This window comes from Bubalus kerabau, chromosome 5, assembly GCF_029407905.1.
Source record: "Bubalus kerabau isolate K-KA32 ecotype Philippines breed swamp buffalo chromosome 5, PCC_UOA_SB_1v2, whole genome shotgun sequence".
Classification (NCBI taxonomy): Eukaryota; Metazoa; Chordata; class Mammalia; order Artiodactyla; family Bovidae; genus Bubalus; species Bubalus kerabau.
The window spans coordinates 9,554,886-9,609,889 of NC_073628.1; the positions used below are offsets into that span (position 1 = coordinate 9,554,886).

Below are 55,004 nucleotides of genomic sequence, written 5' to 3' on the forward strand. Positions count from 1 at the left end.
GTGGAGCTCAGCTGTCCTTATAAACACATGAAAAATACATCAACATCTGGGACAATTCTTACAAAATATTAACTAGAAATTGTCAGAAGAACTCCTATACAACCGAAGATGCAAGACAGATTTCCACATAACAGAGGAGGACAGAGGAAAGGCAGAGGGTCAGGATCCCAGCCCAGGAAAGGAGTCTTAAAATAAGAGAAGTTCTTCAGGGGCAGACCCTCACTCTGGGGAGCTAGCTGGTTGAGTCACAGCCTGGAAATCCCAGTCCAGGGGTCCTGCATGGATGGCACAAGCCCCCTTGGTTGCTGGGAGAACAACTGGGACACAGAGATGGGCTGGAGATGTCTTGTAGGGAGGTGTCCCTACACACAAGGGAGCACACGTTTTGGCTCCAACAGTGAAGATGGACAGAGAGCTTTGTCCTGGCACCTGCCTCCTCACCACACTCCCCAATCTGAGCAGGGCCAAGGCCCCAGACTGAATTACTCCACAGCATGGTTTAGTTCTGGATCTGGGGCAGAGAGATCCCGGGGGAAAACACCCAGGGAGGCATCCCATACACTGGAAAGCAGTGTGGCCACCACAGTGCCATGACCCCAAGCCCCAGCCCAACAAATGGCCGGCCTGCGCACTCCACACCGCAGCCGTGCACTAAGTTCTGAGATGGACACGTCAGGGAAAAGGATGCAGCCTTGGGCTGCATCTGAGCAGAACTGTGGATGCCAACACAGGCAGTGCTTTCTCTGTGGGCACATGGGCCTCTGTCGCTTCAGTACTCCCTTTCTTCTGGGCAGGCATGCACTCATGGGGAAAGGGACCTGATTAAACCTGACTTTCAGGGCTTCTATTGCAAAAACTGGGGACATGTCAGACTTGTCCATGAGAGCATGTTGACAGGCATGGAGCGGACAGAATTCCTGCCTCACTGGGACAGGCTTTAGGTCACCCCAAAACAAATTCAACACCCTAAGGGAAGACAGGCTAGCATCCATTATAAACCTGTCTTTGCACCAAAGACTTTGGACACACACAGTCTTCCCAGGGATGCTACCACCTAAAACACCCCTTCAACAGCACAATAGATAACTGTTTCTCCTCAATTCAGAGAAAGAGGAAGTTAAGTAAAGTAAAAATTCAGAGGAAACTTCTGAAAGAATGAATAACAAAACAGACCTCACCAGTCTACTATAATCCAAGTTCTGAAAGAAAGTAATAAAGATGTTAAAGAAATTAAGAAAGAATATCAATAGAAATTAAAAGATGCTTACTCCTTGGAAGGAAAGTTATGACCAACCTCGACAGCATATTAAAAAGCAGAGACATTACTTTGCCAACAAAGGTCTGGCTAGTCAAGGCTATGGTTTTTCCAGTGGTCGTGTATGGATGTGAGAGTTGGACTGTGAAGAAAGCTGAGCACCAAAGAATTGATGCTTTTGAACTGTGGTGTTGGAGAAGACTCTTGAGAGTCCCTTGGACTGCAAGGAGATCCAACCACTCCATCCTAAAGGAGATCAGTCCTGGGTGTTCATTGAAAGGACTGATGCTGAAGCTGAGACTCCAATACTTTGGCCACCTCATACGAAGAGTTGACTCATTGGAAAAGACTCTGATACTGGGAGGGATTGGGGGCAGGAGGAGAAGGGGAGGACAGAGGATGGATGGCATCACCGAGTCGATGGACATGAATTTGGGTAAACTCCAGGAGTTGGTGATGGACAGGGAGGCCTGGCGTGCTGAAATTCATGGGGTCACAAAGAGTTTGACACGACTGAGTGACTGAACTGAACTGATCAATAGAAACACAGATCATTGTAACAAGGAACTGCTGCTACTGCTAAGTCGCTTCAGTCGTGTCTGACTCTGTGCGACCCCATAGATGGCAGCCCACCAGGCTCCCCCATCCCTGGGATTCTCCAGGCAAGAATACTGGAGTGGGTTGCCATAACTATATAATAACCCTTATATGTTATTACAGAATATGGAATATGGTTCCTGTGCCTGTGCTATGTTTGTTGGTTATCTATTTTATATATAGTAGTGTGTACATGTTAGTCCCCACTTCTTGGTTTATTCCTCTGTCCACCCTCTCCCTTTTGATAACTGTAATTTTGTTTTCTATGTCTGTGACCTCTTTCTGTTTTGAAAACCAGTTCATTAGTATCAGTTTTGATTCAGCATATAAGTAATATCATACAGTATTTGTCTTTCTCTGCCTTATTTATCTCACTTAGTATGATAATCTCTAGGTCCATCCATGTTGCTGCAAATGGAATTATTGCATTCTTTTTATGGATCAACAACATTCCCTTGTTTATATGTATTAATATCACATCTTCTTTATCCATTGTTCTGTCAATGGACATTTAGGTTGCTTCCATAAATGCTATTTGTTATTACAAATGCCCTGATGGCTCAGTAGTAAAGAATCCACCTGCCAATGCAGAAGACACAGCTTTGATCCTTGGGTTAGGAAGATCCCCTCTGGAGAGGGAAATGGTAACCCACTCCAGTGTTCTTGCCTGTGAAATCCCATGGACAGAGGAGCCTGGTGGGCTAGAGTCTATAGAGTTGCAAAAGAGTCATACACAACTTTGCGACTAAACAACAAGGACAACTTTGTAAGTAGAGCTGTTATGAACATTGGGCACGTATCTTTGAATTAGAACTTTTTTTTTTTAGGTGTGATTTTTAATTAGGTTCATTGCCACAGTTGTTACAATATTTGAATTTTATATGAGTCCTGGATTTCTCCTTCTAATATTTCAAGTGATTGACATGAGTAATAAATTACAACTGCCTATGTGATTTACATTGTTAGGCTGTTTCCTATTTCTCTTTGCACTTTGTAGGAAAAAAAGATTTCTTCCAAAGTTTGTGTATAACAAAGGTTTAAATATTCAAAGTGGCCACATTTGATTGTTCTTACGTTATTTAAAACAAAAGTGGAAGTTGTATGGTAAAGGAGAAAAATGAAGTGTCTGTGAAATGAAAAGGCAAAACAAATGTAGGAAATTAAAATTATTTCAAGCGTTAGTGGTGATTTAGGGTGAAAGCAAAGGAAAATTATTATTTTGGTTTATTTAGCAGTTGAAATAAGAGCAGACTAGCCTTCTTTCCTGGCTTTTGTTTTACCCCTCACTTCTGTATTCTTTCTCTGAAAGATGGGTAATACTGGGCTTCCTCTTTTCTGGCAGGTTGGCTTTACTAGAACAGTAAAATGCAGGGGACAGGGGTCCCCATACATTCGGGCCCAGCTGCGTGTCTGCCCTTGACCTCCAGCGTGCTGGGGATGGGAGGAGGCTCTGATTCCCCTGGGCGGGCGTTGGGCCGCTCCCACAAAGGCTGCTTGTGAAGCAGGCTCACTATGTCGTGAGGCCCGTTAGTTTGTGTCATTTGCTCTCTCCTCCAGTCCCTCCCACCTTTGTTTTCTTGCGACACACTGGTCATGGTGATGTGGGATAAATGTGCTTTGCTGGGTACGTGTGGCACATTTTAAAAAATTGAGGTGCAAAACTAATACAATTATGTAAAGTTTAAAAAATTAAATTAAAAAAAATTGAGGTGCAGTTAATGCATACTATTATATAAGTTCCAGGTATACAATGTAGTTATTCACAGCATTTTAAGGTTATATTTCATTTATAGTTATTATAAATATTGGCTATATTCCCTGTGTTGTAGTATAGTTCTTTTTTTTTAATTTAATTTTATTTTTTAACTTTACAATATTGTATTGGTTTTGCCATATATCAACATGAATCCGCCACAGGTATACACGTGTTCCCCATCCTGAACCTTCCTCCCTCCTCCCTCCCCGTACCATCCCTCTGGGTCATCCCAGTGCACCAGCCCCAAGCATCCAGTATCGTGCATTGAACCTGGACTGGCGACTCGTTTCATATAGGATATTATACATGTTTCAGTGCCATTCTCCCAAATCATCCCACCCTCTCCCTCTCCCACAGAATTCAAAAGAAAATAAAGTAATTAACCTCCAATTAAAATAAATAAATTTATATTTTAAAAAATTAAAAAAATAAAAATTACAAAAGACTGTTCTATACATCTGTGTCTCTTTTGCTGTCTCGCATACAGGGTTATCATTACCGTCTTTCTAAATTCCATATATATGCATTAGTATACTGTATTGGTGTTTTTCTTTCTGGCTTACTTCACTCTGTGTAATAGGCTCCAGTTTCATCCACCTCATTAGAACTGATTCAAATGTATTCTTTTTAAAAGGTCATCATACCCTGAACAAGCCGGCTTATTCTAGTGGAAGGTTAGTTTAACACTTTAAAATATATCCGTTTTGACACTGGTCAGAATGGCTATTGTGGATAAAAGGGAACCCTCTTGCACTGTTGGTGGGACTGCAAATCAGTATAGCCACTATGGAGAACAGTATGGAGATTCCTTAAAAAACTAGAAATAAAACTGCCATCAGTCAGTTCAGTCGCTCAGTCGTTTCCAACTCTTTGTGATCCCATGGACTGCAGCATGCCAGGATTCTCTGTCCATCACCAACTCCCAGAGCTTGCTCAAACTCATGTCCATCAAATCAGCGATGCCATCCACCCATCTCATCCTCTGTTGTCCTCTTGTCCTCCTGCCTTCAATCTTTCCCTGCATCAGGGTCTTTTCCAATGAGTCAGTTCTTTGCATCAGGTGGTCAAAGTATTACAATATTGTAAAGTAATTAGCCTCCAATTAAAATAAATAAATTTAAATTTAAAAAAAAGAAAAAAAGTATTAGAGCTTCAGCTTCAGCATCAGTCCTTCCAATGAATATTCAGGACTGATTTCCTTTAGAATTGACTGGTTGGATCTCCTAGCAGCCCAAGGGACTCTCAAGAGTCTTCTCCAACACCACAGTCCGAAAGCATCAATTCATAGGTGCTCAGCCTTTTTTATGGTCCAGTTCTCACATCCATACATGACTACTGGAAAAACCATAGCTTTGACTATGTGGACTTTTGTTGGCAAAGTAATGTCTCTGCTTTTTAATATGCTGTCTGCTGCTGCTGCTGCTAAGTCGCTTCAGTAGTGTCCGACTCTGTGCGACCCCATAGACAGCAGCCAGCTCCTCTGTCCCTGGGATTCTCCAGGCAAGAATACTGGAGTGGGTTGCCATTTCCTTCTCTAATGCATGAAAGTGAAAGTGAAAGAGAAGTCGCTCAGTCGTGTCCGACTCTTAGCAGCCCCATGGACTGCAGCCTACCAGGCTCCTCTGTTCATGGATTTTCCAGGCAAGAATACTGGAGTGGGGTGCCATTGCCTTCTCCAAATATGCTGTCTAGGTTGGTCGTAACTTTTCTTCCAAGGAGCAAACGTCTTTTAATTTCATGCCTGCAGTGACCATCAATCCCACTATTGGAGATAAACCTTGAGAAAAACGTAATTGAAAAAGACACATGTACCCCAGTGTTCATTGCAGCATGATTTCCAACATTCAGGACATGGAAGTGACAGATGAATGGATAAAGAAGCTGTGGTACTTATATGCAATGGAATATTACTTAGCCATAAAAGGGATGGATTTGAGTCAGTTCTCACGAGGTGGATGAACTTAGAGCTTGTTATACAGAGTGAAAGAAAGAAGTGAAGTCGCTCAGTCGTGTCTGACTCTTTGCGACCCCATGGACTGTAGCCCACCAGGCTCCTCCATCCATGGAATTTTCTAGGCAAGAGTACTGGAGTAGGTTGCCATTTCCTTCTCCAGGGGATCTTCCCAACCCGGGGATCGAACCTGGGTCTCCTGCATTGTGGGCAGACACTTTACTGTCTGAGACACCAGGGAGTCCCATACAGAGTGAAATAAGTCAAAAAGAGAAAAACAAATATTGTAGATTAATGACATATATGGAATCTAGGGAGAATGGTACTGATGAACACACTTGCAGGGCAGGAATAGAGACACAGACATAGAGAACAGACTTGTGGACACAGCGGGCAAAGGAGAGGGTGGGGCAAATTGAGAGTAGCACTGAAGCATATACATGACCATATAAAATAGATAGCTAATGGGAAGTTGCGGTATAACACAAGGAGCTCAACCTGGTGCTCTGTGAAAACCCAGAGAGATGGGATGGTTAGGGAGTAGGAGGAAGTTCACGAGGGAGGGGACGTGGGTACGCGTGCGGCTGAATCACAGTGTAAAGCAATTATGCTCCAATTAAGAATAAATTTTAAAAAAAGAACCAGTGTAATTCACCACTTACAGAGACTAAACAAGAAAATAACTGTATGTTCATGTCAATATATTTGACAAAGTCTATTGCAAAAGGCAAGGAACTATAGAATGTGAAGTGGACATAGACAAAGGGTGCACTGCTGGAGACCTAGAAATCACTTTTAAATAGATAAGCGAAAACTCCTTCTTTGATATCTAACTCATAATCTTGGTTTTGTATGAAAATGCTAGTATCTTGACCCCTCAAATGGGGAGATTTTGAGGTACATGGACCCAAAATAATTCTGGAATCCTGCCAAGTGACAGAGGCTTGAGCCTCCAAGGTAAAAATCAAATGGACTAGTAGAGAATCACAATGTGACAATGAAACTGCATTTGTGGACTATCTGTTTTATCTGATTTCATACTTTTTTCTCATTAAATCTCTGTCCACGATAATAAGTCAAGTCCTTTCTAAGTTATATGTGCCCAACAAGTATTTTCAGAACCAACAATTGAATAAAACTCTTTATTAAAAAATTTATTTATTTATTTTCACTGGAGGCTAATTACTTTACAATACTGTAGTGGTTTTGCCATACATGGACAAGAATCAGCCATGGGTGTACATGTGTCACCCATCCTGAACCCACCCTCCCACCTCCCTCCCCAACCCATCCTTCAGAGTCATCCCAGTGCACTGGCCCTGAGCATCCTGTCTCATGCATAGAACCTGGACTGGTGACCTATGGTAATATACATATTTCAATGCTATTCTCTCAAATCATTCCAACCTCACCTTCTCCCACAGACTCCAAAAGTCTATTCTTTACACATGTGTCTCTTTTTTTTTTAACCAGTACTTTTATTTTTTTAATCTAAATTTATTTATATTAATTGGAGGTTAATTACTTTACAATATTGTATTGGTTCTGCTACCTGTGTCTCTTTTGCTGTCTTGTATATAAGGTCATCATCACCATCTTTCTAAATTCCATATATATGCATTAACATACTGTATTTGTGGTTTTCTTTCTGACTTACTTCACTCTGTATAATAGGCTCCAGTTTCATCACCTTATTAGAACTGATTCAAATGCATTTTTTTAATAGCTGAGTAATATTCCATTGTGTATATGTACCACAGCTTTCTTATCCATTCATCTGTTGATGGACATTTAGGTTGCTTCCATGTCCTAGATATTGTAAACAGTGCTGCGATGAACACTGGGGTACATGTGTCTCTTTCAATTCTGGTTTCCTCTGTGTATTTCCAGCAGTGGGATTGCTTGGTTGTATGGCAGTTCTATTTCCAGTTTTTTAAGGAATCTCCACACTGTTCTCTATAGTGGCTTTACTCATTTGCTTTCCCACCAACACTGTAAGAGGGTTCCCTTTTCTCCACATCCTCTCCAGCATTTATTGCTTGTAGACTTTTGGATCGCAGCCATTCTCACCAGCCTGAGATGGTACCTCTTTGTGGTTTTGATTTGCATATCTCTGATAATGAGTGATGTTGAGCATCTTTTCATGTGTTTGTTATCCATTTGTACGTCTTCTTTGAAGAAATGTCTGTTTAGTTCTGCCTCTTGAGAAATTTGTATGCAGGTCAGGAAGCAACAGTTAGAACTGGACATGGAACAACAGACTGGTTCCAAATAGGAAAAGGAGTACGTCAAGGCTGTATATTGTCACTCTGCTTATTTAACTTATATACAGAGTACATCATGAGAAACGCTGGACTGGAAGAAGCACAAGCTGGAATCAAGATTGCTGGGAGAAATATCAATAACCTCAGATATGCAGATGACACCACCCTTATGGCAGAAAGTGAAGAGGAACTAAAAAGCCTCTTGATGAAAGTGAAAGTGGAGAGTGAAAAAGTTGGCTTAAAGCTCAACATTCAGAAAACGAAGATCATGGCATCTGGTCCCATCACTTCATGGGAAATAGATGGGGAAACAGTGGAAACAGTGTCAGACTTTATTTTTCGGGGCTCCAAAATCACTACAGATGGTGACTGCAGCCATGAAATTAAAAGATGCTTACTCCTTGAAAGGAAAGTTATGACCAACCTAGATAGCATATTCAAAAGCAGAGACATAACTTTGCCAACAAAGGTCCGTCTAGTCAAGGCTATGGTTTTTCCTGTGGTCATGTATGGATGTGAGAGTTGGACTGTGAAGAAGGCTGAGTGCCGAAGAATTGATGCTTTTGAACTGTGGTGTTGGAGAAGACTATTGAGAGTCCCTTGGACTGCAAGGAGAGCCAACCAGTCCATTCTGAAGGAGATCAGCCCTGGGATTTCTTTGGAAGGAATGATGCTAAAGCTTAAACTCCAGTACTTTGGCCACCTCATGCGAAGAGTTGACTCATTGGAAAAGACTGTGATGCTGGGAGGGATTGGGGGCAGGAGGAAAAGGGAATGACAGAGGATGAGATGGCTGGATGGCATCACTGACTCGATGGATGTGAGTCTGAGTGAACTCCAGGAGTTGGTGATGGGCACGGAGGCCTCGTGTGCTGTGATTCATGGGGTCGCAAAGAGTGAGTGACTGATCTGATCTGATCTGATCTGTTTAGTTCTTTGCCCATTTTTTGATTGGGTCATTTATTTTTCTGGAATTGAGCTGCAGGAGCTACTTGTATATTTTTGAGATTAATTCTTTGTCACTTGCTTCATTTGCTATTATTTTCTCCCATTCTGAAGGCTGTCTTTTCACCTTGCTTATACTTTTCTTCGTTGTGCAAAAACTTTTAAGTTTAATTAGGTCCCATTTGTTTGTTTTTGCTTTTATTTCCATTACTCTGGGAGTTGGGTCATAGAGGATCCTGCTGTGGTTTATGTCAGAGAGTGTTTTGCCTATGTTTTCCTCTATGAGTTTTATAGTTTCTGGTCTTAGGTCTTTAATCCATTTTGAGTTTATTTTTGTGTATTGTGTTAGAACGTGTTCTAGTTTCATTCTTTTACAAGTGGTTGACCAGTTTTCCCAGCACCACTTGTTAAAGAGATTGTCTTTTCTCCGTTGTATATTCTTGCCTCTTTTGTCAAAGATGAGGTGTTCATAGGTGTGTAGATTTATCTCTGGGCTTTCTATTTTGTTCCATTAATCTATATTTCTGTCTTTGTGCCAGTACCATACTGTCTTTATGACTGTAGCTTTGTAGTAGAGTCTGAAGTCAGGCAGGTTGATTCCTCCAGTTCCATTCTTCTTTCTCAAGATTTCTTTAGCTATTTGAGGTTTTTTGTATTTCCATACAAATTGTGAACTTATTTGTTCTGGTTCTCTGAAAAATACCGTTGGTAGCTTGATAGGGATTCCATTGAATCTATAGATTGCTTTGGGCAGTATACACATTTTCACTATATTTATTCTTCTGATCCATGAATATGGTATATTTCTCCATCTATTTGTGTCCTCTTTGATTTCTTTCATCAGTGTTTTATAGTTTTCTATAAATAGATCTTTTGTTTCTTTAGGTAGATTTACTCCTAAATATTTTATTCTTTTCATTGCAATCAGATCAGATCAGATCAGATCAGTCACTCAGTCGTGTCCGACTCTTTGCGACCCCATGAATCGCAGCACACCAGGCCTCCCTGTCCATCACCAACTCCTGGAGTTCACTGAGACTCATGTCCATCGAGTCAGTGATGCCATTGCAATGGTAAGTGGAATTGTTTCCTTAATTTCTCTTTCTTTTTTCTCATTGTTAGTGTATAGGAATGAGGGATTTCTGTGTATTAATTTTATATCCTGCAACTTTACTATATTCATTGATTAGCTCTAGTAATTTTCTGGTGGTGTCTTTAGGGTTTTCTATGTAGAGGATTATGTCATCTGCAAACAGTGAGAGTTTTACTTCTTTTCCAATCTGGATTCATTTTATTTCTTTTTCTTCTCTGATTGCTGCCGCCAAAACTTCCAGTATGACAAAACCAATACAATATTGTAAAGTAATTAGCCTCCAATTAAAATAAATAAATTTAAATTAAAAAAATAATAAACAAGATCTTTAAAAAAAAAATAGTAGTGGTGAGAGTGGGCACCCTTGTCTTTTTCCTGACTTTAGGGGAAATGCTTTCAATTTTTCACCATTGAGGTTAATGTTTGCTGTGGGTTTATCATATATGGCTTTTATTATGTTGAGGTATGTTCTTTCTGTGCCTGCTTTCTGGAGGGTTTTTATCATAAATGGATATTGAATTTGTCAAAGGCTTTCTCTGCATCTATTGAGATAATCATATGGGTTTCTTTTTTTAATTTTATTTTATTTTTAAACTTTACAATATTGTATTGGTTTTGCCAAATATTGAAATGAATCCGCCACAGGTATACATGTGTTCCCCACCCTGAACCCTCCACCCTTCTCCCTCCCCATACCATCCCTCTGGGTCGTCCCAATGCACCAGCCCCAAGCATCCAGTATCATTCATTGAACCTGGACTGGTGACCCATTCCATATATGATATTATATGTATTTCAATGCCATTCTCCCAAATCATCCCACCCTCTCCCTCTCCCTCTCCCACAGAGTCCAAAAGACTGTTCTATACATCAGTGTCTCTTTTGCTGTCTCGTATACAGGGTTATTGTTACCATCTTTCTAAATTCCATATATATGCATTAGTATACTGTATTGGTGTTTTTCTTTCTGTCTTACTTCACTCTGTATAATAGGCTCCAGTTTCATCCACCTCATTAGAACTGATTCAAATGTATTCTTTTTAATGGCTGAGTACTACTCCATTGTGTATATGTACCACAGCTTTCTTATCTTTCAATTTGTTAATGTGGTGTATCACATTGATTGATTTGCGGATATTGAAGAATCCTTGCACCCCTGGGATAAAGCCCACTTGGTCATGATGTATGATCTTTTTAATATGTTGTTGGATTCTGTCTGCTAGAATTTTGTTAAGGATTTTTGCATCTATGTTCATCAGTGATATTGGCCTGTAGTTTTCTTTTTTTGTGGCATCTTTGTCTGGTTTTGGTATTAGGGTGGGTGATGGTGGCCTCATAGAATGAGTTTGGCAGTTTACCTTCCTCTGCAATTTTCTGGAAGAGTTTGAGTAGGATAAGTGTTAGTTCTCTAAATTTTTGGTAGAATTCACCTGTGAAGCCATCTGGTCCTGAGCTTTTGTTTGTTGGAAGATTTTTTAATACAGGTTTGATTTCTGTGCTTGTGATGGGGCTGTTAAGATTGTCTATTTATTCCTGGTTCAGTTTTGGAATAAAACTCTTAATAAAATGCCAATTGTTTTCAACAGCCTATAACATGTTTGATTTCTTTTTTTTAATTTTATTTTATTTTTAACTTTACAAAATTGTATTAGTTATGCCAAATATCATAATGAATCCACCATAGGTATACATGTGTTCCCCATCCTGATTATAGCATGTTTTCACATTTATGAATGCCCATCACTATGTGCCCTCACCCAAAATGAGACAATAATTTGTTAAATCTGATGTTTTTAAAATGAAAACTTATATTTCAAACTGGATTTGTCTTTTATTAATTATTATTTGTCTTTTAATAATTACTATTAATTAGAAAAGTTTTCTTATTAATTAGCCATGACAATAAGAATATAACTTTTAATTTGCAGTAATTATATTTAATACATACACATTTTAAAAATTGCTTTTTCTATATTTGCCATTCAATGTTGATAACTTAAAAGAATTTTAAAATACATATGTTAACTGTTGAAAATATGAAGAGAAAAAATTGCAAAGAGAAAGTAATAATCATTTAAAATTTCACCATTAGAAGGTCAACATTCTTATTTCAATGAATGTATTTCCACATACCACATAATCCTTCTATTTGGAGAGATTTATGATGTTAAATGTATCATGTCTTAAGTATATATATATATGTATATATACACACATATCTATATTAGTATTTGTTTATGGATTTCTTTTGATGTTTGGTTTCATATCCTATATTGTTCTGTACATTTATGGACAGTTCACCATATGCTGTCCCACACATCAAGCAGTCATATACTAACTCCATGATATTCTTTTGCTTCTGAATTCCACACATCAAGTAGTCACATATTAATTCCATGACATTCCTCTGCTTCTGAATTATCTTGTCTATTAATAATTTATTGATAGATCTTAAACTTTTTCAACTACTTTCCCTAAATATTGAACTGCTCATGGAACATGTACCAAGAAATTATATGTTTAAGTGAATACTAAGGCAATAATTATAAATTAGATTCAATTTTCCAGTATATTTACTTGCTACTTTGTAGATATAAAGGAAAACTCCAAGTTTTGTTCTTCATATTTTTCCTTTCCTCCCTGGTCAGTCATAAAATCTCCTTAAAATTTTGTCACTTTTATGCAGAAATCTTCCTCATTTACTTTTCTTGAGAACTGTTTACTGGAGAAACAAAATAGAAAAAACAAATCAACCAGCCAATTAGCAAATAAAAATAAACATTAAAAAAGAGAAAAACATGAAAATAAGTTCAGATGCCCTCCCTGCACAAGTACAAACTGAACTTCTAACCATCAACTTTTTTTTTTTTTTTACTTTACAATATTGTATTGGTTTTGCCATACAGCCACATGCATCCACCACGGGTGTACACATGTTCCCAATCCTGAACCCCCCCTCCCACTTCCCTCCCCATATCATCTCTCTGGGTCATCCCAGTGCACCAGACCCATCAACTTCTTATAATCCAATAAAATCCATAGGGTTGACACTCATGCTGGAAAAGGCTCTACAGACTGTGCAGACCCAAGAAAGCAGTTTGAAAATTGCTACTCTCACTTGGGTCTGTTTAGACCTCTGACCAACAACACCTTTGGAAAGCCAAGAGGTGAACTGAAAATCTAAGGGCACTCCCCATCTGTTGTGGGTTGAATTATGTCTTTCACAAAATTCATACACTGAAGTCATAACTCTCAGTATCTCAGACTGTGAGATTGCCATATTTGGAAACAATAATGTTGCATATAAAATTAATTAAGATGAGGTTACATTAGACTAGAATGGGCCCCTAATCCAATATGATTAGTGTCTTTATTCAAAGGGAACATTTGGGCATAGAAGTGTGCCAGGGAGGTGTCATGTATAGATTGGAGTTATGCTGCCACAGGAGCTACTAGAAACCAGGAGAGACCTGGAACAGACCCTTCCCTAGAGTCTACAGATGGGGCATGAACCTGCCAACAACTTGAGCTCAGACTTAAAAGCTAGATAACTGTGAGGCAATCATTTCTGTTAAGTCACTGACTTTGTGAACCATGATTATGGGCACCAGGTCACTAATATACCATTTTTCTTATTTTAAAATACATTTTGTCAGTTTCTATTTTTCCTGTAACAATCTTTCCATTACTTGTGGCAGCAAATTGTCTGACTCTTACAGGCACATACATAATATTAATTATCTTTTCAAAGAGAATCATTAACTCTATGTGATCTTCCTAACATTATTCCTTCATGTTTGTTTCCCTTTCATATACTAGGCTTTTATGGATCTAAGGACCATGAAACACCATCAGGAATGTGTGTCTCTCATGAGGGCATGTAGGATGTGCCTTCACAACAGAGATAATTACCATCACTTCAGCACTAAAACTACCAGTAAGAACAGGGAAAAGGAAATCTCTGCAGTCTAGACTGGAGCACACAGTGGGTAGAAATGACCCTGCCTCTCGTGAAGGCAATGACCCGACATGGAAGTATCCCTGGCAAGGCTCAGTGATCTGAAGGACCCACACAGCGTGTTGCCTTTCTCACCTACAGATTCAAAGCACACAGTCCCTTCCAGGGGTTGGTAGCAGGTTACTCACTTATTTTCCACATCCTGGATGGTGTCAGGCAGAGGCAGATGTCTGGTTTCAGGTTGGAGAAGGACGAGAAGACTAGCAATGATGGGGCACACTCCATAGATGATCCAGGGCAGAGTGGGTAGATACACCACTAGGGTCATCAGCAGGGGAGCCAGTGCTGCCCCACACCTACTAGCCATCATATCTATGCCTGCAGCTTTTGCTCTAAATGATAAGTAATAATTTTTGTAATAATTCAGTAAAAATCTTCACTTGTAATTTATAATCTATTATTTTGACATGATTATGGAAGACAATAAAAGACAATTATTAAATACTTGGGTTTGACTACAAACACTTATTTTTGCAGTTTTCTCTGTAATTTTCCAGCTGTCTTTGTCAGGGTCAAAGTGTGAAAGACCCATTGTCATAATTAAACAGAACATTACACACTAGACCTATTCTAACAAATGGCCCAAAAGGTTAATGAAATGAAGCACTGAAGTATTGCTTAGGACAGTGCATGGCCCCAAATCAGCTTTTTCAATAAACTGTGACTATAATTGCTGTTAGCATATCACTAGTACAGTTAAAAACAATTGCTTTATAGTTAACATTTCCTATTATGCTTATTCCCACAACAACCATCAGTTAGCTGGGAAAGTTCTTTTTTGGGCAGCGGCAGAACATTCATAAACTCATATACCTGACAAGAGTGGGGAGGAGTTCAACAAAATGGACAGAAATACTGGTGTTAGAGGCGGCAACACAGCCCATTCCCACACTTGCCAAAGTCACACGCACAGTCTGCATTTCTGGAGACAAGAAGATCAGAGAGATTAAAATAACTATGTGGAAGGAATCAGCATCCACCAAATTTAGTCAAGGGGGAAAAAACCCTACTCCTTTACCTGTATGTTTGAAATAAGTTGTAGAAAACTGTACAGTGGCAGTGATCATGGGGTGACTGAACAAATGAAAAATGTAAAATTATAAATATAGGTGGTAAAAAGTACATAAAGGTATCTGGATTAATTGCAGCAAATCTCTTCACATAGGTGAGATTTACTGGAGAAGCAGAAGAAAAAATGAATCTGGCAGAAATTTGCTTTTACTTATTCAGTCCAGTACTTGTTATATCCTAATGGTAGAAGGTAGAACCATCATGCAGTCAATTCCTAAATCTAAGGCTCATCTCTAACTTTGAGGACTTTATGATTAAAGTGCAGAATTTAAAGTTATCAGTCATCCTGGTGTACCTGGGAATTAGCAGATTTTAATAAGGTGAGACTTTCATTGATAAAATCAGAAAAGTCCCAGGTAGACCTAAATGAGTCAGTCAACCGAGAGCAGATACAGCATCGCCATGGGGTAAGCATGACACCAGAGAGTACTAGAAGGACAGGATTAATCTCTGAAAGGACAGGCAGAAGATATAGATCTAGATCAATTTTAGTTTTGAATGGAAGGAAACCTACTAGGAGAAAATGGAAGAATGGAAACCTACTAGGAAATAAAAATTAGTCAAAATTTGTTGCTGTTGTTGTTTAGTTGCAAAGTCATGTCTGACTCTTTTGTAATCCCAAGGACTATAGCCCCTCCAGGCTCCTCCATCCATGGGATTTTCCAGGCAAGAATACTGGAGTATTGCCATCTGCCATCTGCTTCTCCAGGGGATGTTCCTGACCCAGGGATAGAACCCACATCTTCTGCATTGGCAAGCAAGTTCTTTACCATTGAGCCATCAGAGAAGTCCCAATTCAAAATTAGGGAAACATTTGTTCCCTATGTTCACATGTTCAAAGAATCAGTTTTCTGAGCAATATAAAAAGAAATCTAATTATAGCTATATAATATTGGAAACAAACTTTACTGTAAGGCAATAAGCCTGCATCATTAATGATATTCTGAGGAGCAGAGTTCACCAGTCTATGAGGATATAAAGCACATTTCTGCATTGGGAGATGGCAAAACATTGTGCCCACTAAGTTTCTCCTAGTCATTACATAACATCATTCTATTAACATATGAAGTAATCTAACAGGGAATTGACAAGGGTTTCCTCTTCCTGCTCTACACTCTTTCACTACTTAAAGAGGAATTTTTTTTTTTTCATTTCCTGGAAGACTTCCATAAGCAAGAGATGTAGTTATGGTGACTTAACCCCACAGTCACATGTGGATACATAGATATGGGGAAGTAGACCAGTCATCAAAGCTGGCAATGAGGCGCCCAGAGTGGGTGACCATATCATGTCCTCGCCTGGAATATAATTGCAAGACCTTGCCCCTCCATGTTTGTTATTAAAAGAGTGAATGAGTGTATGTGTGCTCATTCATGTCTGACTCCTTGTGACCCCATAGATCTGTAGACTGCCAGGCTCCTCTGTACATGGGATTTCCCAGGCAAGAATATTGGAATGGGTTGCCATTTCATCCTCCAGGGGATCTTCCTGGCCCAGGGATTGAACCTGCATCTCCTGTGGCTCCTGCTTTGTCAGACAGATTCTTTACCACTGAGCCATCAGGGAAGCCAAAAAGAGTGAATGAGTGAAGAGAAAGTGAACAATTGCTGTTCTGGAGAAACTGTCTGAAATAAATGACACTAGTTTCCAACATTTCCATAATGGAGTGAATATAAACAGATGCCTGATTTGTCCCTCGACATGTGACTCATTTCTCAACAACTTATTAGCAGAATTTCTCATTAACAATCATATTGGTTTGAGGGAATACTTAGCCCTTAATTAGGATCTCTCTTTAATCCTGGCTTCCAACAAGTGTGATCAATTGCAGTCCCTGAAGGAGTAGAAAAAGACCCTTCATTTCCCCAGAGCCCAGTTTTCTCTCACCTTGGGGCACAAACGTGTTGACCAAAATGGAAAGTCCCACCAGGAACATGAAAAGCGTCTGGGTTGGTCGACGGCCCATGTGATTCAATACTGGAGGTATAAGACATCGGGTTAAGCCCGTGAGAGCTCCAAAGATGACCTGGAACAGGAATATGTTGCTCCCAAAGTGTTGTAGATTGATGAAGATGCCAAAAAAGGGTATTGTGGTTCCAAATCTGTAGTAAATGAAAAAGGAAAGACAGAAGCCATAAAATTTAGAGCCCAGATGCTACAGTTGATGATTATATCCACCCAGGCAACTAATAGTCAAGGTTAAAGAATAAAGTCCCAATCTGATTTCTCCAATTTTAGAAGTAAAATTATCATAAATAATTACATGGAGTCACTTGGACTGAAAAGAGATCAAACCAGTGAATCCTAAAGGAAATCACCCTGAATATTCATTGGAAGGACTGATAATGAAGCTGAAGCTCCAGTACTTTGGCCACCTGATGTGAAGAGCCAATTCACTGGAAAAGATGCTAATGCTGGGAAAGATTGAGGGCAGGAGGATAAGGGGAGGACCGAGGACGAGATGGTTGTTTGGCATCATCAACTCAATGGACATTACTTTGAACAAACTCCGGGAGATGGTGAAGGGCAGGGAAACCTGGCTTGCTGCTGTCCATGGGGTCTCAGAGTAGGGCACGACTGAGTAAATGAATAACAAATATATGAAAATGATATTCCTTCTGTCTTTCTTTTGTCTGAGTCCCTGAGCATAGAGTTGGCAGTGACAGGAAAGCATATCTGCTGTGATCAGCAAATTGGATGCTACATAGAAATTGAATGGAGAAGACCAAAACCAGGAATTTAGAAAAAGAATTACTTTTTGAAGTTTGTCTGTATGCTGTGAGTCTGACATCTCCTACCCCAAACCCAATATTGTAAACCATTTCTCTTTTCTCAGTTCAGTTCAGTTCAGTTGCTCAGTCGTGTCCGACTCTTTGTGACCCCATGAATCGCAGCATGCCAGGCCTCCCTGTCCATCACCAGAAACTAGTGATTAAAACTGTGAAGGGACCATGCATGTCTTCTTGACCTGGGAGCATAGTATCCTGGGTTTTAACACAATTCTGGGGAATTCAAAGTTCATATATGATTTCTTAGGGCTAAGAGAATATGTGAGAATTCAGAAGAGCAAACATACATTTACTGCACTGTCAGAAATGGAATCAAACGTTCCAACTTGGGATCAACCTTTTACCCAGAAAACATCTAAAAAAAAAAGGAGTCCACTTTAATGATCTACTACACCCTGAGAGAGCTACACTTAGACATTACAACAGAAGAAACACCACAGATCACAGCAATTGCAAGCAAGTCCTCTCTTGACCATTATCTCTGCTTTTTCCTTCCCCTCTGATTGTCTAGGATTCGGGAACAAAAGTCTGTGTCCTAGTGGATATGGGAAAGGTGAAAAAGCACAATGCAGTTAAACACAGAAGCAGCCTACTAGGGTATTCCTAGGAAGATGTAAATTGTACAATACAATAGCTACTTTCTTAAGCTTGGGGAAGGTCTATATTGTCATGTATGCTTTTCATTCTTGATTGTTAAATCTTCAAAAATTTAGAATTATATTTAAAATTTCCCCTCTTGACTCTACCAAAATACAAGTACTTACATACTCTCATGACATAATGAATGAGATTTTCACAGGAACCATTGTGCTAACACTCAAATAAAGTGTTAGTCACTCAGTCGTGTCCGACTCTTTGCTATCCCACGGACTGTAGCCCACCAGGCTCCTCTATCCATGGGATTCTCCAGGCAAGAATACTGGGGTGGTTTGACATGCCCTCTTCCAGGGGATCTTCCTGACCTGGGGATCCAACCCAGGTCTCCTGCATTGCAGACAGATACTTTACCATCTGAGTTACCCGGGAAGCCCCAACACTCAAATAAGCTGAATCCAAATTGAAAACAAGTAACAGTTCACCAACACTGGAGTACATGTAGACATTGTAGCTTAATCATCTGCTGCTGCTGCTGCTAAGTCACTCCAGTCATGTCCAACTCTGTGTGACCCCATAGATGGCAGCCCACCAGGATCCGCCGTCCCTGGAATTCTCCAGGCAAGAACTCTGGAGTGGGTTGCCATTTCCTTCTCCAATTCATGAAAGGGAAAAGTGAAGTGAAGTCGCTCAGTCATGTCCAACTCTTAGCGACCCTATGGACTGCAGCCCACCAGGCTCCTCCGTCCATGGGATTTTCCAGGCAAGAGTACTGGAGTGGGGTGCCATTGTGGAAACTAAATTCCTAGGGAGGAGAACAGCCTACTTTTATACGCAACAGAATGGATGAATCTTCATGAATGAGCATAAAGAAAGGGGGCTGTCTCTGAACCTATCTGTCATTTACATTATGTAAAAGAATCAGGCAACACTCATCTGTAGTGAAGAAGATAAGAACAGTTGTTAATTTTTATTTTTCACAGGAGAGAGTAGTGAGGAGAGAATAGAGTCAGGAAGTGGTGCTGGTGGTGGTTATTGTGCAACTGGATAGTTGACAGGAACTCCTGGGAAATTTGAATTTTCTGTCTTGATCTGGAGGTTGGTTACATTTTTACATATTGGTGTATTCATTGATTTGTATATATTCTTAATCTCTTCAGGTTTATGTATTATTTTTTAATTAAAATATTTTATTATAAAAATATTTCTTGCACACAGGAAAAATAAAGAGAATAATATGTACCCACCATTTCAGTACATTGTCTAATTGCTTTACTTATTTACTCACTTAATAGCATTAAAGTTTTATAGATACAATTGAAGCTCCCTATATGTTCCTTCTTGATCTCTTCTCCTTCAATCCTCCCAAAGGGGCTGATACTTACCATTGACATGGTTGCTCTTCTTACACATGTGTATATCCTATGCACACTGGTATAGTTTTGTATATAAGATTGTTTTACCTTTTTTTACGTAAAACAATTGGCATCATGCTGATAAATCACAAATCATTCTGAATTTTTCATTTTCATTATGTTTTTACAGCTGCATCTATGTTGGTGCAGTTGGCCCTAGTTCAATCATTTTAACAGCTGTAAGATATTACATTGTACAAATGTACAAATTTGTACAAATTACATTGTACAAATATGCTACAAATTATTCATTAGTTTTCTATTAGCAGATTAGAATTTTCTGTCTTGACCTGGAGGTTGGTTACATTTTTACATATTGACATATTCATTGATTCATATATATTCATGATCTCTTCGTGTTTCTGTTTTAAAATTTTGCTTCAATTAAATTGAAAGATAAATATAGAAAAACAAGTGCTAAGATCTGTTCTTAATGGAAGTTCTCAACATCAGTCTCCAGTTAAGAGACAGATAGAGTGATAAAATCTAACTCTTCATCATACAATCAGTTTCTTGTGAGTCTTAGTTGGTGTTTCCCACATCTTTTATTTTCAAATCACCATCTCCCTCTCACAACACTTTTGTAACCTTTGAAATAAATAGTTTTATGCCCCAACTCTGAATGTTGCCATGCACTGTGAGCAAGCCCACCTCACAAAGAACAGAAGACAGATTCTTTTTCGCAGGTTGGGTGTGCGGAACAAGTCAAACACAGTAGTTTTCATCTGTGCTGTCTTCAGCTCCTCCTGCATGGTCACTCTCAAACCCTTCAACAACAGCAAACACATATCATTTGCCAACATAGTTCGAGGTATAGTGGTTAGCATTGGATCCCAAAAGGACAGAAATGATGTATTCGCTTTCTTTCTGCGTGTGTGTCCTAAGTCACTTCAGTTGTGTCCGATTCTTTGCAACCCTATGGACAATTCCCCACCAGGCTCCTCTGTTCATGGGATTCTCCAGACAAGAATACTGGAGTGGGTTGCCATGCCCTCCTCCAGGGGATCTTCCCAACCCAGGGATCAAACCTGCATCTCTTATGTCTACCTCCATTGGCAGGCGGGTTCTTTACCACTAGCACCACCTGGAAAGCCCCTCCTTCTTTCTAGGGTAACATATTATACATGAAACCACAAGTGTGAATGTGATATGAAGGAGTATGTAAGGAGTTAAGGGAAACTCCAGGAAATTAAATGGCAACAACAAAATTTTGAAAATGAGGTCATGGTATCCAAGGGAGTACACAGCCTATAGATTCAATTCAGGAAATGAACTAAAGGAAGTAGTTGCACAGCAAGCAAAGCTTCTTTTCTCTGAAATAGACCTGAAAGATGAGAGAACTGAGCTTGTCTTCCAACTAACTGCCCTGTTAGAAAATCAGCTTGTCTATCTCAAGAAGGAGAAGGCAGGTGTCAGTTTATTTCTTCTCTACAACCCTTAACCACCTTCCCTTCCCTTCTCACCTCCATGTTCAGGGTTGCTTCAGCATTCTTCATTCCATTTCTGTGTGCAACTTTCTTAAGTTCCTTTAAGCCCTCATCTGGTTTATAGGTGATAATCAGCCACCGAGCAGATTCCACCAGCCACCTGAAGAAAGGCACACAAGTGCAGTCAGCTCTCTTTTTTTATGTATTGTATGCTTTTTGCCTTCCATCTATATCCACCATTTCACTTGTTGGATTCACAGACCTTGGAGTCAAATTTCCTCTCTGCTTACTCAGGAAGAGATTTTACAAGAAGCTTATGAAGTTTAAGGTGGAGAGTCCTTCATATGCATATTCTCTTTGAAAGCTTTGCATGGGATCTAACAACTTTGTGAATATAGTATATATTTATAATATATATTCTTTTTAAAAAAAGAAGCCCCCAAATGATGTAAGCTTATAGCCCAACAAATATTGCAAATACTCTTGCTGCTACCAACACTGTTGGTACCTAACTACACAAGTGAGTCACTTGTTTACATCTGCCTCAGATTTCTCATCAATAAAATGGGGACTGTAGCACCATCTTCTTTGTAGAACTGGAAAGAGGATAAAATGACTTAGGAGATGATTCTGACAAGGACTACACTCTGCTCCTTCTTTGAACTCATCTCAATGTATTAAATCTATAGTCATCCTTCTGTGATCACTTAAGCTGATTCTCCCTACCATAAGTAAATGTTTGTTAAAACTATTTAAGGGAAAAGGAAGTGCTGAACACATAACAGAAATCACCCTATCGACATGCCATTTTTAGTAATGTAGAAATTATGCCACTATTTTGTCAACTGGCTATATGAACAAATTTGCTGCCTCTTCCTTTATCCAAAATCAGCAACAACATAGAAAATTGCTGAATCTTTACCATATTGGATTCACTCCAAAGCTCAAAAAACAGTATTTTAAAAATATGTCTGATTTTATACTAAGGAAAATAATATTAGCCTAACTCTGACCACTATACTGGGTAAAACTTATAAAGATGGCAGAAAATATCTAGAAATCCCAGACAGAAAAGTCATTATTACTCTGTGTTCTGCTTCTCAAATCTCAAATCCCACAGAGTGAACAGATGAGAGACATGGGTTTTAGGTCCAAACAATACAAAATGGTCCGTGGAATAAGAAAATCAATATATCTTAATTCAATATGCATTTTCATCCCAGGTTCCCATAAGACAGAGTAAGAGAGAAGGCTCGTACCTTGAGGAGAGAAAGAAGACAAAGAAAGGTACAGATACCACCAGCTGCAGGGTGCGCCACTCTCGAAAGACAAAAGCCAGTCCTCCCAGCATCATCTGTCCCATACTAAAGGTACAGGTTACCAGTGTTAATATCATGGCTTTTGACTGGGATCTTGTCCACTCTATAACTGGAAGAAAATCCAAATGGGATATTAATGTCACATAAAGATGAAATTTCAAAGTGATTTTTAAGGCTTGGAAAATGGGAGGAGACCAAAATTATTGACTTACTCAGCATAATGTTGTTTGCCACGATGACCACAGCAGAACAGCCTGACCAGAAGCGTAGGGAGCAGTAAATGAGGAAGGTGGGAGCAAAGGCTGCACAGGTCCCAGAGATGGCCAGCTGGAGCAAACAGCACCTGAGAATCAACTTCCGCCCAAACCTAAGAAATAGAATCTGCTTAGATGATGGAAATAATGATAACTTGTGGTAAAAACATAAGAAACCAAAAGAGTACTCTGAAATTTAGAGAATGTTTTAACAAGTGATTCTTTGTACATGAAAGCTTTTAAAAAAGAAGGGCTAAATCAACAATAGGAATCTCCTTAAATAACACTCTTTTTCTATAGACTAACAAGACCAAAACCTCATCCTCCAATCACCAAATGGCCTCTGACACCAAGTGGCACCATATAAAATAAACTATAATGTTGGAACTTGGAAAATACCATAAGAACCCACCGTACTAACAGGTATTTAGCAAAGTAGAGAGTCTGTACAGTGTTCAGAGCACAAGAGAGCTAAAAGTGTACTTGGGTCTCTAGGACCAGACAGGTTAAGGTTAAACTGATGCAAAAGATCAGTGGACAGAGTTGTTGAAGGTTTATAACTGCCATATAACCCAGCAATCCCACTGCTGGGCATACACACTGAGAAAATCAGAATTGAAAGAGACACATGTACCCCAATGTTCATCGCAACACTGTTTATAATAGCCAGGACATGGAAGCAACCTAGATGTCCATCAGCAGACGAATGGATAAGAAAGCAGTGGTACATATACACAACAGAGTATTACTCAGCCATTAAAAAGAATACATTTGAGTCAGTCCTAATGAGGTAGATGAAACTGGAGCCTATTATACAGAGCGAAGTAAGCCAGAAAGAAAAACACCAATACAGTATACTAACTCATATATATGGAATTTAGAAGATGGTAACAATAACCCTGTATGTGAGACAGCAAGAGACACAGAGGTATAGAACAGACTTTTGGACTCTGTGGGAGAGGGCAAAGGTGGGATGATTTGGGAGAATGGCATTGAAACATGTATAATATCATATATGAAATGAATCGCCAGTCCAGGTTTGATGCATGATACAGGATGCTCAGGGCTGGTGCACTGGGATGACCCAGAGGGATGGTATAGGGAGGGAGGTGGGAGGGGGGTTCAGGATGGGGAGCACGTGTACACCCATGGTGGATTCATGTTGATGTATGGCAAAACCAATACAATAGTGTAAAGTAATTAGCCTCCAATTAAAATAAATTCATATTTAAAAAAAAAAAAAGCCACTCTTTGATGAATCTGGATTTATAGTCTTCAAGAAGTGTGCTTTTCTAGAAAAGAATATAAAAGTATCATAACCCAGACAGCATACATTATATAAATTTCTCAGAGGAAAGAATTATGTAAGATGAAGAATGAAGTGAAAAGTAAGGTGAAGGACAAATAAGAAAAAATGAATTCTGTGTTCCATGAGCATCAAGAAAATAGGGCCTTAGTGGAGGCAACCTGGATTAAACAGGATCTGCTAATCTATATACCAGTAATAAAAACAGATAGACAATCTGGAATTGAAAATTCCTCTGCAATCCTTAAAACATAATTCTTAAAATGCTCAAATAATTCACCCTAAAAATAGAAAATGTGAACCATAGGAACCAGCATCACCAAAAAAATTGTAATTATTATCACCATCAAGAAAATAATGCAGAAAACAAACAAAGAGAAATGTTAGAATGAGAAAAATCAAAACAACAACCACATCTTGAGTTGCAGCGCCATGCACATTGCTTCAGCACATGCCCTAACTGCATGGGCCAGCCTTGGCCCTTCATACTTATAACTCTGGTCTGAGAGCAGGGTGGAGGTCGCTGCATGCAGCACCCTATGAGCAAGTGAAACTAGACGAAGCACAAAGGAAAAGGGGAGGGGGGGAGGAATATCCAAAGAAACCAGAGGCTGGAGATGTTGAGTACTGGTCCAAGCTCTCAAGGCGATAGAGAGAACCACAGCAGAAGCTTTGGTAATCCCCACCACATGCTCTTCTGGGCATTGTCAGAGCCTAAGAGCTGGGGTTAGAAGAGACAGCAGTTCAAATCCTGGTGACACCAGGTTCAAGCTGGGAAACCAGTGAAGAGAGACTTCTGGGATGCTGACAAGAGCAATAGATGATTGATTTTGGATTGTAATCTTCCCACGGACAGTTGCCCAGTCCTCAGTTCTATGAGGCTTTCGTTCATCACAGGGCCACACATAGTGCTGCCCTTAGAACCTGAGTAAAAATTCGCTCCTCAGCCACAGCCTCCCAGCTCCATCCCTCCCAAGTATCCTCTTCCCAGCAGATCAAGCCCCAAACCTTTGGTGTGGGAACACTGACTCCAAGACCCTACACTACCAGAGTACTAACCCTAGGGAGTAACAAATAGTGAGAACTCACACAAAAGAAACCACTTGAATACAAGACCCAGCATCATCCAACCACCAGCAGCACCTTGTGCAAAATGCCTCACCCAAACAACAAATAAAACAAAAATACAAAACCAATCATCAGCAGACAGGATTACCACCTCACTCTGCCTTGCCCATCAGAGGAAAATCAAGCAAACAAACAAAAACTCAGCACAAATTTCACTCTATACGAAGTTTACACAAAGCACTGGACCAACCATAGGAGGGAAGAAACCAAAATGAAGAAAGAATTCAACCTTTAAGTCTGGGAAAAGGAGACCTCAAACACAATGAGTTTAAAAAAAAAAAATAGTGTAAAGGCAGAGAAATACTACACAAATGAAGAAACAAACTAGAAACACAGAAGTCCAAATAAATGAAGAGGAAATAGGCAAACTACCTGAAAAAGAATTCAGAATAAAGATAGTAAAGATGATCAAAAACCTTGGGAAAAAATGGAGAAAATACAAGAATCAATTGACAAAGACCTAGAAGAATTAAAGAATAAACATACAGAGACAAACAATACATTTACTGAAATTAAAAATACTCTAGAAGGAATCAATAGCAGAATATCTGAAGCAGAAGAATGAATCAGTGAGCTGGAAGATAAAATGATAGAAATAACTTCTGAAGAGCAGAATAAAGTAAAGGAATGAAAAGAATTGAGGACAGTCTCAGAGACCTCTGGGATAATATCAAATGCACCAGCATTTGAATTATAGAGGTCCCAGAAGAAGAAGAGAAAAACAAAGTTTATGAGAAAATTTTTGAAGAGAATATAGTTGAAAATGTCTCCAACATGGAAAAGGAAATGGTCAATCAAGTCCAAGAGGCACAAAGAGTCCCATACAGGATAAACTCAAGGAGAAACACACCAAGACACTAAACAAACTAACAAAGACTAAACACAAAGAAAGAATATTAAAAGCAACAAGGAAGAAACAAGTAACATACAAGGGAAATCCCATATGCTTAACAGTTGATCTTTCAGTAGAAACTCTGCAGGCCAGAAGGGAATGGCAGGATATATTTAAAGTACTGAAAGGGAAAAATATACAATGAAGATTACAGTACCTGGCAATGATCTCATTCAAAATTGACGGAGAAATAAAAAGCCTTTCAGACAAGCAAACGTTAAGAGAATTAAGTACCACCAAACCAGCTTTACAACAAAAGTTAAAAGGACTTATATAGTCAAGAAATACAAGAGAAGTAAAAAGATCTACATAATCAACCCCAAACAATTAAGAAAAGGGCAATAGGAACATATATGTCAATAATTACTTTAAATGTAAATGGGTTAAACGCTCCAATTGAAAGACACAGACTGGCTGAATGGATACAAAACCAAGGGCCATATACATGCTGTCTACAAGAAACCCACTTCAGACCTCAAGGCACATACAGACTGAAAGTCAGGGGATGGAAAAATATATTCCTGCAAATGGGAAGCAAAAGAAAGCTGGAGTAGCAGTCCTCATATCAGACAAAATAGACCTTAAAAGAAATAGGATTACAAGATATAAGGAAGGACACTACATAATGATCAAGGGCTCAATCCAAGAGGAAGACATAACAATTGTAAATATCTATGCACCCAACATAGGAGCGCCTCAATACATAAGACAAACACTAACAGACATAAAAGGAGAAATTGACAGTAACACAAGAATAATAGGAGACTTTAACACCACACTCACACCAATGGACAGATCATCAAAAGAGAAATTTAATGAGGAAACACAAGTCTTAAATGATGCATTAGGTGAGATGGATCTCATTTGTATCTTCAGGACATTCCATCCAAATGAAGAAGAATACACCTTCTTCTCAAGTGCACATGGAACATTCTCCAGGATAGACCGCATCTTGGGTCACAAATCAAATCTCAGTAAATTGAAGAAAATTGAAATCATATCAAGCATCTTCTCTGATGACAATGCTGTGAGACTAGATATGTTACCAAAAAAAAAAAAAATGCTAAGAAACACAAACACATGAAGACAAATAACACATTTCTAAATAACCAACAGGGGACTGAAGAAATCAAAAGGGAAATCAAAAAATTTCTAGAAACAAATGACAATGAAAACACGACAACTCAAAACCCATGGGATGCAGCAAAAGCAGTTCTAAGAGGGAAATTTATAGCAGTACAATCCTACCTCAAGAAACAAGAAAAACATTGAATAGAAAACCTAAATTTACACCTAAAACAACTGGAAAAATAACAAAAAGCCCCAAAATTAGTAGAAGGAAAAAAATCAGAAAGATCCCAGCAGAAATAAATGAAAGAAACAATACTGAAGATTAATAAAACTAAAAGCTGGTTCTTTGAGAAGATAAACAAAATTGACAAGCTTTAAGCCAGACTCATAAGGAAGAAAATAGAGAAGAATCAAATCAACAAAATTAGAAATGAAAAAGGAGAAGTTGCAACAGACAGTGCAGAAATACAAAGGATTATAAGAGATTATTATGAACAACTATATGGCAATAAAATGGATAACCTGGAAGAAATGGACAGATTGTTAGAAAAGTTCAATCCTCCAAGACTAACCAGGAAGTAATAGAAATTATGAACAACCCAATTATAAGCACTGAAGTTGAAGCTGTGATCAAAAATCTCCCCCCCAAAAAAGTCCAGGACCAGATGGTGCCACAGGAGAAAACTATCAAACATTTAGAGAAGAGCTAAGGCCTATCCTTCTAAAATTCTTTCCAAAAATTGCAGAGGAATGAACACTTCCAAACTCATTCTACAAGGCCATCATCACCCTGATGCCAAAACCAGACAAAGACAACACACAAAAAAAAGAAAATTAGAGGCCAATATCACTGATGAACATAGAAGAAAAAATCCTCAACAAAATTTTAGCAAACAGAATTCAGCAACACATCAAAAAGCTCATATACCATGCTCACGTTGGGTATTCCAGGAATGCAAGGATTCTTCAATATATTCAAATCAATCAGTGTGATACACTATATTAACAAATTGAAAGATAAAACCATATGATAATCTCAATAGATGAAGAAAAAGGCTTTGACAAAATTCAGCACCCATTTATGATTAAAACTATTCAAAACATGAGCATTGGAACCTAGCCAAGGTTCCGATGTTCCAACCCAACCTACTTATGTTGAGGAACTTATCTCAACATGCTGCTGCTAAGCCACTTCAGTCGTGTCCAACTCTGTGTGACCCAATAGACAGCAGCCCACCAGGCTCCCCTGTCCCTGGGATTCTCAAGAACGCTGGAGTGGGTTGCCATTTCCTTCTCCAATGCATGAAAGTGAAAAGTGAAAGTGAAGTCGCTCAGTCATGTCTGACTCTTTGCAACCCCGTGGATTGCAGCCCACCAGGCTCCTCCGCCCATGGGATTTTCCAGGCAAGAGTACTGGAGTGGGGTGCCATTGCCTTCTCCATCTCAACATAGTAAAGGCCATATATGATAGGCCGACAGCAAACACTATGCTCAATGGTGGAAAATTGCAAACATTCCCCCTAAGATCAGGAACAAGACAAGGATGTTCACTTTCACCACTATTATTCAACATAGTTCTGGAAGTCCTAGCTACAGCAATCAGAGAAGAAAGAAAAAAAAGGAATCCAGATTGGAAAAGAAGAAATAAATCTCTCACTGTTTGAAGATAACATGATACTGTACAAAGAAAACCCTAAAGATACTATCAGAAAACTACTAGAGCTAATCAGTGAATTTAAAGTTTTAAGATACAACATTAAAACACAGAAATCACTTGCATTTCTATATATTAACAATGAAAAATCAGAAAGAGAAATTAAGGAAGCAATCCCATTCACCATTGCAACACAAAGAATTAAATATCTAGGAATAAGCTTACCTAAGGGGACAAAAGAACTGTATACAGAAAGTTATAAGACACTGATGAAAGAAATCAAAGATGACATAAACAGATGGAGAGATATTCCATGTTCCTGGGTAGAAAGAATCAATATTGTGTATATGTACCATAGCTTTCTTATCCATTCATCGTGGAGCCTATTATACAGAGTGAAGTAAGCCAGAAAGAAAAACACCAATACAGTATACTAACGCATATATATGGAATTTAGAAAGATGGTAACAATAACCCTGTGTACGAGACAGCAAAAGAGACACTGATATATAGAACAGTCTTATGGACTCTGTGGGAGAGGGAGAGGGTGGGAAGATTTGGGAGAATGGCATTGAAACATGTAAAATATCATGTATGAAAAAAGTTGCCAGTCCAGGTTCAATGCACAATACTGGATGCTTGGGGCTAGTGCACTGGGACGACCCAGAGGGATGGTATGGGGAGGGAGGAGGGAGGAGGGTTCAGGATGGGGAACACATGTATACCTGTGGTGGATTCATTTTGATATTTGGCAAAACTAATACAATTTTGTAAAGTTTAAAAATAAAATAAAATTTAAAAAAAAAGAAAGAAAGAATCAATATTGTGAAAATGACTTACTACCAAATACAATCTATAGATTCAATGTGATCCCTATCAAATTACGAATGGCATTTTAAAAGAACTAGAACAAAAAATTTCACAATTCATATGTAAACACAAAAGACCCCGAATAGCCAAAGCAGTCTTGAGAAAGAAGAATGGAGCTGGAACAAATCAACCTTCCTGAATTCAGATTATACTACAAAACTACAGTCATCGAGACAGTATGGTACTGGCACAGAAACAGATATCTAGACCAATGGAACAAGATAGAAAGCCCAGAAATAAACCCATGCACCTTTGGGTACCTTATTTTTTTAAAAGAAGGCAAGAATATACAATGAGGGGCAAAGCAGCCTCTTCAATAAATGGTGCTGGGAAAACTGGACAGCTACAGGCAAAAGAATGAAATTAGAACACTTCCTAATATCATACACAAAGATAAACTCAAAATTGATTAAAGACCTAAATGTAAGACCAGAACTTATAAAACTCTTAGAGGAAAACATAGGCAGAACACTCCATGACATAAAGCAAGATCCTCTATGACCCACCTCCTAGAGTAATAGAAATAAAAACAAAAGTAAACAAGTTGGACCTGATTAAATGTAAAAGCTTTTGCACAGCAAAGGAAACTATAAGCAAGGTGAAAAGACAATTCTCAGAATGGGAGAAAATGATAGCATATGAATCAATTGACAAAGGATTAATTTCCAAAATATACAAGTAGCTCACACAATTCAATACCAGAAAAGCAAACAACCCATTCAAAAAGTGGGGAAAAGACCTAAGCAGACATTTCTCCAAAGAAGATGTACAGATGGCTAACAAACACATGACAAGATGCTCAACATCGCTCATTATTAGAGAAATGCAAATCAAAATAACAATGAGATATCATCTCACACCAGCCAGAATGGCCATCATCAAAAAGTATACAAACAATACAGGAAGCTTGGGGTTGGTGCACTGGGATGACCCAGAGGGATGGTATGGGGAGGGAGGTGCGAGGGGGGTTCAGGATTGGGAACACGTGTACACCCGTGGCGGATGCATGTGGATGTATGGCAAAACCAATACAATATTGTAAAGTAAAAAAAAAATTTTTTTTTAAGTCTACAAACTGTAAATGCTGTAGAGGGTGTGGAGAAAGGGAACCCTCTTGCTCTGTTGGTGGGAATGTAAATTGATACAGCCACAATGGAAGATGATATGGAGATTCCTTTAAAAACTATGGCAAAACCAATACCATATTGTAAAGTTAAAAAATAAAAAATAAATACAAATAAATTTTAAAAATTAAAAAAAAAAAACTAGGAACAAAACCACCATATGACCTAGCAATCCCACTCCTAGGCAAATACCGTGAGGAAACCAAAATTGAAACAGACACACGTACCCCAGTGCTCATTGTAGCACTATTTACGATAGCTAGAACATGGAAGCAACCTAGATGTCCATCAACAGATGAATGGATAAAGAAGTTGTGCTACATATACACAATGGAATATTCAGTTCAGTTCAGTTCAGTTGCTCAGTCGTGTCCGACTCTTTGCAACCCCATGAATTGCAGCACGCCAGGCCTCCCTGTCCATCACCAACTCCCGGAGTTCACCCAAACTCATATCCATCCAGTCGGTGATGCCATCCAGCCATCTCATCCTCTGTCATCCCCTTCTCCTCCTGCCCCCAATCCCTCCCAGCTTCAGGGTCTTTTCCAATGAATCAACTCTTTGCATGAGGTGGCCAAAGTATTGGAGTTTCAGCTTCAACATCAGTCCTTCCATTGAACGCCCAGGACTGATCTCCTTTAGGATGGACTGGTTGGATCTCCTTGCAGTCCAGGGACTCTCAGGAATCTTCTCCAATGCCACAGTTCAAAAGCATCAATTCTTCAGCACTCAGCTTTCTTCACAGTCCAACTCTCACATCCGTACATGACTACTGGAAAAACCATAGCCTTGACTAGACAGACCTTTGTTGGCAAAGTAATGTCTCTGCTTTTTAATATGCTATCTACGTTGGTCATAACTTTCCTTCCAAGGAGTAAGCATCTTTTAATTTCATGGCTGCAGTCACACTCAACCATAAAAAGGAATCCATTTGAGTCAGTTCTGATGAGGTGGATGAACCTAGAACCTATTATACAGAGTGAAGTGAGTCAGAAAGAGAAAGATAAATATCGTATTCTAACACACATATACAGAATCTAGAAGAATGGTACTGAAGAACTTATTTACAGGGCAGAATGGAGAAACATAGAGAATAGATTTATGGACATGAGGAGAGGGGAGGAGAGGGTGAGATGTATGGAGAGAGTAACATGGAAATTTACATTACCATATGTAAAATAGATAGCCAATGGGAATTTGCTGTATGGCTCAGGAAACTCAAACAGGGGCTCTGTATCAACCTAGAGGGGTGGGGTAGGGAGGGAGATAGTACGGAAGTTCAAAAAGGAGGGGATATGTGTGCACCTATGTCTGATTCATGTTGAGGTTTGACAGAAAAAAACAGAATTCTGTAAAGCAATTATCCTTCAATAAAAAAATAAATTAAAAAGAACAAGAACAACAACAACCACATGAACTAATTGCTATCTCTATCAAATGATAGAGATTACCATATGGGTTTAAAAAGAGATGGACTTTTATGCTGCCCACTATACTACTTAAAATATTATAGATTGAAAGTCAATTGACAGGAAAATATATATACAATTCAGGTAGTAATAAGATGACTAGAGTCTTTATATCATCATCAAAGAAAAAAATTTCAAAACAAAATTTATTTACAGGCACAATAATGCTGAAAACATCAAGTGTATCTTTACTCAGCAAAGGTGAACTACATGAAACAAAACTGACAGAATTAGATAACAGAATTTATGATAGAGATATATTTGATACACTGATACCTTTAATTTTGATACAACTAACACTATATAGACTTTTCATTTTAATCTTTTTAGAAGTACAAGTCAGTAATTAATTATACTCATCATATCGTGGAACCATCAACATTGTCTTTTTTGAAAACGTTTTCATCAACCCAAGACAAATTCTCACAATTAAGCAATAACTCTCCATCCCTGCCCATTATCCTTTTGAAAATTTTAAACTCTCTCTTCATTCGTTTGCTTATTCTGGATATTTCATATAAGTGGTTGCCTACAATTTCCTTTTGTACCTGGCTTATTTCACTTAGCATAATTTTTTGAGGTTCTCTCATGTTGCGCAAAGATGGGCACAATAAAGGACAGAAACAGCAAGAATCTAACAGAAGCAGAAGAGATTAAGAAGAGGTGGCAAGAATACACAGAAGAACCATTTTTTTAAAAAGGTCCTAATGACCAAGATAACCACCACGGTGTGATCACTCACCTAGGTCACTCATCAATGGTTATAGGACTGGAAAAAGTCAGTTTTAATTCCAGTCCCAAAGAAGGGCAATGCCAAAGAATGTTCAAACTACCATACAATTGAGCTCATTTCACATGCTAGTAAGATAATGCTTAAAATCCTTCAAGTTGGCTTCACAAGTATAGGAACCAAGAACTCCCAGATGTGCAAGCTAGATTTAGAAAAGGCAGAGGAATCAGAGACCAAATTGCCAACATCCATTGGATCATAGAAAAAAAACAAGGAAATTCCAGAATGAATGTAAATTGATATAGCCACTACAAAGAACAGTATGGAGATTCCTTAGAAAACTAAAAATGGAACTACCATATGACTCAGTAATCCCATTTCTGGACATATACCCAGAGAAAACCATAATTCAGAAAGATACTTTCAATGTTCTTGCAGCACTATTTACAATAACCAGGACATGGAAGCAGCCTAAATGTCCATCAACAGAGGAATGGATAAAGAAGATGTGGTACATATATGCAATTAATGTTAGTTTAGTTAAGTCACTCAGTCATGTCCGACTCTTTGCAACCCCGTGGACTGTAGCCCACCAGGCTCCTCCATCCATGGGATTCTCCAGGCAAGAATGCTGGAGTGGGTTGCCATTTTACTCAGCCATAAAAAGGAGCAAAACTGTGCAATCTGCAGAGATGCAGTTGGACCTAGAGACTGTCATACAGAGTGAAGAAAGTCAAAAAGAGAAAAAAAAGTCATATAATAACTTTTATATGTGGAATATAGAAAATAATGTAGATGAACTTATTTGCAAAGCAGAAGTAAAGACACACACAAAAGAATGGGCATATAGATACTAGTAGGGGGAGGAGGAGTGGGATGAACTGGGGGACTGGGATTGACATATACACACTAATATGTGTAACTATTACATAACACTACATAGTCATAACTACTATGTATAACTACCATAGCTACTGTGTAACACTACTATGGATAACTAAGGAGAACCTACTGGGTAGCACAGGGCACCCTACTCAGCCCTCTGTGGTGACCTACATGGGAAGAAAATCCAAAAAAGAAGGGATATATGTATACAAACAGCTTATTCACTTTGTTGTACAACAGAAACTAATACTGTAAAGTAACTATACTCCAATAAAATTTAATTTAAAAAATAATTTCAAATTGAATGTTCTTTCTCTAGCAGCTCTTCCAGTTATAATAAAGCAGTTTCATAATAATAAAAAGCTATTCTGAAATGCCCCCAGATCTTATGGTGATATCATTTCTGTGCCCAGTACAGAGATCTCCATGGCAACAAAATTGCATTCTTCACAATGAGTCCAATCCTACATTTCCAACTGCAGCTGCTTGGGAACTAAGGAAACCCCCAACACTATAAACTGTCTATCAGAACTCAATAAAACTTATTTATGAAACAATTAATCATAAACTCTGAAAACAACACAGAGTAGGGCAGCAATGATCTGGAGACATACCTATCTGAGAGATGACCATATATGAAGCCTCCCACCAGCATTCCAGCCATGAATAGGGATTGAGCCACTGGTTTCTGTGACTGATGGTCACAAATGAGGTCCCACTGGAAGAGAAGGAAACCAGCACAGAGGAGCTTCACAGAATCTTATAGTCTTATAGCCCTCAACGCTCACTCAGTCAAAAAGCCATCAGTGAAATTCATGTCCGCTGGCTTCTCTTTACCACATTTACTGATCTATATCATTAATGTCTCAGCTTATGCATTGTTTTCTTCTAATAATCATCAACTAAATCTTTTAGGTTATATTAGGGCCAATCTTCATATTCACTTAGCACTGCATACCTCAGTGGTTCTCAATCATTTCCACACACTGAAAACTTTGAGGTTGCCTTTTCAACAACCTAGATTTTTCAACAGCTCTAGATTTCACACCTAGAGCGAAATGCACTCTGATTTGCTTGTATGACAAGTATCCAGGAAAGGACTTTTTAAAAAAAAATGTATACAAATATTTATAATTTGCAACTAGACTAAGAGCAAATGACCAAGAATAATTTTCCACAGTTTATATCAAGTACTTCTCACATTATGTGAGAACTGATGGTTAGGAAAGTAAACTTAAACCTTTGTGATACTAAAATTCATATCTAGTCATTGATTTCACTGTCATCAATTGTGCTTGGCAATTAAATAAATAAGTAATCAGTTTTCTTAAAAGAATGAAAGACAGCTGGCTACACTATCTATTCAGTGAAAGAAGACATGAATCTTCAGACATGACTTTGTGTTATTCTGAATACCCAGACCATATACTTAGAAGAGGTACATGGGGCCTTTACCTCAGTCACGATGGTGGAGGAGAACAGGCTGTGATCATACACCCACCCATCCACACAAGGCTCCGTGTCCAGGTCAGTCATGTTGGGGAAGGTCCCATTCAGGTGAAGGAGTTGCCACTGAGGGTGGAGGAAACGATGACATTTCTCTGGCTTCAAGTTTGAATCCAGTGGGATAGAGATTCTCAGGAGAACATCAGGACTGAGGAATCCAGTGTCATTATCAGAGACAGTGTCATTATCAAGAATGTGGACCCAGCAACGATGACGAGGAATGGCCGCAGTGAAGTTCTCCAAAAGTATTTGACAAACTATTATCATGAGGGAAGGAAGAATTAAAGCCATCTGAAGGATCTGGAATTTTCCCAGGCCACCAACTTCATCCAGGAGCTCCTCAAAAGCCATTGGGCAAAGACAATCTTCAAGAAGAGTCAGAATGACCTCAGTTCTAGCTTCAAAGGAGAAAAAGCTTTCCTTTCATTAATTCATGTTAGATCTGTGTAACTCACACCAGTATCTCGTCAATGTGTCCCATCCCCTCTCTACTGCAACAGAGCAGTGGGAGCAGTTTTCTTAGTCTTTCTGGAATCAGGAGGTATCACTGTTTTCGTAAAGTTATAAAGAAAGTTATTTACCTAAGACACTTCTATGTGATGTAAACCTTTAAATCTGTTTAAAGATTTACTCTCTGAAAACACTTCCCCTCAGTTATTCTGTAAAATCAATATTGGACTTCAGCATGTACATATTCTCTAAATGTGTTAAAATAAGACTGCCACACAGTCTTCAGTCATTTCCAGAAAACAGAATTTGGGACACATAGAAGTGAACTGCTTTATGATTTTCCTGTGGAAAGAAGATAAAACAAGTGTTTTTCTGTTTTTCATTGAATTTAGATTAAAATAATTAACAAAATATAATCCTTTGTTTTTAATTAAAGCAAGGTGGAATGTGGTGCAATAACTACATTTTTAAAAATTTATTTATTTTTTAATTGAAGAATAGTTGCTTTACAGAATTTTGTTGTTTTCTGTCAAACCTCAACATGAATCAGTCATAGGTATACTTATGTCCCCTCCCTCTTGAACCTCCTTCCCATCTCCTTCCCCATGCCACCCCTCTAGGTTGATACAGAGCTGCTGTTTGAGTTCCCTGAGACATACAGCAAATTCCCATTGGCTATCTACTTTACATATGATAACATAAGTTTCCATGTTACTCTCTCCATACATCTCACCCTCTCCTCCCCTCTCCCCATGTCCATAAATCTATTCTCTGTGTTTGTTTCTCCATTGCTTCCCTGCAAATAAATTCTTCAGTGCCATCTTTCGAGATTCCATACATATGCGTTAGAATATGGTATTTATCTTTCTCTTTCTGACTCACTTCACTCTGTATAATAGGCTCTAGGTTCGTCCACCTCTTTGCAACTGACTCAAATGCATTTCTTTTTATGGCTGAGTAATATTCCTTTGTGAGTACATACCCCAACTTCTTTATCCATTCATCTGTCGATGGACATCTAGGTTGCTTCCATGTTCTAGCTATTGTAAATAGTGCTGCAATGAGCACTGGGGTACATGTGTCTGCTTCAATTTTGGTTTCCTCAGGGTATATGCCTAGGAGTAGGATTGCTAGGTCATACGGTGGTTTTGTTCCTAGTCTTTTAAGGAATCTCCATCTTCCATTGTGGCTGTATCAATTTACATTTCCACCAACAGAGCAAGAGGGTTCCCTTTCTCCACACCCTCTACAGCATTTACTGTTTGTAGACTTCTTGATGATGACCATTCTGACTGGTGTGAGGCGATGTCTCACTGTAGTTTTGATTTGCATTTCTCTAATGATGAGTGATACTGAGTATTTTGTCATGAGTTTGTTAGCCATCTGTACGTCTTCTTTGGAGAAATGTCTGCTTAGGTCTTTTCCCCACTTTTTGATTGGGTTGTTTGCTTTTCTGGCATTGAGTTGTATGAGCTGCTTGCATATTTTGAAAATTATTCCTTTGTCAGTTGATTCATTGGCTATTATTTCCTCCCATTCTGAGGGTTGTCTTTTCACCTTGCTTATAGTTTCCTTTGCAAAAGCTTTTACGTTTAATCAGGTCCTACTTGTTTACTTTTGTTTTTATTTCCATTACTCTAGGAGGTGGGTCATAGAAGATCTTGCTTTGATTTATGTCATGGAGTGTTCTGCCTATGTTTTCCTCTAAGAGTTTTATAGTTTCTGGTCTTACATTTAGGTCTTTAATCCATTTTGAGTTTATCTTTGTGTATGATATTAGGAATTGTTCTAATTTCATTATTTTACATGTAGCTGTCCAGTTTTCCCAGCACCTTTTATTGAAGAGGCTGTCTCTTCCCCATTGTATATTCTTGCCTTCTTTTAAAAAAATAAGGTACCCAAAGGTGCATGGGTTTATTTCGGGGCTTTCTATCTTGTTCCATTGGTGTAGATTTCTGTATTTTTGCCAGGGACAAGACAAGCATGTCCACTCTCACCACTATTATTCAACATAGTTTTGAAAGTCCTAGCTATAGTAATCAGAGAAAAAAAGAGAAAGAAAAGGAATCCAGATTGGAAAAGAAGAAGTAAAGCTCTCACTACTTGCAGATGGCATGATACTTTACATAGAAAACCCTACAGATACTATCAGAAAATTACTAGAGCTAATCAATAAGTTTAGCAAAGTCGCAGGATACAAAATCAATACCCAGAAATCATTTGCATTCCTATATACTAACAATGAAAAATCAAAAAGAGAAATTAAAGAATCAATCCCATTCACCATTGCAACAAAAAGAATAAAATATCTAGGAATAATAATAATCTGAGACAAAAGAACTGTATACAGAAAATTATAAGACACTGATGAAAGAAATCAAAGATGACATAAACAGATGGAGAGATATTCCATGTTCCCGGGAAGGAAGAATCAATATTGTGAAAATGACTGTACTACCAAATGCAATCTACAGGTTCAATGTGATCCCTATCAAATTACCAATGTCATTTTTCACAGAACTAGAACAAAAAATGTCACAATTCATATGGAAATGGAGAAGACACCAAACCACCAAAGCAGTCTTGAGAAAGAAGGATGGAGCTGGAAGATTCAACCTTCTTGACTTGAGATTATACTACAAAGCTACAGTCATCAAGACAGTATGGTAGTGGCACAATTACTACATTTTGGTAACTGACATTCTGCATCAATTTAAATCACACCAGGACCTCACAATAAGTTTAAATTCTTCCAAATAAAGATACAGGAGAAAAGTCGTGATAGGTAAGCTCACATAAGGGTTTATTTTCTCAGGCTTATTTATTTATTTAACAGAATATATTAAGGATCTTTTATGTGGTGATGCTAAGAATCCTGATGAATTGATCATTTTCTCATTATGAACTTGGCCTCTTTATCTCTAGTAATACTCCTCAATTTCAACTGTTTATTTTCTTATATTAATATAACCATTCCAGATTTCTTATAATTTACATGCTATAACATTCATAAACATTTTTAATTGGTGTGTTATAGGAGATTATTATAGACTCACATGCAACTGTAGGAAATAATATGATAATATGATAAACTGCATGCACTTCACCCAGCTTCCCCCAATTATAATATTTGTAAAATTATAGTATAATGTTACTATTAGTTTTTTGAGAGTGATACAATATACTGATCTTATCCAGATTTCTCAATCAGTTTACCTGTATTTGTGTGTGTGTGTGATACTTAGTACCATATAGGTTAATCATCTGTGTAGTTTCCTGTGCCCATCTCCACAGTCAAGATACTAAAGAATTCCTAACTAAAGTATTCTTCTTGTTGTACTGATATAAATATACCATCTACCCTTGCTCCTATTATTCCCTTTCCAATTTTGGCAACTATTAGTGAGTTTTCCTTTTTTTTTTTTTTTATTTAATTTTATTTTTAAACTTTACATAATTGTATTAGTTTTGCCAAATATCAAAATGAATCCGCCACAGGTCAGGATGGGGAACACGTGTATACCTGAGTTTTCCATTTTTTAAACTCTGTCACTTACAGCTGTTTTAGAGGGGAGGGATCAAGATGGTGGTGTAAGAGGACATGAAGCTTACCTACCTTCATAATAATATCAAATTCAACAATACTAAGCCTAAACTAAATGAAATGCTGAAGGGTCTTCTCTAAATAGAGAATAAGCATTTACTAAATAGCCAGATCAAAAGTCAAAATGGCAAAGCTGGTGCACTGGGACAACCCAGAGGGATGGGATGGGGAGGGAGGTGTTGAAGGGGGTTCTGAATGGGGGGACACATGTACACTCGTGGCTGATTCATATCAATGTATGGCAAAAACCTCCACAATATTGTAAAGTAATTAGCCTCCAATTAAAATAAATAAATTAATCTTTTAAAAAGTCAGAGTGGTTAATTGGATTAAAAAATAAGAACCTGCAGTATGCTGTCCACCAGAGATTCACATCAAGACAAAAGACACAGGCTGAATGTGTGGGAAAAGATATTTTATTCAAATGGAAATAAGAGATCAGGAGTAGCAATCATGTCAGACAAAACAGACTTTAAAACAAAGACATAAGGAAAGACAAAGAAGGGCATAAATAATGATAAAGAGATCAATACAAGAAGAGGCTATTACATTCATTAAAATACACACACCCAATATAGGAGCACATATATATATATATATATATATATACTAATAGACATAAAGGGAGAAAATGACAATAATACAGAAATTGTAGATACTGTAAACCCCTCTGACATCAGTGGAGAGAATATCCATAAAGAAAAGCAATAAAGCAAAAGAGGTCCTAAATGAAACAATGTTGGACTTAATTGATATCTAATGGATGCTACATTCAAACCAAAAACAAACAAATAAAACAAAATACACATTCTTTAAATTGTGCATAGAATGTTCTCCAGAACAGACTACATAACTAGGTAACCAAACGAGTCTCAACAAATTTAAGAAGATAGAAATTATATCAAGCATATTTTCTGACCACAATGTTATGAAGCTAGAAATCAATTTTAGGGGGAAGAAAAACAGAAAAGAATAAATATATGAGGACTATACAGTTCAGTTCAGTTGCTCAGTCGTGTCCAACTCTTTGCGACCCCATGAATCGCAGCACGCCAAGCCTCCCTGTCCATCACCAACCCCCAGAATTCACTCAGACTCACATCCATCGACATACTACTAAAAACCCAATAAGTTAATGATCAAATCAAAGAGGAAACCCAATGAGCTAATTATTCAAAAAAGCCAATTCTAAGATGGAAATTTAGAGCTGTACATGCTTTCACCAAGGAACAAGAAAAATCTTAGATAAAAGACCTAACGTACTATCTAAAATAATCAGAAAAAAGAAGCCCAAAGTCAGCAGAAGAAGGAAATAATAAAAATCAGTGAGGAGATCAATAAACGAGAGCTTTGGAGTCTGAGGCTGCCACAGGAATAAGATTATCCTGGACAAGATAACTCTCTTTAAATCATTAGCATTCACCCTCTGCCCTCTTGTGGTAGCTATTACTGCTTGACTAATATGGGATGAAGGTTATGAATCAATGAGCAATAATAGATAATATCTAATGTTCCTAAAACAGTGCTTATTAAAATGAATGTGCATCTGTAAAAAAAATAAATAAATAAAAATCAGAGGTAAAGATCAAAGGAACCAAGAGCTAATATTTTGAAAAGATAAACAAAATTGATAAACCTCCAGACTCAGAGGTTTGACAAACTTCCAGACTCACCAAAAGTAAATGATAGAGGACTCAAATAAACAAAATTCGAAAGGAAAGAAGAGAAATAATAATAACTGATGCCATAGAAATACAGAAAAAAAAAAAACCAGAATTGAATACTATGAACAAATATACGCCAACAAATTGGACAACTTAGAGGAAATAAACAAATTTCCAGAAACATACTGCCTGCCAAAAATAAGTCAAGATGAAACAGTTTGAACAAACCAATCACTATGTGTGAAGTAGAGTCTGTATTTTTTTTAAATCCGTGCCAAAAAAAAGTCCAGGACTGGACAGCTTCACTGAGGAATTCTATCAAACATATAAAGAAGAAATTAAACCTGTTCTTCTCAAAAATTTACCAGAAAATGAAGATGAGGTAACACTCCCAACTTCATTCTACAAGGCTGCTCTTATTACCCTGATACCAAAATCAGACAACACAAGAAACAAAATAAAATCCCATGCCTGTATCTTTGATGAATATAGATGCAAAAATCCTCAACAAAAAATATTACCAAGCTAAATCCAACAGTATATAAAAAGGATCATTTACCATGATCAAATTGGATTTATTCCAGGGTCACAAGAAAGACCAAAAAATCACATAATTACTTCAATGGACAAAGAAGACACATTTGACAAAATTCAACATCCATTCATTATAAAAACTTTCATCAAAGTGGTTATAGCAGGAACATAACTCAACATAATAAAGGCCTCTTAACAAAACCACCTCTGGCCAATGTAATACTCAAAGGCAAAATGTTGAAAGACTTCTGGTAAATTCAGGAACAAAATAAGGATGCCTACTTTCACCACTTCTACTTAACAAAGTACTGAAAGTCCTGTGCACAGCAATCAGACAAGGAAAAGAACTAAAATGTATCCAAATGGTAAGGCTATCACTATTTGTAGATGTCATGATACTCTCTACAGAAAACCCTAAAGTAACCGCCAACAAACTGTTAGAGGTAATGAATGAAGTTAGCAAGGCTATAGGACACAAGATTAATACAGAGACCTATTGCATTTCTATGCACTTCTAATGGAATATCTGAAAGAAAAGATAAAAAAAAAATCATGGGGAGGAGCCAAGATGGCGGAGGAGTAGGACGGGGAGAACACTTTCTCCCCCACAAATTCATCAAAAGAGCATTTAAACATCGAGTAAATTCCACAAAACAACTTCTGAATGCCGGCAGAGGACATCAGGCACCCAGAAAAGCAGCCCAACTCTTCGAAAGGAGGTAGGAAAAAATATAAAAGACAAAAAAAGAGACAAAAGAGGGAGGGACGGAGTTCCGTCCCGGGAAGGGAGTCTTAAAAAGAGAGAAGTTTCCAAACACCAGGAAACCCTCTCACTGCCGAATCTGTGCCGAGCTTTGGAAGCACAGAGGGCAACATAAAAGGGAGGGGAAAAAAAAAATAAACAATTAAAAATCGCGGATTGTGAGCCCTACGGGAACTCCCCCAGCGGAGAAGCAGCGCAGACGCCTGCACACGGCATTAGCAAGCGGGGGCTGGGCAGGGAAGTGCGGCACGGGCTGTGTCCCTTAGAGTAAGAATCGGGCCGAATGTCCTGAGCACTATCTGAGCGAAATAATTTGGGCTAGCAAACCAGACTGTGGGATATCTACCACGCGAAAAGCCAGCCCTAACCTAAGACACCGCCAGGCCCGCGCACAGAACAAAGGACTGAACAGAGATAGCCGGCTGCAGACCTCCCCCTCCGGTGACAGGCAACCAGAGCCGGAAGGGGGCAATCGCAGCCCCAGAGAGACACTATCTATAAAACTGTAAGCAGGCTTCTTTGCTAACTAAAACTTCTTGGGGGTCTGGACGGTCAACATCTGCCTGAGAAGGTGCGCCGGTTTTACACCCAGATAACCGAGTGGCGGGGAGGGGATAAGTCGCAGCATTGGCGCCCGCCAAGCACCTCATCGCCTGAGCTGCTCGACCTGGGAAGAACACAAAACGCAGGCCCAACCGAGTCTGCGCCTCTGAGGACTACCCGAGTGCCTGAACCTGAGCGGCTTGGACCTGGGAGCTCAGCCCAGGGCCGGCCTCTGATTGTTCCCGGCGGAACAACCTAGAGCCCAAGCAGTGTGGGCAGGGAGGTTACACGCGCCGTGAGCGGGGGCAGACCCAGTGTGGCCGAGGCACTTCGAGCGCACGCCAGTGTTATCTGTTTGCAGCATCCCTCCCTCCCTCCCCACAGCGCGGCTGAACAAGTGAGCCTAAATTAAAAAAAAAAAAAAAATAGGGTCCTCCACCGTCCCCTTTGTGTCAGGGCGGGAACCAGACACTGAAGAGACCAGCAAACAGAAGAAGCTCTAACAGAGGGAAACGCCTTGGAAGCTACAGGCCATAGATTAAAACCCTGTGGTTACTACGGATTACATAGGAAGGGGCCTATAGATCTTGAGAAATATAAGTCGGACTAAGGAACTGCCAAAAATGAACTGAACCCACAATACTCACAATAAAACCAGAGAAAGACCTAGATATATTTTTACTATTTTTACGATCAATCTTTCTTTCTTTTTTTTTTTAATTAAAAAAAAATTTTTTTAAGTCCTCTATTGTCCTTTAATTTTCACTTTTATAACTATTACTTTGCAAAAAAAAAAAAAAGACCCTATTTTTTTTTTTTTTTCTTCTTCAGCAAACTTCATATATATATTTTATAATTTTTTGACCGTGGTTTTTTTTTTTTTTTCTTTTTTCTTTTTTCTTTTTCTTCTTTTCTTTAACATTGCATTTTTGAAATTCCAAACTCTACTCTAGATTTTTAATTTTAGCCTTTTGATATATGTTATCAATTTTGTACCTATAGTTTTTTTCATAATTGCTGTGACTTTTTTTTTTTTTTCCTCTGTTTCTTTCTCTTCTTCTTTTATATAACATCGTATATCTGCAATTCCAAACTCTACTCAAGATTTTTAATTTATGCTTTTTGGTATTTGATATCAATTTTGTACCTGTATTTTCTTTATAATTTTTGCGACATTGTTTTTGTTGGTTTGTTTGTTTTCTCTCTTTATTTTTCTTCTTCTTCTTCTTCTTTTTTTTTTTTTTTTTTTTTTTAACGTTGTATTTTTGAAATTCCAAACTCTACTCTGGATTTTTAATTTTTGCTGTTTGGTATTAGTTATCAATTTTGTACCTGTAGTTTCTTTATTACTTTCACGACCTTGTTTGTTTTTCTTTGTTCGTTTTTTCTCTCTTTCTTTTCCTTCTCCTTTTCATTAACATCGCATTTTTGAAATTCCAAACTCTACTCTAATTTCTAATTTTTGTTTTTATGTATTTGTTACCAATTTTGTACCTTTAAGAACCCAATCTTCAGGACCCATTTTTCACTAGTGTACGAGATTACTGGCTTGACTGCTCTCTCTCCCTTTGGACTCTCCATTTTCTCCACCAGGTCACCTGTATCTCCTCCCTAACCCCTCTCTACTCTACCCAACTCTGTGAATTTCTGTGTGTTCCAGACGGTGGAGAACACTTAAGGAACTGATTACTGGCTGGATCTGTCTCCCGCCTTTTCATTTCCCCCTTTTATCCTTCTGGCCACCTCTGTCTCCTGCCTCCTTCTTCTCTTCCCTGTATAACTCCGTGAACATCTCTGAGTGGTCCAGTTGTGGAGTGCACATAAGGAAGTGACTACTGGCTAGCCCACTCTCTCCACTATTGATTCCACCTCATCTCATTTGGGTCACCTCTAACTCCCTCCTCCCTCTTCTCTTCTCCATGTAACGCTGTGAACCTCTCTGAGTGACCCTCACAGTAGAGAAACTTTTCATCTTTAACGTAGATGTTTTATCAGTGGTGCTGTATAGAAGGAGAAGTTTTGAAACTACTGTAAAATTAAGACCGATAACTGGAAGTAGGAGGCTTAAGTCCAATCCCTGACTCCAGGGAACTCCTGACTCCAAGGAACATTAATTGACAGGAGCTCATCAAACGCCTCCATACCGACACTGAAACCAAGCACCACACAAGGGCCAACAAGTTCCAGGGAAAGACATAACAAGCAAATTCTCCAGCAACAAAGGAACACAGCCCTGAGCTTCAAGATACAGGCTGCCCAAAGTCACCCCAAAACCATAGACATCTCATAACTCATTACTGGACATTTCATTACACTCCAGAGAGAAGAAATACAGCTCCATCCACCAGAACATCGACACAAGCTTCCCTAACCAGGAAACCTTGACAAGCCACCTGTACAAACCCACACACAGCGAGGAAATGCCACAATAAAGAGAACTCCACAAACTGCCAGAATACAGAAAGGACACCCCAAACTCAGCAATTTAAACAAGATGAAGAGACAGAGGAATAGCCAGCAGATAAAGGAACAGGATAAATGCCCACCAAACCAAACCAAAGAGGAAGAGATAGGGAATCTACCTGATAAAGAATTCCGAATAATGATAGTGAAATTGATCCAAAATCTTGAAATTAAAATGGAATCACAGATAAATAGCCTGGAGGCAAGGATTGAGAAGATGCAAGAAAGGTTTAACAAGGACTTAGAAGAAATAAAAAAGAGTCAATATATAATGAATAATGCAATAAGTGAAATTAAAAACACTCTGGAGGCAACAAATAGTAGAATAACAGAGGCAGAAGATAGGATTAGTGAATTAGAAGATAGAATGGTAGAAATAAATGAATCAGAGAGGATAAAAGAAAAACGAATTAAAAGAAATGAGGACAACCTCAGAGACCTCCAGGACAATATTAAACGCTACAACATTCGAATCATAGGGGTCCCAGAAGAAGAAGACAAAAAGAAAGACCATGAGAAAATACTTGAGGAGATAATAGTTGAAAACTTCCCTAAAATGGGGAAGGAAATAATCACCCAAGTCCAAGAAACCCAGAGAGTCCCAAATAGGATAAACCCAAGGCGAAACACCCCAAGACACATAGTAATCAAATTAACAAAGATCAAACACAAAGAACAAATATTAAAAGCAGCAAGGGAAAAACAACAAATAACACACAAGGGAATTCCCATAAGGATAACAGCTGATCTTTCAATAGAAACTCTTCAAGCCAGGAGGGAATGGCAAGACATACTTAAAATGATGAAAGAAAATAATCTACAGCCCAGATTATTGTACCCAGCAAGGATCTCATTCAAGTATGAAGGAGAAATCAAAAGCTTTTCAGACAAGCAAAAGCTGAGAGAATTCTGCACCACCAAACCAGCTCTCCAACAAATACTAAAGGATATTCTCTAGACAGGAAACACAAAAATTGTGTATAAATTCGAACCCAAAACAATAAAGTAAATGGCAACGGGGTCATACTTATCAGTAATTACCTTAAACGTAAATGGGTTGAATGCCCCAACCAAAAGACAAAGACTGGCTGAATGGATACAAAAACAAGACCCCTGCATATGTTGTCTACAAGAGACCCACCTCAAAACAGGGGACACATACAGACTGAAAGTGAAGGGCTGGAAAAAGATTTTCCATGCGAATAGGGACCAAAAGAAAGCAGGAGTAGCAATACTCATATCAGATAAAATAGACTTTAAAACAAAGACTGTGAAAAGAGACAAAGATGGTCACTACATAATGATCAAAGGATCAATCCAAGAAGAAGATATAACAATTATAAATATATATGCACCCAACACAGGAGCACCGCAGTATGTAAGACAAATGCTAACAAGTATAAAAGAAGAAATTAACAATAACACAATAATAGTGGGAGACTTTAATACCCCACTCACACCTATGGATAGATCAACTAAACAGAAAATTAACAAGGAAACACAAACTTTAAACGATACAATAGACCAGTTAGACCTAATCGATATCTATAGGACATTTCATCCCAAAACAATGAATTTCACCTTCTTCTCAAGTGCACATGGAACCTTCTCCAGGATAGATCACATCCTGGGCCATAAAGCTAGCCTTGGTAAATTCAAAAAAATAGAAATCATTCCAAGCATCTTTTCTGACCACAATGCAGTAAGATTAGATCTCAATTACAGGAGAAAAACTATTAAAAAATCCAACATATGGAGGCTGAACAACACGCTGCTGAATAACCAACAAATCACAGAAGAAATCAAAAAAGAAATCAAAATTTGCATAGAAACGAATGAAAATGAAAACACAACAACCCAAAACCTGTGGGACACGGTAAAAGCAGTCCTAAGGGGAAAGTTCATAGCAATACAGGCACACCTCAAGAAACAAGAAAAAAGTCAAATAAATAACCTAACTCTACACCTAAAGCAACTAGAAAAGGAAGAAATGAAGAACCCCAGGGTTAGTAGAAGGAAAGAAATCTTAAAACTTAGAGCAGAAATAAATGCAAAAGAAACAAAAGAGACCATAGCAAAAATCAACAAAACCAAAAGCTGGTTCTTTGAAAGGATAAATAAAATTGACAAACCATTAGCCAGACTCATCAAGAAACAAAGGGAGAAAAATCAAATCAATAAAATTAGAAATGAAAATGGAGAGATCACAACAGACAACACAGAAATACAAAGGATCATAAGAGACTACTATCAACAATTATATGCCAATAAAATGGACAACGTGGAAGAAATGGACAAATTCTTAGAAAAGTACAACTTTCCAAAACTTGATCAGGAAGAAATAGAAAATCTTAACAGACCCATCACAAGCACGGAAATTGAAACTGTAATCAAAAATCTTCCAGCAAACAAAAGCCCAGGTCCAGACGGCTTCACAGCTGAATTCTACCAAAAATTTAGAGAAGAGCTAACACCTATCCTGCTCAAACTCTTCCAGAAAATTGCAGAGGATGGTAAACTTCCAAACTCATTCTATGAGGCCACCATCACCCTAATACCAAAACCTGACAAAGATCCCACAAAAAAAGAAAACTACAGGCCAATATCACTGATGAACATAGATGCAAAAATCCTTAACAAAATTCTAGCAATCAGAATCCAACAACACATTAAAAAGATCATACACCATGACCAAGTGGGCTTTATCCCAGGGATGCAAGGATTCTTCAATATCCGCAAATCAATCAATGTAATACACCACATTAACAAATTGAAAAATAAAAACCATATGATTATCTCAATAGATGCAGAGAAAGCCTTTGACAAAATTCAACATCCATTTATGATCAAAACTCTCCAGAAAGCAGGAATAGAAGGAACCTACCTCAACATAATCAAAGCTATATATGACAAACCCACAGCAAACATTATCCTCAATGGTGAAAAATTGAAAGCATTTCCTCTAAAGTCAGGAACAAGACAAGGGTGCCCACTTTCACCATTACTATTCAACATAGTTTTGGAAGTTTTGGCCACAGCAATCAGAGCAGAAAAAGAAATAAAAGGAATCCAAATTGGAAAAGAAGAAGTAAAGCTCTCACTGTTTGCAGATGACATGATCCTCTACATAGAAAACCCTAAAGACTCCACCAGAAAATTACTAGAACTAATCAATGACCATAGTAAAGTTGCAGGATATAAAATCAACACACAGAAATCCCTTGCATTCCTATACACTAATAATGAGAAAACAGAAAGAGAAATTAAGGAAACAATTCCATTCACCATTGCAACGGAAAGAATAAAATACTTAGGAATATATCTACCTAAAGAATCTAAAGACCTATATATAGAAAACTATAAAACACTGGTGAAAGAAATCAAAGAGGACACTAACAGATGGAGAAATATACCATGTTCATGGATTGGAAGAATCAATGTAGTGAAAATGAGTATACTACCCAAAGCAATCTATAGATTCAATGCAATCCCTATCAAGCTACCAACAGCATTCTTCACAGAGCTAGAACAAATAATTTCACAATTTGTATGGAAAAACAAAAAACCTCGAATAGCCAAAGCGATCTTGAGAAAGAAGAATGGAACTGGAGGAATCAACCTACCTGACTTCAGGCTCTACTACAAAGCCACAGTCATCAAGACAGTATGGTACTGCCACAAAGACAGAAATATAGATCAATGGAACAAAATAGAAAGCCCAGAGATAAATCCACGCACATATGGACACCTTATCTTCGACAAAGGAGGCAAGAATATACAATGGATTAAAGACAATCTCTTTAACAAGTGGTGCTGGGAACTCTGGTCAACCACTTGTAAAAGAATGAAACTAGAACACTTTCTAACACCATACACAAAAATAAACTCAAAATGGATTAAAGATCTAAACGTAAGACCAGAAACTATAAAACTCCTAGAGGAGAACATAGGCAAAACACTCTCTGACATACATCACAGCAGGATCCTCTATGACCCACCTCCCAGAATATTGGAAATAAAAGCAAAAATAAACAAATGGGACCTAATTAACCTTAAAAGCTTCTGCACATCAAAGGAAACTATTAGCAAGGTGAAAAGACAGCCTTCAGAATGGGAGAAGATAATAGCAAATGAAGCAACTGACAAACAACTAATCTCGAGAATATACAAGCAACTCCTACAGCTCAACTCCAGAAAAATAAATGACCCAATCAAAAAATGGGCCAAAGAACTAAATAGACATTTCTCCAAAGAAGACATACAGATGGCTAACAAACACATGAAAAGATGCTCAACATCACTCATTATCAGAGAAATGCAAATCAAAACCACTATGAGGTACCATTTCACACCAGTCAGAATGGCTGCGATCCTAAAGTCTACAAGTAATAAATGCTGGAGAGGGTGTGGAGAAAAGGGAACCCTCTTACACTGTTGGTGGGAATGCAAACTAGTGCAGCCACTATGGAGAACAGTGTGGAGATTCCTTAAAAAACTGGAAATAGACATGCCTTATGATCCAGCAATCCCACTGCTGGGCATACACACTGAGAAAACCAGAAGGGAAAGAGACACGAGTACCCCAATGTTCATCGCAGCACTGTTTATAATAGCCAGGACATGGAAGCAACCTAGATGTCCATCAGCAGATGAATGGATAAGAAAGCTGTGGTACATATACACAATGGAGTATTATTCAGCCATTAAAAAGAATACATTTGAATCAGTTCTAATGAGGTGGATGAAACTGGAGCCTATTATACAGAGTGAAGTAAGCCAGAAAGAAAAACACCAATACAGTATACTAACGCATATATATGGAATTTAGAAAGATGGTAACAATAACCCTGTGTACGAGACAGCAAAAGAGACACTGATATATAGAACAGTCTTATGGACTCTGTGGGAGAGGGAGAGGGTGGGAAGATGTGGGAGAATGGCATTGAAACATGTAAATATCATGTATGAAATGAGTTGCCAGTCCAGGTTCGATGCACGATACTGGATGCTTGGGGCTGGTGCACTGGGACGACCCAGAGGGATGGAATGGGGAGGGAGGAGGGAGGAGGGTTCAGGATGGGGAACACATGTATACCTGTGGCGGATTCATTTTGATATTTGGCAAATCTAATACAGTTATGTAAAGTTTAAAAATAAAATAAAATTAAAAAAAAAAAAAAAGATAACAAAAAGATTATTTCTGGTTGGCTTATGATTTTATTTTTAGTTTAATTCCATAATACATTTAAAAGTTCTCTTTTGAGTGACCTTAATTAGAAACCTAGTATTAATTCTATCTGTAATTTCTTATCAAATTATTACTATATTTTTACTTTTAAAACAACCTCCTGTTACATTTTTAAAATCCCTATCTTTTAAGCTTTCATTGAAACATTTCTTTTTCTGTGGCTGTCTTTTTTTTTTCACAAATATAATTGTATATATTTAAAGTGTACAATGTGAACATTTGATAAACTAGACAACAATAAATACTATATGGCATCACTTAAAAAAAAAAAAAAAAATCATGTTGAAAATTGTATCAAGATGCAAATAAAATGAAAAGTGAAAGTGTTAGTCACTCAGTCACATCCGATCCTTTGCCACTCCATGGACTGTAGCCTGCCAGGCTCCTCTGTCCATGGGATTCTCCAGGCAAGAATACTGGAGTGGGTTGCCATGCCCTCCTCCAGGGGATCTTCCCAAACCAGGGATCGAATCCAGGTCTCACACATGGCAGGCAGATTCTTTACCCAGTGAGTCACCTGGACAGCCTATCCTATTGTAAAAGTCAGTCAATCCTCTCCACTCTTTGCCATCCCATGGAATAGTCTATGGAATTCTCCAGGCCAGAATATTGGAGTGGGTAGCCATTCCCTTCCATAGGGGATCTTCCCAGCCCAGGGACTGAACCCAGGTTTCCTCATTGCAGGTGAATTCTTTACCAGCTGAGCCACCAGGGAAGCCCAAGAACACTGGAGTGGGTAGCCTATTCCTTCTCCAGCAGATCTTCCGGACCTAGGAATCAAACTGGGGTCTCCTGCATTGCAGGTGGATTCTCTACCTGCTGAGCTACCAGGGAAGCCCCATTCTATGTGTTTCTATAGCTTATTTCTTTTCACTGTTGAATACATGAAATGTATATACATTGTTAGTTTAACTGGCAAAGCCCAACAGGATTGTTTCAAGTTTTTATTTGTCTCTTTGTTCTTTATTGAGATATAATGGACATAAAAAATTGTATAAGGTTAAGATAAGGGGCTTCCCAGGTGGTGCTAGTGGTAAAGAACCCCCCTGCCACTGCAGGAAATGGAGAAGATGCAGGTTCGGTCCGTAGGATGGAAAGTTCCCCTAGAGAAGGGCAAGGCAACCCACTCCAGTATTTTTGGTTAGGAAATCCCATGGACAGAGAAGCCTGGTGGGCTATATTCCATGGGGTCGCAAAAAATCGGATATGACTGAAGTGACTTAGCTCACACGCAAAAGATATACAGTGGGGGCTTCCCTGGTGGCTTAGTGGTCAAGAATCTGCTGCCAATGCAAGAAACTGGTGGGTATGATCCCTGGGTAGGGAAGATCCTCTGGAGAAGAAAATGGCAACCAACTCCAGTATTCTTGCCTGGGAAATCCATGACAGAGTGGCCTGGTGGGCTATAGTCCATGGGGTTACAAAGAGTTGGACATGACTTAGCAACTAAACAACAAGATATACAGCAGTGCTGATTTGATACATTTATATACTTCAATATGATTATTATTATAGTGTTAGCTACAAGCTAACACTCTAATCATGCCACAAAATTATCATTTCTTTTTTGTGTGGAGAATAATTAAGATCCAGACTAACGACGTTTGAAATTTGCAATATAGTATTGTTGACTATGGGCTTTCCTGGTAGCTCAGATGGGAAAGAATTTGCCTGCAATGCGGGAGACCCAAGATTGACCCCTGGTTTGGGAAGATCGCCTGGAGAAGGAAATGGCAACCCACTCCAGCATTCTTGCCAAGAGACTTTCATGGACAGAGGAGCCTGGCAAGCTATAGTCCATGGGATTGCAAAGTGCCAGACACGACTGAGCAACTAACACACACATACATACACAAACACACACACACACGTACACACACCTACATTGTTGACTATAATCACAAATTATGCATTACATCTTATCTACTAGTTGCAAATTTGTACCATTAAACTTTTCCCCAATTCCCCGATCTCCAAGCTCCTGATAACCACCATCCTACTTATACCATTTTATACAAGTTTGACTTTTTTTACATTTGACGTCTAACTTATATACAGTATCTGTTATTCTCTGTCTGATTTATCTTACTTAGCACAGTGCTGTCAAGGTATATTCATGTTTTCACAAATAACACTTCTATTTTTCTCATGACTGAATAATATCCTATTGTTTAAACTTACACTATGTTTTTAACTATTTACTTTCAGATGAGCACTTACGTTGCTTCTTTGTTATTGTAAAAAATAATCATGGGAATGCAAATATCTTTTCATTGTCCTGTTTTCATTCCTTTTGCATATAAAACAAGAAACAGGATTGCTGGATTATATGCTATTTAAAAAAAATTTTTGTGGAATCTTTATGCTGTTTTCCATAATGACTGCACTGATTCTTATTAGCACCAAGTATTGCCTCTACTCCACATATTAATGTCCCTGGTGGCTCAGTGGTAAAGAATCCGCCTGCAATGCAGGAGAGGGAGGCTTGATCCTTAGGTCGAGAAGATCCCGTGGAGAAGGAAATGGCAACCCACTCCAGTATTCTTGCCTGGAAAATTCCAAGGACAGAGGGTCCTGGCAAGATATAGCCCATGGCATCGCAAAAGTGTTGGACAAGACTCAGCAACTAAATAACAACCATAACCACATACTCACCAACACTTATTGCCTCTTGTCTTCTTGATGCTAGCTGTCAATGAAAAATTAACCAATAGTCAATCCAAAGGAGAAATAGAGAATTTTATTTGAACCAGGCTGAGGATTGTAATCCAGGAGACAGCCTTTCAGAAAACTCTGAGGACTGTTCTATTTGTTAGAAGTTGAAGGCACAGTCATATATATATTTTTGAGACAAAGAAATTTATGTCACAAATGACACACTGACATTTTGCATCAAGTTCACCAAAGATACATAGTCCAGTTCTGCACACACCAAGCAAGCAGCAGATCACCATTACCTGTTACAGTTGAGCAGTCTCATCCTTTAGGAGCTCTGATTAATGTTTAACGCAGACACACATTGCACATGAAGGAGGGATCAGTATGGGCAGGGAATATGTCATGCTTAAAGTTTCTTGTCCTGCTTTAAAGTACAAATTTTATTCCATCACAGCCATTCTAAGAGGTGTGAGGAGATTCTTCATTGTAGTTTTGATTTTCCTTTCCATGATGACCAGTAATGTTGAGCAACTGTCCAAAAACTGATGGCCATTTGTATGCCTTCTTTAGGAAAATGTCTATTAGGGTTCTTTGTCTTTTTTAAATTGGGTTACTTGGTATTTTGTTATTGAATTGTAGGGATTACTTATGAATTTTGGATATTAACCCTTTTTCAGATATCTAACTTGGCAGTATTTTCAAATCCATACTATGCAATACTTCATGGCAATAAAAAGGAATAAAATACTGATACAAACAAAAACAGGCATGAATTTCAAGTACAATATACCAAGCAAATGTCAATACAAAAAAAGTATAAATCTGTAATAAACTTATGTGATGTTCTAGGAGAAACAAAGTTAACACCTAGTGAAATACACAGTGGAAGAGGATTGAAGGCTAAGGGACAATTCTGACTGAGGAATGAGCACAAAAGTAATTTCTGGGTGATGGAATTAATCTCCCTGTTGATTGGGTTGCATTTGACCCTGGTATATGAATTTATGCAAATACACTGAATTTTGACCTTGGGATTTGTACTTTTTACCATGTGTAAATTATACCAAAAATAAGGGAACCATAGACAACAACAAGATGAGACAGCACCAGGCAGAACTCACATGGGGTGGCAGTCAGACATGACTTAGAGACCAGATAACAATAACAACAAGGCCCTCTCAGCCCCTTGCCCTCTGGGCTTTTGAATGGAGTGGCAGCTCTCTGAATTGCCTTCACGGTCATTCTTCCATGACCTTGAACAATAGCTTTGCTTCTGTTGAGATGGCTGATCCATAACAATTTCCTTATTAAGCAGTTATTGGTCATCCCCTTATAATATTTTAATTTTGTATGCTTACTTTTTAAAAACATGAACATAAAAAATTGCAAAGAAAAAGTATTCACTTAAAATTTGACCACTTAAAGTTCACCACTGTTACCATTTCAATGAATGTATTTCCAAAAAAAAACATAATTTTCTAATTGCCAGTGATTTATGACATCAAAAGTATCAAACACTAAGTTTACAGATATATTGGTATCTGCTTCTGGATTTCTTTCGATGTCCAGTTGCATATACTATACGGTTCTGACTTTTGCAAATTTATTTGTTTGTTTATTTATTTTAGAATATAAATTTACTTATTTTAATTGGAGGCTAATTACTTTACAATATTGTATTGGTTTTGCCATAC

General features: G+C 38.3%; 1 protein-coding gene and 1 long non-coding RNA gene across 2 annotated transcripts; one reads left to right on the plus strand and one right to left on the minus strand.

The window, feature by feature from the left end:
- The first annotated feature begins 8,815 nt into the window (after positions 1-8,815).
- LOC129653612 (uncharacterized) lies at positions 8,816-14,001 on the plus strand. Its single transcript, XR_008715177.1, has 3 exons — positions 8,816-9,241; positions 9,697-9,841; positions 13,681-14,001. It is a non-coding gene; the product is annotated as an uncharacterized LOC129653612 (long non-coding RNA).
- LOC129653611 (solute carrier family 22 member 10-like) lies at positions 12,523-35,734 on the minus strand. The gene is made up of 10 exons (XM_055583354.1): positions 35,333-35,734; positions 34,492-34,595; positions 22,707-22,861; positions 22,435-22,603; positions 21,212-21,335; positions 20,400-20,515; positions 16,838-17,052; positions 14,693-14,801; positions 14,008-14,211; positions 12,523-12,583 (listed from the first exon to the last, which is right to left on the minus strand). Exons 1-10 carry the CDS (start codon positions 35,732-35,734, stop codon positions 12,523-12,525), a joined length of 1,659 nt encoding a protein of 552 aa, XP_055439329.1.
- Between the last annotated feature and the right edge of the window lie 19,270 nt (positions 35,735-55,004).

What these genes read in the sequence shown, in the direction of transcription:
- LOC129653611 (XM_055583354.1), bottom strand. Translation starts at nt 35,734, where the DNA reads ATGGCTTTTGAGGAGCTCCTGGATGAAGTTGGTGGCCTGGGAAAATTC. An exon ending in CAACACGTTTGTGCCCCAAG is followed by an intron (nt 14,802 to 16,837) that starts GTGAGAGAAAAC and finishes TCTTGTCTCCAG; the next exon opens with AAATGCAGACTGTGCGTGTG. An exon ending in CTCCTCCCCACTCTTGTCAG is followed by an intron (nt 14,212 to 14,692) that starts GTATATGAGTTT and finishes CTTATCATTTAG; the next exon opens with AGCAAAAGCTGCAGGCATAG.